The 72,089-nt window shown below is 44.9% G+C and overlaps 1 protein-coding gene across 1 annotated transcript; it reads right to left on the reverse strand.

The window, feature by feature from the left end:
* Nucleotides 1–38,366: 38,366 nt before the first annotated feature.
* UACA (uveal autoantigen with coiled-coil domains and ankyrin repeats) lies at nucleotides 38,367–60,608 on the reverse strand. Its single transcript, XM_059823700.1, has 20 exons — nucleotides 60,570–60,608; nucleotides 56,316–56,449; nucleotides 55,724–55,812; nucleotides 54,487–54,551; nucleotides 53,476–53,533; nucleotides 52,891–52,961; nucleotides 52,704–52,810; nucleotides 51,558–51,739; nucleotides 51,045–51,103; nucleotides 50,566–50,607; nucleotides 49,290–49,397; nucleotides 48,201–48,233; nucleotides 47,607–47,705; nucleotides 47,373–47,403; nucleotides 46,800–46,852; nucleotides 45,485–45,487; nucleotides 42,656–45,370; nucleotides 41,878–42,030; nucleotides 40,840–40,905; nucleotides 38,367–40,112 (listed from the first exon to the last, which is right to left on the reverse strand). The coding sequence occupies exons 1-20, from the start codon at nucleotides 60,606–60,608 to the stop codon at nucleotides 40,041–40,043; spliced, it is 4,179 nt and encodes a 1,392-aa protein (XP_059679683.1). The 3' UTR covers nucleotides 38,367–40,040.
* Nucleotides 60,609–72,089: the final 11,481 nt, after the last annotated feature.

Below are 72,089 nucleotides of genomic sequence, written 5' to 3' on the forward strand. Positions count from 1 at the left end.
AAAGACGCTACAGGCCCAAGGTGGCTGTGTTTTGCAGGTGACGGCTCCCTGGAGGACGACGGAGCGTGGCAGCCCGGATGAGAGGTACGCCTCAGCTGCAGGAGCCGGCCTGGCAGCCTAAGAAACCCCACTTTTCCACCACTGCAAAGTGGGACAAAACAAGTGGGCCAGCACCAAACAACCCTACTGCAAGCAGCAGCAGGTCTTTGCCCTCCTCCGGGCTGGCAGAGCCTCCAATGGCACGACCCACCCCAACTCCCATACACAGGGTGGCGGGGCAGGGCCGACACGATCCGGGTGCCCCTGTGAACATGGGGATGTGGCACGTAGGTCCCGGGGATGCACAGAAACACCTTTGCACCAGACCCACCGCCCTGAGCAGAGCGCAGCAGTGAGCAGGCGTGGGCTGGAGCATCCCACGGGACACACGTAGGAGACACAGCCCCTGGAGCCCTCACGAAGGGCTTCACTTGGGTCCTTCCTGCAGGGAAGGCATGTGCACAGGTCAGCACAGTTTCTTTTGTTTCAGCATTCACATAAAGCAAATTCAAAAGGGAGGACAAAAGGCAGAGGGGATCTGGGGCTACGAGGAGCTCACCCAAGGAGCTGAGGAAACGGAGCTGGTGCTTTGAACATCAGTATCACCCACACAGCTAACCTAGTGCACGTCTGAACTGGCGGCTCAAAGGTACAAGGGGTGCAGCACGCGAGCGTGCCAGGAGGCTCGTTAGCCCCTGCCTCCGCTTGCCAGCCCCCTCCGGCTGCGTGAACCCGGAGAGAGGCTTCCCACAGGCATCCAGCCGCTGACCCAAACCCTGCAGGAAATGGAGCACATCGGGCTGAGATAAAGCCCAAACAATCAAACGGGTTGCTTATTTGCGGCGCTCGCTTCTATCTGATGGAAACCCAGATTTGGGAGCAACTTTCTCTCCTTGCTACATGCCCAAGCAATACAAGAGTATTACACTTCCCTCGAGGAGCCTTGTGGTAAGGACGGAGGAGGAGCTTGACTCCCTGAGTGCTCCTCCTGGCATCCCATCTCCCGCTCCTCTGCAGCCCTCTGCTTTCCACTTGCTTTGCTCTCTTCCTCCCTCCCACGCAGCCTGGGCACCCGGGAGCACAGCGGGTCGATGCTAACCAGGCTCGCCGCTGCAGCAGGGGAAGCCCAGCGCAGCCCACCCGCCTTGCACTGGGGCACACGCAGTCACCGAGAGCAGCGAACAGGCACGTCCCGGCTGCGAGGGGACCAAGTCCAGCGGGACAGAGAGCCCAGCTCCCCCCTCCCCACCGAGCCTGAGCCTAGAGCTCACACCGGCTCGGAGCCCGGCGCCCACCTCGCTGCACCGTCCGTGCCAACGAGCATGTCAGTGGTGCTGTTGTGTGCGTTTTATTTTGCTTTTTAAACGTGTCAAAGCAGACTGTTTCCCTCCCATTGCTCTCAGATGTGGTTGAATTGTTTTTGCCAAAACTTCCCAAATACAAAGTTTCAACCTAAAGCAGACACTGCCCACAGAAAGTTTTCCCCCCAAGCTAACTGCAAAGTTACAAGCAAATAAAACTGGATTTAATAATGGGAAATATTCATCATCCTTGTGCGTACGCCTCTGAAGTAAAACCACCCTCGTAGAAGGCATCCTTCTCCAGCAAAGCAGAGTTTGTGCTGGATGCTCACTGCTCTTTGGACCAAAGCACATGGAGGACCGGGTTTACTTTCCCTTCATGTGGGCACAATCTCATGGAAGTGGTCAAATCTCCATTCTTTACAGCCTTAAAAATGACCGAGGAGCAGCTTTGTTGCAGCCTTTTTCCAACAGGTCCCCAAGCCAGCCTCGCCCAAAAGCTTCCCAGCACAGCGAGGTCCAACGCTTTCAACCAGCGTTGAAAATCCCACCCGTGGGTTCACAGGCACAGAACGATCCTGTTCGTTTTTCAATGAAGACCACTAATGAGATGTACAAGGGTGCCTCAAAGCAGCTCCGGGCTGTAGAGCTGCAGGAGGGCGGAGGGAAAGCAGCGCTCCGGGGCAGCCCGGCCGCTCACCATCGCGCACGCGCGAGGGGCAGTTTTGGAGCCTGCGAACACACGTTGCCTCTACGCAGCAGCATCCTCTGCCTGCCCTCATCACCCTTCCACGAGATGGGATGGTAGTGTGGAAGTATCAAAGGCGGTGCAGGCGGAGAGCATCGCTGGTATATCCAGTTTGCCATCTCTCCATCACCGCTTCCACAGCGAGCAAGGTTTTAATTTGATGTGTTCCTCAACACCTCAGAGCTTTTTGTTCTTCAAATCTAGAAACTAATTAAACCTGACCGAGGAAAGTTTTTGGATTCTGTGTCTCTTTCTTTTCCAACTGGAAATCATGAGAGAAATACCATTGAGTATAAAAATACAATATAGTCTCAACAACAATGTAAACACTGCAAGGAAAGCTTCTCACGACATGGCGTCGTCAGACCTCTACTTAATGCTCCTAATAAAATTGCTTTGAATTACACGGCCTCCTTAATGCAAAGCTCCCACGAGAGCAGGGCACAGCGCCGGAGCCCCGGCAGGCAGGATCAGGCAGCAACATGTGTTTGGAGCAGGAGACTCCCGGGTTGGGGTTTTTGGATCTGCAGTAATTTGTTACGGGACGTTGCGCAAGCTACATCGGGCGTGGGGTTTTTTTTTCCAGAGGGGACATAAAGCAGCCCCCGTTGCCAGCGCTCTGGGAAGGGCAGGCCGAGGTGCGTACAGCCCCGCAGAGCGGGCTGGGCTCAGCGAGGCGGAGATGCTTTCCAGGCTGCACCGACACCCACCCAGCCCCGTGCCCCTCCATGCCACCCAGGCACAGAGGCTGGGCTCTATTTGGGGTTTCAGGGGTGAAGGTTTTCACCAGTGCGTGAGGCTTACCGAGGGGTTTGGAAACAGGAAAAATAAGCAGGAAGATATAAGTCCACTTGAATCAAGCGCGATGTACAGACAGATCTCTCCCAGGATTTAAGACGGGAGGAAAATCAACAACACTCTAGGTTATTTCTCTCTCCCAGGCATCTGGAGCAAGAGAGAGGACCACAGCAAGCCAAAACAGCATTTGCACACACCAGTTTCATTCCAAATTCGGGACTGAAAAGGCGCTTTGCCTCATCCACATACAACCTCCGCCTCTTCACCCTGCACCCCTGGGCCACGGAGCCATGAGAGTGAGGCGAGCGACTGCCTGATCTGCTGAAGGTGACACTGGGTGCAGGCCCTCGCCCCACATGCAGAGCCGGCTGGGGAGGGGACATCGCAAGGTGGAAGGTTCAGCCGTGACAGCACGTCCCCGCTGACTGTCCCAAATAGCCGGCACGTGCCAGGAGCCCTTTGAAGACACCCAGGTAAGTAACATTCCCCGGGCTCCTTTCAGCCCAAAAACAACGCAAGAGGTGAGAAGACCTCAGCCTGACATGGGGACGATCTCATACTGTTTCATCCGAGAGGCCACGCGTGCCTGGGAGAGCATGCACACGCGTGCCCAGGAGGGCACGCACCCCAGCTATGGCGAGGAGGAGGAGGAGGTCTCTGGCTGAGGAAGGACAGAAAACACTGGGAGTTCTGGCTCTCAGACACAGTTTGTCCCACTCTTTCACAATCGCATCCGCCACGCGCTCGTGCTCTGCCGTTTCAGGGACAGGGGCCTGGGGGAAGGTCATGCTCTGTAACCTGACATCAAGGTGCCTCCCAAGCCAGGGACTTTAGTGTTCTCACTGATAAGCTATGATCCCTTAAAGACACTTCCCTATATCTTTCCATCTTACACAGCTCTTCTCTGCCAGCCTGGGAGGTGCTTTTAGATGCTGTCTCTAGTATAAATGGAGGATCACACAGAGCGGGTGAAAACGCAGCTATTTGGAAGTGACAAATCTCCCGTTTCCCCAGGAGCATCTGCAAAGCACGAGCCTTCAAGCAAAGCTCCCCTTCCCAGAAAAGGAAGAGAAGGAAAAGAGCAATGCTTCAAAAATCAGAGCTTCCTTCACAGGGATTAAAAAGGAAAAAGATGCAAAACATCCCATAAATTCCCATCTCTCCAAGGCAGAGCCGCGGAGGCGAGAGCATGCAGTCGTCTGACAAGGGCAGCATGGTATGGCACAGTCCTCCACGACCGTAACGCCTTCTCCCCAGAGATTTGAGGTCAATTCATTTCCATACTGGAGACAGAGATCATTTGCCAGCTTTAAAAGGGACAATGTCGTCCCCCCACTGCCAAGCCACGGCAAAGGCAGACAGCTTCATTTGAAAAGCAAGCGGCGCTTCGGGTTTGCTGAAAGCACTCGCCATGTCCTCATGCTCCGACCTGCCGGCGGGCAGGGATGGAGGTGTCGAGCCCCACTGGCAGCTTCCCCCAGTGTGCTGCAAGGAAGGGCTGGGAGGCTGAAGGCGGATAAAAGGGCTGAGGGAGGGGGACAAACCAGGGGGTGGGCTTGGAGCAGAATCACAGGATCACTACGGTTGGAAAAGACCTGTAAGACCATCACGTCCAACCATCACCCCAACCCCCCCATGCCCACTAAACCATGTCCCGCAGTGCCACGGCCACACGGTCCTTGAACATCTCCAGTGATGGTGACTCCACCACCTCCCTGGGCAGCCTCTGCCAGTGCTCCACTGCTCTCTCAGGAAAGACATTTTTCCTAATATCCAGCCTGAACCTCCCCTGGTGCAACTTGAGGCCATTCCCTCTTGTCCTGTCACTCGTCACTTGGGCGAAGAGACCAACACCCCCCTCACCACAACCCCCTTTCAGGCAGTTGCAGAGAGCGATGAGGTCTCCCCTCAGCCTCCTCTTCTCCAGACTGAACACCCCCAGCTCCCTCAGCCGCTCCTCATCAGACTTGTGCTCCAGACCCCTCACCAGCTCCGTCGCCCTTCTCTGGACACACTCCAGCACCTCAACGTCCTTCTTGGAGTGAGGGGCCCAAAACTGAACACAGGATTCGAGGTGCGGCCTCACCAGCGCCGAGTACAGGGGCACGATCCCCTCCCTACTCCCGCTGGCCACACCATTTCTGATACAGGCCAGGATGCCGTTGGCCTTCTTGGCCACCTGGGCACACTGCCGGCTCATATCCAGCCGCTGTCGATCAACACCCCCAGGTCCTTTTCCACCAACAGCTTTCCAGCCACTCATCCCCAAGCCTGTAGCATTCCATGGGGTTGCTGTGACCCAAGTGCAGGACCCGGCACTTCGCCTTGTTGAACCTCACACAATTGGCCTCGGCCCATCGATCCAGCATCCAGCTGAGCACCGGGTTACACCACTCCTACGTCAGCCCGTGGTTGTACATAAGGGATAACACACGTGACACCAAGGTCCTGTGGGTGCTGGGGCCTCTGGTCCCTCCTTATGTCAAGGGCGATTGCAGGGATGGGTGACGCAGAGACAAGTAATGCATCTGGCACTGCCCGAAACGATTGCCATGTTTCCGATACTCGGGCTGGGGGAGGTGGGAGGGAGGATCGCAGACTCCTCTCTGCTCCTTACTCCTTTTGCATGCTAAGCAACCCACGGCAAAACAAGACCCAAGCCACGTAACCCCGCAGCCCATGGTAACGGGCTTCCCCACATCAAAGTTATTCATCTGAAGGACTGGGCAAATGCACGCAAAGAAAGAAAGTATTTGTAGAAATCAAGAAATCAAGCCTGTGGATAATGTATCAATCAACAATCTCTTCTTTTGGACTCAACAAGTACTATTCAAAGCGCTCAGAAAAAAGTGATTCATCTTTGATGTTATTGTTAAAATCCACACCAATTTGTTTTTAACAGATATCAAGTGCTCTGATGACGAGCACTGGGAATAAAGTCTTTAAAAAACTATTATTTCTTTCTAAAGAGTAAGCTGATTTATTATACTTTAATCCTGAAAAAAATTTTAAAAAAACCAGAAAGCTTTCTGCGTCTCTGCCAAAGCAGCTCCTGGGCAGCGGTGGCTCGGAGCAGGGCTCCCCCGCCCCGGGACGCCGGGCTCCACTGGCAGCACGTCTGCTGCCAACGAGAGAGCTCTATGGGGATGGAGTCAGCCGCAGGGCCCTGGGGACTAAGAGGGTATCTGTAGGGTGAAAGCACAGCAGAGGCAGTAGGCATGGAGAACTCAATTAACGGTCCATATGTACCCTGAGCGCCCATGGCTGGTGTTTAATTTAATTGCAGAGAGAGCAATAAACCTTCCTGGCCTCATAATGCATGCATTCGGTTCTCATTATAGTCAGCCTCACCCGCCTGACCGCTGCCCATGTGAAAAACAAGAAGGAAAACCAGCAAAAACTAGAGATGAGTATCAGGAATGCCGCTCGTTGGGAGACGCCTCTACGGAGCTTGCACATGACTCCCCGGCAGCTACCACCGTGCCCTCCCAGCCCCGGGCGGCCTCCGGGTCTGAGCCTGTGGCTTGCATTAGCTCCCCATTTCTGGGTACTCGTCAGCGTAAGGAGGGAGAAAGATGCCAGTTTCTGGTGGCCACGAGCCCTCAGTGACCCTCACCGGCTTTGCCAACTGCCAAGGTCTCTGCTGCACGCCGCAGAGAGCTGCTTTGCACAGCTCACACCACCCGCCCTCAGCAGAAAGGGGCTCGCGGGCATCGAGATACACGAAATGCTACGCATCAGCAAAGGAGTGGGAAATTACCACATCGTTATCCGGGCGGTCCAGCTTGAAGACTGCCCATCAACATCAGAGAGAATTTGTAATTAAAAGGTCAAATGATTTGGGAAGAACTGAGGTTAAGGTGATGCTAAGGCAACTTGCAGAAAGGATACCGATGCCTCTATTAAAGGTCTAGAACGCACCTAGAACGAACACATCCATCCCTGAAGAACGGGGCGGGATGCAGCGACACTCAGCACCGGGAACAGTTTGCAACAAACAGGATCCTCCACCGTCCAGAGCCCAGGAGCAGAAATGCACTGCGACTGAATCCCCAGGCATCAGGGGAACAGCAATGAAAGGTCCCTGAGTGCGACAACAGAAGTTGCTACCACTTGTTCCCCAACACCACGTGCAGGGCTAAAAGACAAGTTGAGATATTGCTCACCCATGGGCAAGGCTGAGACGGCTGAAGTGCTTCCCCGGTCCTACTCCACCACATTGCCTAGAAAAAGAAGGCAGGGGACAAGCCAGCACCCTTTGCCACACTGTTAATCTCAGGCCACTAAATGGTAAACACAAAAATGCCCACACCTGATGAACGTGCTCCAGCACTTGCCCCTCTTTGTGCAGCCCCGCCAGGTCCTCCGCGGCACAGCCTGCAGCTCCACAATGGGCAGATGGGGCCGGGCTGTGCTGCTGACACCGGTTCCGCCACCCAAACCTCCACCAGCCCCAGCCAGTGGAGAGAGCAGCGAGGAGGGGGCTGGCAGAGGGGAAGAGCACTGTGTCACCCGCTCTGCTCCCCTGCAAAAACCCCCGCGAGGCTTAACCAAGCATCTCCCCGCGGTGTCTGCGGGGCAGGCGGTGATAAATGGCTTTGTGCCGGGGCCCGGGAGACCTTGCCTGGCCCAGCTCAGATCTGGGGGCTGCCAAGCAGCGAGAGGGCTTCTGCAAGCTCTGCAGGCTGCTCGCGAGCTGCGGCCCGGCTGATGGGGAGGCAGCGGGGGATCGCTCCCGCAAGCGTGCCTCGTGGAAGCATGCTGCTCGGTGCTGAGCACCGGCACAGCTCGGCACAGCTTGGCATGGCACGGCACGGCATGAGCAAGAACGCCCTGATGCCCTTGAGCAGGCGGCATTGCAGAAAGACCTTTATTAACCTTGTCTGTGATCCTCAAGGCATCTGACAGCAAAGCAGCTCCCCTGCGCGTGTGCCCAAGGAGGGGACGGCAGGGCAGCGGCTGCGTTTTGGGGTGGCCATCTCCAGGGCTGCGCTCTTCCCTCCCCGCTGGCTCCCCCTCCCCGCACGGGCAGCACCAAATGCTAATGCAGATGCCAAAACCGTGTAAAATGCAGGCTGAATTCTGGGGAATTAGGAAATTTCCATTTCAATTCAAATACAAATTAAACTCAAAGTTGTCATCAAAGAAAAGAAGAAGATGAGGATCAAAGTGATGCAACACTCTGGGAAAGGAGAAGATTAAAGAAAGTAAATTGAACAAGATTTTAAAGAGATATTAAAAGGTGTTAATGCAAGCTAATGCAGCTAATGAAGAGAAAGGGAGGCTATTCAATTAACATTTGCAGCAAGGAGAGGAGAGCTTTCTACACCTCCGCTATAACATCAAAGGGTGGAAGCTACCTCTTATTAAAAGGGAACACAGAATATTTAAAAGGCAGAATAGATTAAAATAGATTTCAGATAATTATGTCTACCTCCATAATGGCAACAGTTTATCATTATATTCCAAAAACAAATCTAATAATATGTGCCACATACTGCGGTTAGAAACACTCTTTGAAGTGTTTCAGAAAAGCAGCAATTAAACTAAAGTACAGACGGGTCTGTGGTTTCTCTGGGTAATGGGAAGCTTGAAATGTCCAGCTGAAGCTGGGAACTTCGCCCTGCACCCAAGCTCGCCCTCCTGGCCTCCCCCAGCCAAGACGCCGGGCTGCGGCCAGCGAAGGGGAGGATGCTCCACACGGGAGGCGCGAGCTGCGATATTCCCCGCAGAGAGGAGACTCAGCAAGCCCCGCTGCGTTATTAATACGAGATGACGGTCGCATGCTGGCAGCCAGAGCGAGCGCGTGCTCGCAGGGACCTTCAAGTGAAATTAAGAGACGTGTGCTATAGCCAAAAGGACCAACTGCTCAGCTTCAACCTTTGATCAGCACACCCTGCCATCCTCCCAGGGCCGAGCGCTCGCCCTGGCACTGTCGCAGCAACGCCGCCTCCTTCCTCCAAGCTTCACCGAAAGGAGACAGAGAAGGGGGGGAGAAAACCCCGACGAATGCAAGCAGACAGTCGAAGCAGCCTGACAACCCACAAGAGCAAAATGACAAGCCAAAAGCCTCCTCCTAATCGCCCCTCCAGGGTTTCGGTCCCGCTGGCAGCGAGGATGCACCGCACGTCGGCACACCGCAGCGCCTGCCAGCCGGCTCTGCTGCGGAGCCCAGCACTTTAACACGGTGGGGTTCTGTGTGCACGGGAGATGTTGTTTGGTTGGTTTTGAGCAATAATTAAAGATAATTTTAGTATTTGCAAACACCTCAAAACTAAACAATGAAGAGCAAGTACAATACTATCTCTTTGGATCGCGGTGGATGCTATGCGGATTGATGTGTTTTTACCAGCAGGGATTGCTTGCAGAGCTCTGCGCTGCCGCAGGGATTTTATTGTCACAAAACAAAAACAGGAAAAGAAGTGGAAAACCTGTGTCTTGGGCAGAGCAGAGGGCTGCGATGCTCCCACCGCGCCGGGAAGCAACAAAGCGCCTGGGCCCAGCACGAGTGCAGCCAGGGCAAGGCTGGAAAGCACATGTGGGAAATGGTGGTTTTCTGCGCTGGCAGCATTTGTTAGCTCCAAACTGGAATCTCGTTTAGAGGCTACAAGCGTGTTTCTGTGCAGAAGATGGGTCCTGAACGGCCTCAAGTGATGCCCAAGCCAAAGTCACTTGTCCCCATGCTGTTTCTCAGTGTCTCTACATGCACAGTGCGCTCCCCGTACCCTCCGGCGCCAGGCTGCGGCCAGAGGGAGGGAGGCTGATCTCTGCCTGTTTCGAGCCGGTGGGAGCATCCCCAGGGCCAGATCCTCTCCAGCTTTTAAAACAGTCCTGCAACAGCAGCCCCTTGCTGACACAGACCAGCCCATCCCTCCAGCACGCTCCCACGGCAGAGACACTGCCAAGGCAGAAGCAAACACCAAAGATTTTTGAAAGTTACTTTCTCTGTGGTTAAGGGGGAAAAAAACAGACACTGCATTAACCCCCGGGCAAGATGTCTGGGAATAAGAATCGATGTATTTTTAATTTCCTCCTGAGAGGCTCAGCACCGTCCCTGGCTCCTGGGAGCCGGCGGGCTGCCTGCTCACATACCTCTGCGTGCGGAGAAGCCAAAACCACCTGAGCCAGCCAGGACTCGGGTGTTTCGGGAGACTCGGGCCAATCTGTCAACTGCTTCTGTGGCTGCTGGAGCCATTGCTCAGTGTCTTCAGAGACTCACAGCATTTTCTCAAATTTGGCCAGAAAGAAAAGCAGGCAGCAGGGAAGGGTCCTCTTTTGTTCTGTTTTGCGGTTGGGTTTTTTTTTTTTGTTTCATTTGATACCGATAACAGAACAGCAGCATGTATCAAAATGAAGATATCGTGGGCAAACACCACCCAGAGCTGGTGGTTTAAAGATGCTCTGGCCTGCTCGAATCTTGCTCTCACGCCAGGTCCCTGGTAGCACTGGGCAGCACTTTGTCTGCTCGCGCTGGGGGAGCAGCCCCCCCGGCAGCACTACAGCTGCAGGGGCACATCACCCGCACGAAGGCATTAAACATAAGGGAGTGAGATCTGGCACTGCAGCGATGAACCAGCTTGTGCTGGTGGACGTTAGCACAGCTCGCATCTCGTCCTTCCCTGCTCCGAGCCGTACCCAGAGCAGCCCAGCCCTGAGCCTGCCAGAGGCATGTGCAGCTCTCAGTCCCACAAGGAACCCCCTTCCCCAAGAGCATTTCTTTCCTTTCCCATCCTTGAACATTTCCAGTTCATTGATCTTGCCACTGAGATGATCTGCTTTGCCAAAATCTCTTTTAGCCTTTTTGGGGAACGTTCCTGCCCTGCAATTTCTGTCTGACTTTGAGCTGTTTCCTTGGAGGAAGAAGAGGTGGAGTTGTGGTCCAGACTCAGTGGGAGTTGAAGACCTGCTCCTCACAGCAGGGACACCGTGGACTACAGGCGGACAGCCACGCTCCTCCCGTGCCGGATCAGGCAGCTTCTGCATCCTCCCTCCTCCTCTCCCTCTCCCACGAGGGGCAGCCCAGGGAGGTGGCCGAAGGGAGGGACCTTCCCCAGCCCTCCCAGCCCTGCCCATCCTCACGGCATTGCTCAGACCCCAAGCAGTAAGGAATTGCTCCCGTCCTGCGATGGGCTCCGGCAGGCGTGCCAGCGCTGCTCTGCTCGCGGGAGGTGTCACTCCCCATCTCATCCCGCTCCCTCGCCCTTCCCAGGGCAGCCCAGGACCTGCTCCTGCACGTCACAGCCGCTTAGCCGTGGACATGTCCCCAGAGCAAGAGCAAATTGTGCCCTTGTGCCACAGGGGTGCGATGGGATTACGAAACCTCACCGCTAGCACAGGTCGGGTGATGCAGGTGAGAAATCCTCTTCAATGCATTTGACTTTCTGTTCCTTTCTCCCTGGAAATCTCCACAAAGTCCGGCTGAAGCCCGGCAGGAGGGGCGTCTTGCCGCTGCACGAGTGGGTACCTTCTGCAGATGGGGCTCTCCAGCAAAGCAAACCTTTACTTTGCAGTAATTGAGCGTTTCCTCAAAATGGAATTAGTGAAACCCACAGGTTTCGGGATGGACTGCTCGGCCTGATGAGCGGAGGAAAGGCAGGATCTCTCCATCTAAGCAAGGGCGTATAAAACACACTGAATTAGCAGAGCTCATTATTTCAAGTGCCAGAGGATTTCGCTCAGATGCAGCAGCTTAATAGCACGGCATTAGCCTGGTGACCCGCTCACCTCCGTTGAAGGAGCCTTCAATCCACTCCTTCTCTGCTATTAGGAGCAGCTGGAGTGGGTCTGGTTAATGACACACCTGAGGACGCCCCTGCCCACCCCTCGCTAACCCGCAGATCATCTGCAGAGCCTGTTCAAACACCCAGGGTGGAAAACCTTCTCACCCCTGTTTGGAGAAAACCGTGTTTTTTGGGATTCTTTCACAGTCAAATGTCAGCTCTGATGAAACATTTAAATTTTCCCATGGGAGATGTCTAAACAAAACATTAACATTTTGACTTAAAATGTCATTTCACTCTGGTTCTTCAATTAAAAACAAAATGACATTTCAAGTCAAAACGTCGATTGAAAACCAATTTTTTTTTGTTTTACTTTAGAAACCAGAATTATATTTCAAGTAAGAGAGACAGGAGAAAGGCTTGTTCAGGAGCGCTGCTTTCTCTGAGGCTAGCTGAGCAAACTCCCCAGGAAACCCAAAATCTGTGAACAACCGCTTTTAAGAAAGATTTTGTCATTCAAAAATTTTCTGCCAGGGAGATGCTGGTTCCCAAGCTAATTCCCATCATCCCGTGAAGACGCAGGAAAGCCATCCGAGGGGGCCAGGACTGTCCCCACGTGCGTCAGGCTAAGCTCTCCATCCCACTGGATGCACGGGCTGTACCGCAGGGAGCGAAGCGTCGCGTGCCCAGAGGATGCTTCACCCCGCAGCCCCCCGCGCTGCCCGCCCGGCGAGAGCCCCACCTGCAGCAGCACCCGGCTCTGCCGATTTTCACCCTTGAGCCGCTGGAGACCGCAGGCAGCCTTGGCTCTTGGTCGAGGCGTTTGCTTGGCACTTAACACCGTGATCACGGTCAGATTTTTCCTCCAGTAGAAATGGAGTCAAACAAAAATTCCCTGAGCAATTTACTGGAGGAATTTAACATCCTTTCCTTGCCTGTTTCGTTCTATATATATAAAATATTATTTTATGCACTACAAAAATACTTTGAAACCAATTTATCCTTAAGCGTTACAAGGCCTTTTTCTTCCAGCTGCAAAAACATCTCAGAGCAGGTTGAACTTTTCCCCCAGAGAGCCGTGGCATTGCTGCGCGGTACCTCGTGGCAAATATATAAAGCAAGAGGAAGATTGCAGACTGCATTACAGCGTCAGAGGGAGTATCCTTTGCTGTAATTTAAATACCGAATAAGCAGTTACCAGAACAAGTAAGTATATGTTAGAACCTGGTGAAATGTTCACAATAAACTTAAAACCGTACAAAATTCTCTTGGTTTTGGCCCTCGGTCCAGACTCCAGTCTCAGGTTATATCCGTCACAGGGTGCGCAGGGGCCGGTTTGTGAGCGAACTCAGCCTGCTGGTTTTATTGTCGGGTGGAGATGGTGAGAAATTTCACTTTGCAGTGTTTTCACGTGAAATTCAGTCACTAGCAACCAAGTTGGCTCGGGGCTTTGGGCTTGCCAGGAAATAGCAGACCCACAGCTGCGATCCCGCTCCCAGGCAGCAGCGTGGCCGCCTCACCGGCCGGGCTTCCCTCTGCTCAGCGGGAACTGGCACCGACGCACAGCTCGGGACGACTCTAGGAGACGAGAGGGATGGAAGGATGGACTTTGGGAGCACCTCTGGCTCTTGCTGGGCCACAATTTTGGCTTATCTAGAGCTTTCAGATGAAAGAACGCATCGGTGCAGAAAGACACGAGGTCGTACCACACGACCTGAAAATCCTCAGTGCCTCCAGAGAGGAGACCGCACACCCTGGAGTCACGGGAACGAGCCTGCCGGGCAGGGAGGATGCACGGGTACCGAACGGGCTGCTCTCATTATTCCCATTGCAACGTGCACGGGGCAGGGCAAGCTGAGGCATCGCACCTCCTTCTCCTGCAGCTCGTGGGGCTCCCGCTGCAGCCCTCCTGCACGCACTAAACTGACGGCGAAGGCGGGGCCAGGCAGGAGCCGCAGAGATGCTCTGTAGGCAACGCCGAGGAGAAGAACACACACAAAATTTGCTGCTTTGAGCACAAAATTTGCTGCAAGCACAGGCAGCCCTGCGCAGAGGGTCTCAGCCAGGCTACACACGCGTTGGGGTGCAGGGTGGAGCCAGGGGCTCCCCACTGACCCCCGCACAGCTGAGACGCGGTCAGTCTCTCTGGGCTTGACCACAGATAATTATTTCATGCAAAGCGTGACCTTTTCAAGCAGGAGACTGAAGGCATCTCAGGCTGGTATGTCCAGCCGCTGCCTGCCCCGGGTGCGTGTTGCAACCTGCAGTTGGTAAGAAGGTACCTACCACCTTCTGCTCTCCCAGAAGCTGACCCAGGCGGCTGCACTGGCCCTCTTAGATCTTACTGAACCAAGGTCCCTGGATATGATGACCGAGGAACACCTAATCTGTGCATCCCGAGATGGAGGCACACACAAGCTATTCAACACACGGAGGACTCAGACGTGCTGGGAATAACAGGTAATGGGCATCTTGGTGCCTAGAGACCCTGCTGGCAGCAACACAGGTGCCAACCAGCCTTTATGGTCGTTTAGCGTTAGATAACATGAATAAGAACTTGAATTTCAGATCTGGATGCTAACAGAAATAGTAAGGCAGTATTTAGATGCCCCAGTAATTTTGAGATGGAGCGTACGTGGCTCCAGACAAGATCAGAGCTCTACTGTGGATACACACAACGTTTCTGCTCCAAGGAGATTACTTATAAGGCAAGGCTGGCAAAAGAGTAGAAAAAGTGGCCTAGAGTTGTGGAGAAATTTGCTCGAGGCCACACCAAACCAGTGCCAGGGCAAAGAACAGCATCCAGGTCTCCAGCTCCCACCCCAGGCCCTCGACAACCGAACCACATCCAAGGGTTTCCTGAAGACGCAGCCAAACCAAACCACAGACTCAGGCAGCGCTCGCGTCTCGGTTTGTCTGAAGCAAACAAAAAGACGGTGAAAGTAAAATCCATCCTTTCCCTTCGGTCCTTCCCAAACCTTTCTGCCAAGGAGACACACCAGCAAAGCCAAGCCCAGAGGAAGGGAGCATGGGCTCAAGCTAGCAGCACTCTACCGTGCTCCACTTGCTGTCTCCAACGACACCTTTGGAGGCTGATGGCACCCGATGTCCCACTTCCCCACTGAGACCTTCTGCACTGACCCAACACAGCTAAAGCCCACGTTCCCCCATCCCCAGCAACTGGCAGGGCAGACTGCCTGCCCGCAATGGCAGCTCTTGGAGCCTGGAGATTGTGTCCCTCCAGACAAGGCTGACGAGGCAGCCAAAGGACGGCACGGGCTGATGGCTTCACCCAGCATCTCCTCCACCACTTATCTCCACCACCACGGGCGCTGGCAGTGAGGAGCATTGCAGATTTCCTGCCATTACATGGTGTTCCTTGCCCATGCAGCGAAGGAACTGTCACTTTGCTCTAATTAGCCAATTAGGTCCCTAATTAGCTGATGTAATTACTCCGAGGAAGTGATTTCATTTAAGAAAAACCTTACTCCCGAAAGCAGACAGAGTCAGCCCGTCATCAGCAGGAACGGCCGGTGGCTGCTGACACCGCACGGGGACGGTGCCCAAGCTGCCGGGGCCGGCGGAAGCGGCTCAGTGCGTGGGGAACAAACAAAGCGTCATCCCCGCAGCCAGAGCAGAGTCAGCGCCGGGCGCACTTCGAACCCACAAAGATAGCTTCCCATCAACAATTTGTTCTTTAGAAAGAGATCAGATAATCTAATCAGCACGGCTCCATCTGTCGAAAGGACGAGAGGGGAAAAAAAAAAAATACTGCTTATTTACATTTTTCCCCTTTCTTGATGTAACTTCTAGATCTAATCAGCAGCAAGCTATGTTTTAATTGGAAATATATAGCAGACCTGCATTTCCCTACAGCTCATTTGTTTCTTCAGCACAAAAAATCGTCAGTCAAGTGGACAAGGTGGCACTCAGCATCCTCCTACCTGGCCGGGGACAGGTCCTCCCGCTCCCGACGGGAGCTGGGGCCACCCCAGGGACAGCTGAGTCCCCACATGGCTCCTTCCTGCACCTCTCAGGAGCCAGAAGATGGAGGTGAGATGCTGGAAGGGACTGGGTCAGTTGAATAACTACCGGGCTTGCACTGTGCTGTTCAGCGGGAGCTCTGGAGGAGATCGCATTGCTGTGACTGAAGCCTCAGATGAGCCCCGCGTTTTGACTTGGCGTCTGTGTACCCCATGGCGGGCGAAGGAGCCCGAGAGCGAAGCATCCTCCCCAGAACAAGAAAAGCTATTTCTGTGCGACGACGGGAATAGCTGCTCTCTGCCGAATGTGACTCGACAAGCACAATATCTTCCCCAGCCCTCCGGCAGCTTTAGCTGTAAAAGTCTATGCAGATATTGTGACCTTTTAAGAAGGCACAGATCTGTGAGGTTTAAATAGCACGCCACAAAGACTCCCAGGCAGAGCCTCCGCCAGACAACTCATATACAAAGCACTCGTAGAAACAATTTCCAGGTCAGCAGAGATGAAGGAAGAAGAGTGACCCTCCAACTGAGATGCACAGGGAGCGCGGAGGAGCCAAGAGCCCCGCAACCTCGGGCAGATGGTACTGGAGGTGTTACCGCCTGGAAGCAGCGTGTGGAATAGCGTGAATCCAGGTTGTCAGTGTCACACAAATGGGCACAATCTAATTTGCTACCGACAGTTTTGAGCTGCAAATTAGCAGCCAAAAGCTGTTAAGTACTTGAATTCATCCACAGTAATCAGAAAGGGATTGGGAACGGGGAGGAGACACCCAGTCTGCTCCCCAAAGCTTCACATGAAGGCAGACGGTAATGCATGTATGCAAGTCAGGTCATTAGAGGACACAGATGTTTGCACTCCTGCTTTCCCACAGCCCTGCTGGTGGCTAAGCTTGAAAAATCCCCAAGATGGGCACATGCTAACACACTAAACTGTGGTTTATGTCACCTAGAGCATTTTGCAAAGTCTCAGTGATCTGCAAATAATTAAAAGAGAAAGCAATCAATCTTGTTGTTCAAAACAGCGATTAGCCTGGGAGAACCCAGCATTGTAATTCTGTAGGCACCCAGGGGGAAGATGCTGCATGCATAATGATAGCTGCTAGTCCTCACAAGTTCAAGGACCACAGGGTGTTCTCAGTTGTGATGGGAATTTCCTACCCGTCTCTGAGGCTGTGTCATCCTGTCTTTCACAAGCACTTTGCCAAAGGAACAGAGAAACAGCTTTGCTGCTTGTTAGGCACAGCCTGGCCCCAGCTGCCATGAGCACAAGTGCACTTGTACGCGGCTTTTTCCAAGGGGGTGACCCAGCTGTGATGCAGAGGCTGAGATGCAGGAGGTGCGATAGCCAGAGCATCACCAGGCCTCCAGACAGGCAACTGCCAAAAGCTGTCCACGTGTGTAGTGAGAGAGCTGGGGAGAGGCCTGGAAAAGGCTTCACCTGGACAGGCGTGACTGGCAATGGAAGTCCTGCCCCATTTCTGAGGAGCGTGCAGAGATGGAGTGCCTTGTTCACACAGGGGCTGAGATAAGCACCCGTCCCATGGCTCCCACCTGCCAGACTGCCCTCCCTCAGGGCTCGCAGGATATTCGGGGACTGCGGCAAGGGCTTGCAGGATATTCAGGGCCTGTGGCAATTAAAGCTGCATCCTGCCTTTGCCCCCAACGCATGACCGAAGTGAAGCCTGCGGAGCAGCACAAGCACAGTCGAGGGCAGAGACCAACCGCCAGCACTCACTCCATCTCTTCGAGGGCCTGGTTAGCCAACCCTCCTCCAGCCTCACCCATCGTTCAGCGTTTCACCCCATGGCCAAAAGCCCAGCAGATCCATGCACAAATACAACTCTACTTCTCCCTGATTACTCTGGGCGAAGAAGAGAAAGAAAAACCCCTCCGCAACCAGGAGAGACCAGCATACACACATATGTAGGTCTGTGTAGCACTTCCTACCCACCTTCTGTTGTGCGTTCGGATGTCAGACTTTGCATCTGTGGCTAAAGCAACCCACAGTGATTTAGAAGTGATTGCACAGCATTTTGTACGGGGTTAGGTGGAGATTTCTGTTTTGTGTATCATTACAGCAAGCAACAGCGGTTTCTCAGGCTCGGATCTAGCCTTACCACAAGGCGAAAAGGAAATTGCAATTATTTGTTGATGGTTTTTCAAAGCCCTCATCCAAGGGCAACGCACACGCAGCTCCCCATAACCCATCACCAGGCAGCCTATAGACTTTCCAAAAGCTGCCAACAGGAGCTTGTTGTCTCTGCTCCACCGCTACTCACTTCACCAGGTACCTGCTTCTCTCCAGTACAGGGAAACACCCCTGCCAGGCCAATTCCCAGGGCAGCTGTGGGAAGACTTGGCTTGGAAAAAAATAATATTTCAAAACCAAACATAAAACCAAAAAAAAAGGGAAAAAGGCAGAAAACTTTTCCCTCAGCACCCCCCTCCACAGCCCAGAGGCACTGTGACAGTCAGGAGGCACCAGCCTGGAGAAAGGAGGACTTCCCAGAGGAGAGGAAGTTTTCTGTGCCCAGAACCAAACTCCACGGAAGTCATAAGGAATTTCCACTAGCTCTTCTAGGGCAGAGACTAGGTTTTTCATCCGTCCCCAGCACACCAATGTGCTGTCCCAGGAACATGGCACTAGATGCTACAGGAATACATGGATAATCGCATTGAACTTGGAACCAGGTCTCATGCTGTCATGTCCCTGTGGGGACTTTCCTCACATACCGCAGCATTTGCTGCTGCCAGAGTGTCCCTGGTAGGGCAGGAAATACGGACAAAGCAGGCAGCACAGCGCAGCACAGGCAGGGCTAACTTGGGCATGACAGAAAGGGTGTCCCTGTGACAGGCTCCTTCCTTCTGCTCCACAAGGGGACAATAAGCCAAAAGAGATCTTCACCCAGAAGAAATTTTACTGCCTGCATGTCAAGGCACCAGACCTGGATCACGTAAGGGTTTTGGCGTGCTGACGGTCGACACAGCCCACCTGGCCTCTAGAAGGACCTGCCAGTTGCTTCCAGCCAGCCCTGAAGGTAACACAAACAGACGACTGACAAAGCTGACCATTTAACACAGGCAAACCAAGAACACCCGAGTTTTCACCGGAGCACAGTGAAACTGAAACGGCTGAAACCCAGCAGCCCACCACGTGCACGGGGCTGTTAACACAGACTCATGCAGCGTCAGGCCCAGCAAGCGACTCAGAAACAGCTCTAAGGAGGCAGAGCTCCCCGTTAGCGGGGACTATGAGTCAGCTCAAGCTCCACCACAAAGCTGTGGCCCAACCTCAGAGCTACTCAGCACTCTTCGCCCTGACAGTCCCTGGATCCGTCCAAAAGTGCGGCTGCAGAGGTAGGGTGCAGGCACTGCTCATCACACAGCTGCCTTCAGGGAGCATCGCTAACCTCGCACCAAAGCCAGGCCCTGCTGCACAGGCACTTTGCAAACGCTCCCAGCCAGGGCGGGCACCCGCTGCCTTGCATGAAATGCAAGGAGGGATTTGCATATGTGGCCGAAACTTGTGGGAGCGGTGCTGGTATTTCGCACGAGGCGATGAGAGCAGCCGTCCAAGCAAGAAGGGCTCAGTTGCAATTAGGAAGACAATTTTCTGTAATGTTTTTATTGGGAGGGTTTCACATGCCGATGGTCTCCAGAGGCAGAATTCATGCCTGTGAGGTTTTGCTTCTCAGCCCATCCCTTTGTGTGATACTTAGCTTAAGCTGTATCTGAAAGAATCAGTCTCTCTTATTATCAAAGCCACAAGCCATCTGGTTCCACTTTCCTGGGGAAAGGGAATGAGTGGAAATCTGGTTTCACTTGGGTTTTCCTTCCCTGGGTTATGGTTTGCCCTGTGTTTAATGTTGTTACTGCAATATGATATTTGGGCAGTGGGTGGCCTGTTTCCCCCATTTGAAACTAATTTACAGCTTTGTCTGGCAAAATTGTTGCTTCCAATCAATTAGCACTGACTTAGAAATTAAACCATCCTGGGGTCTCGACACGTAAGGAAGCAGGTCCTCATTTGTTGGAAGAAACTCTCTATTCAGTGGGGAATTCTCTATTCAGTGGCTCACCCTTCCTCTGTGCCAGGCCGGATTTTTATTTTTAAAGATCCAGACTGTATTTTTAAAAGAGATTTAATAGGCAAGATTGAGATCCATCATGGATGCTATTTTCATTTTACAGCCATGACCTTGTTAAGGAGACGGGCAAACAAGCCAAAAACGGAACATTAATAAATAAAGCCTGAATCTATCAAAACATCCACCACCGCCTCAATCATTTCTTCTCCAAAAACACACTGGAGAATTCCCCAGCACCTCTCCCTCCACCATTTCCCAACAGCCTGCTCAAAGGACCAGCTCCCTTCCCCTCAGACACCACACATTTCAGTTTCGTTCTAATGGCTTCAGCTTGGTGTGACCTGCGGATGGTACGATGGGATTCACCATCCAGAACTCCCCTGGGACTGCTATCTTCCTCCCCTTCTTCAACCACAGTTTAGAAACAAATCCCCAGAAACACAGGTGATAGGAGGGGTGGAGAACGCTTCATGTCAGAAGTGCTGAGCCAGAGCCCAAGCTTGTCCAAAGACCGCTCGTAGAAGGCTTAGCTTGCTTCAAAGGCAGCAGTTGCAGCCACGGAGAGGTTTGGCTCCAGAAACTGAGACTGTAGAGCCCCTGGAGAAGAAACACTGCCCTGAGACAGAGGCAAGGCTCCACGGCATGCCTGGCAGCGATGGGATTTGGGCTCAGAGTTGGGAAGCAACACAACTCACTTAGTGCAGCGATGCTACCCTTGAGCCCTCCAACTAACAGCATCTGCTCTAACCCGCAGTCAGAAATCCAGTGTTCACTCCTGATGTAGCCCTACGGGGTGCACCAGCACTGGTTATCAACAACGAGCTTCAATCCAAAGCAGGACTCCAGACCTCCATGCCGGGTTTCAGGCTCTAGACCCAGGAGCCAAGCATGAAGACTGAGCACCCTAGCCAGTGCTGAGCACCGGCAAGCCTGGGAAATTCATTGGTTTGCTCTTCACTCCCTGGGCAGGGGGTACAGTCCAAGGTCCTGGGTTACACACGTTACAGGACAAGGCTGAGATCTGCCTTGGCAGGGGACGGGTGACCCTGGGCAGGCTCGCTTTCTCACATCACTTCTACAAGTACTATGACCCTCTCCGCTTTGCCTCCCCTCCTGCAGGTGGTCAGATGGCTCCTTGAACAATCCCATCCCAATTCAAGGCAGACTATTCACCTCATAATTACAAAAAGCTGATATTTAAAGCCAGGGCAGGAGCTCACGTCCTGGTCAGGCACATCTCTGGTCAAAGCTGAAGCCACCCAAGCAAAGGAGAGCCACCCAGGTCTGCTGCAGAGCCACGCTCAGCCCAGCCTCTGCTGCTGGGACAAGGACAGCATGCCAGCAGCCTCCGTGCAGAGGAGCGGCACAATGTGCAGGAGCGCAGGGAGCTCTGGGAAGCCAGCATCACCCTGCCTTCACCGTGGAACGGGCAGGACCTGCTACAGACCATGTGGCCAGGGTGCCTTTCTGCTGCAGCTGGGAAAGGGCACCAACCACCATTTGCTGCAGCCCTTTCCAGTGGCAATATGCACTGTCGGGGCATTGGGTGGAGGAAAACTTGGCCCCAAGTGCTTTGCTGAACACCGGCCTCGACTTGAGCCCTTTGCTCTTCCGAACCCTCAGCCTTCCCTGCATGCAGGCTGGCACATGAGCCCGTGCACTGCTGCTTTGAGATGTTGCCATATGGCACTAGCGCTGTACAGACAACTCCTGTAAGAGCTCAGCAGCTCATCTCTTTCCCCAGAGCCAGCAGCTGCTACGAACTGGAGTTCCTAAACCTTCCTTGAGCATTTGGACCCTCAGCAGTGCTGCAGGGGCATGGATTGCTTAGAACAAGCAAACAAAACAAAAAAATCTAACCTCTCTCCCAACAGGAAGAAAAATATTTTTTAAAGTATTGAAGTTTTTACAGCTGGTGAGAGACAGCAATGGGGAAGGCTGGAGGGCAGTCCTGGCCAGCAAATTCTAGGCAAAGTAAGAGCATGGGAGAATACTGAACCAGATAGGAAGAAAGGAGATGAAGAAGCTGAGAAAAAAACAATATAGCTAACAGTCTGGTGCCTATGGAGAAGGGCACCAGAGCCTCGTAGCTGAAGATGCACCAGCTATAGCTGGGAAAATTCCCTGGCTTTGAAGACCAGGTCTTCCTGGAGACAAACAGCTCTAATCCACACTCCTGAGTAATTCTCTCTTTGGCAACACATCATACCAGCATTGATTCAAACCTCAGGGCAGCTGTACTGGCTTTAATCTAGGTTTTATTTTTGTAAACTACAGTCTCAAGGAGAATGCTCGCAAGTGGATCTGGGGATGGGTGGCAGGGAGCAGAGCCAGAATCACTAATGTCTGCACTGGAAACACTTGAGCTTCTTCAAGTACAGGGACCAAATGTGAAAAGCTTTGATCCTAAAAAGCTAACAGCCCTGTCAGAGAGAAAAGGGGTCAACCTCTTCCACTTCTGCTAGGGCAGCTCCCTCTGCTGTCTTTGCTCACCAGCTGTTACCCAAAGACGCAGGTCAGTTCCAGATGGGCTCACAGCAGTATTTCATCAACATGTGGTCATTAGTCTCCTCTGTAAAGTTATCACCTATGAAGCAACTAGTCTCCACAGAAACCAAACTTGAAAAGGAAAATGCCATCCATGCTACCCCATTCGGCAACCAGCTGGATTGTCCACATAGAATAAATTATGTCCACAAGCTATTGCAAAGCCAGATAAGAGTCAGTCCCTGTCTCTAACTAACATCCCTTTCACACGTGGCCTGCTCGGTGAGGATTGAGCAGAGGAATCGGCATGGTGGACACATGGGGCATGGCAGGAGCACTGCCAACAAGCATGTTTTGACTAAGAAAGCCAAATCCGCAGAGGCTAGTTGGGCACTACCCAGGACCAGTTCACCCAGTGCCACGTGCAGTGGCCATTTCCCAGCTTCCTCCAAGGATGCTGCTCCTGGACATCAGTAGGAAGAGGTCCTGGTCTCGGGGGACACAGCAAGACACTTCACTTCTTTCAGAACTCTGTACAACCAATGCTTCCCTGAGAGATTGTGCTTGGCTGAGCAGGTCCAGCTGGTTCCAGTGTGAACAGTGCTCTTATACCAGGCTTGTGCTGGAAGCAGACATCCCCTGAAGCAGGAGGGACCAGGGATTTCTTTTATTAGAACCTGTAGTTGACCCCCAATTCTTACCAACTACAGTTGCTTTTAACAGGGAAACAAACAGTCAATCTGACATCTTTGGAAATTAAGAGATCAAGTATTTCAGCCTTGTGATAGCTATGAACCATGGCAGATATACTGCTGCTCTCCAGACATCCTTGTTTTCTCAATGAAAGAATAATTCAATAGCCTGCCTGACTATCCTTAGGTTTTTTTTAAACTGCGTTAAACGCTCTCAGATTGAGAGATTAATGAAAACATCTTCAAGGCTGTTCAGAGCCAGGGGAGATGCTCATGGAACAGCCGAAACACCAGACAGGATGGATAAGCGAGCTGGCATGCAACCTCTGGCACATGAGGCTGATAGTGGATGTGCACCTCCTTTAGATATTCTTTGTCACAGGGCACTTAAAGAGCAAACCTTGCTGCTTTCTTTGCACCCGTCATCTTTCACTGCAGAAACAGGGTCCAGGACCACACCTAACTGGTGCTGGAGCAGATACAATGCAGAAGAAGGATGAAGATATAAAGAATTTTTTATAAAAAAAAAGTGGGCGACCTTTTCCACATCTTAGTCTTGTTTTCAACGCTTCTCCTGCTTCAAGGTAATATTCTCAGTCACCTAAAGCAGTAGGTTTTGGAACAGCTTTCTTTCAACTTCAGATCACTCTTGGTACAGATTTCCTCTCCGTTTCTACTTACTCCCCAGTATTACCTTCGTATTACCTGCGTGCCGCTGAGCACAGCGTTCCCCCAAAAACAGCATTTGGGCAAAGAGCAATGCAGCAGCAACCAGCTCGCTCTTGTCCACGTCGCTGGCACCATCTGCAGGCTGCAGTGCCGCAGCAGCGCAGGGCTCCCGCACCGCACCTCCCGGAAGGGACACGCAGAGCCTGCATGGCAAGCAGAAGGATCTTCAAATTCGTGTGTTGAACCACAGCAGAAGAGCACATGGCTGATAACTCAAAGGCCAGCCAGCGCAGAAGAATGCTGCAATATGCCATGTAATAGCCTCTCCTATTAACACGAGAATCGCTCCATGGTGCCCGTTCAGGGAAGCAAAAGAAAACTAGTAAGAGTATATATGAAAAGGGCAGTGTGGTGCTTCGAGATGTCAGCAGAGAGCTCTTTCCACATTAGCCAGTCCCAATTTCTATTGCATTCCATGTTTCACAAATCTCAGTGTTTGTCCTCCCAAGCCCCTGGAGAGACACAGCAGTGCTTTTATCAGCACACAGACAGAAAGCTGAAGCAAAGAGACATTTGGGGACCAAACCAAAACCTGCCTGCAGTGAGTCCAAAAAGCCAAGCATCTCTCCCAGCTTCTCAGCTTACCACGGAGAGGTGCTTTGTGATAGGAGAACCAGGACTGCCCATGCAGATCTTTCAGCGCGGGCATAAATAAACATTTTCAAAGCTTGTGACCTTAAGATGACTTCTAGGAGCCTTTCAGGACTGTAGCGCTGATCCCACATACTCTTGGGCACATGCCCAGCTCTCACTAGGGTTCACTGGAAGTGCTCGCAGACCAAAGCAAGCCCATAACAGCATTTATGAGTCAGGGCTGAAAGATGCCCCAATGAGGTTCAACCAGTACCGGGAGAAAAAAAAAAAATGTACCGACTTATAAAGCCTGAATTCCCCAAATTGAGCCCAGGATGCTTTTTATTTTTCTCCCCTCCCAATACCAGTCTCTATTCTCACGTCCAAACTGCAAGCGAACTGGCCAAGTATTCATACACGGCAGGAAGAAAACGTTTTGGGGAGCACATACCCACTATAACCCTCCCTTTGATCTGTCCACCAGCTGCGCACCCCACGGCCGAGCCTCCGGGCAACAGCTGGACCTGGAGCATGTCACCGCAGTCCAGGGGCCCGGGGCCCACTCCATGCTCCCCTTGCCCTGACAGCTTTACCTGCTCCATGGCAGATGCAGGGTTCAGCCTCTTAAATGAAGAGAGAATGCGCTTTCCAACACTGGCTAGAAGCACGTGTCCCTCCCTCCAAGAGCTGCTGTTTCACTTGCACCATCGCCTGTCGTAGTCCCTGCTGACAAGCCACTTACAGCAGTTATCAGGTTTTGGCTGGAACTAGGGGAGTTTATTTCTCATTCTTTGGAGAAGGAAACAGCTGTGATAGTTATAGGGAAGGAATTGCGGTGAAAATCAACCACTGGCACGGGGATGAAGAATTCAGGAGGTCGGAAGTGCTAGAAACCCTGGTTTGCTCAGGAGATCGGTGCAGCAAGGCTGGTCTGATCCAGGGCACCTGGCTCCTTGCCCACCTTGCACAAGCAGTGAAACAGCCTAAGGATTTCCACCTCCGATGGGAAGCCCAGCTCCCCAGGCGCTGAGCCAAACCCACTATGGAAGGCGGATTTTCCACAGCGACTTGAGCAGGCGTCAGTTCAAGCTCCCATACCACGCGCTTGGGTGGGAGCGGACGAGGGGAATTCTTCACCTCGCTCTTTGGCACGGCGGAGGCTGGCTTATCTATCAGCTCAATGTCAGTTAAACAGCACCTCCCATAAGGCAAAAACAAATAAGCAGACATGCTTCTGAAGAGCTTTGGCTCCGATTTTATCGTGGAATGTGCTGAAGATTTAACATTTCTAGCTCTGCTTTTCTGAACACCTGTAAGTGTTTCCTCAAGTATCTACTCAGCATAGCTTAGTACTGAGGAAATTCCATATCCGAGACCTGCACCAAGCCATCCTGCTCAGCCATCCCGAGTCTCCATCACACGTATTAGCTTTAGCAGCATTTAAGTTATTATTCTGATGATGGATACCAGCCTTAGAAGAGGCAGAGCCCAAGCATGCAAATGGAAAAAGCCTTCATTCTACAGACTTTATCAGCTAAGAGATTTCAAACATAACATTTCCAGCACAATGAGAAATGCCGCAGGATTGGCATGTTTCCTTCCCGAAGATTTTGCAAAATACACTTTTTTTCCCGCAGCAAAATCGAAGCCAGACTCAGCATCAAATGATTAAAGGTTAACTAAGACTTCAAACAAGTATCATATGATGGGTCATTCTCCTAAGAATTATGGAACGTAAACTAGGCTTTAGTTTTAATATCTGCATTTCATTATGGCCATGTCTGAAGGTGATGAGCAAAAAAAATACAAACTTTGCTACAGATGTGCAATTTGCTCTGGAAATTCTTCAGATAGAAAAATATCGCTGCACCTGTTAGGTGCAAAATGCTAATGATTTCTCAGCACTACGGGGAAAGTGTTCCGAGTTTAGGGTGAAATGAAATTGGAATTATTTTAAAATAAGATTCCACTAAAATACAATGCCTTTTTATGCTATGGGAAACAAGGTCCACTGGCTTAGGATGTGAGAATGCAAACACAAAACAGACTAGAAGGAAACTTCGCAAAGCGTGTGTTTCTCCTCAAGAAACTTGGCCTCTAGAAAACACGAGCAACTAACACAGCAAAGAGGAAAGCGACACACCCCACGCTGGAAACCAGCATCTGCTTCCAGGCACATCCTTTTCACACTTCTCTCCATCCCTCACCGAAGCCTAATCACAGCAGCCTTTTAATTAAACGAGGTGGCTCAATGCACCTTTTTCCTATTGATCTGGAGTCAACATGAAACCATAAACCAAGAAATTAAAATAATAATTTATAGCCTTTGGCCTGGCTGCCTGCTAGCTCTGTTTGCCATATTGTACACAATGGTTTCCTGCCTCTGCCAGTATATAAACTTGATACAAGAGCTCCAAGAAGAAAAAAAAAAGCCAAACCCCCCACGCACAACCCTAGAAGGCTTCCTCTAGAAGCCAGCTCTAAGGATGGTTTTCAGCTCACCCTTTGTCTGATCTGGGGCCAATCCTTGGTTCCAATCATAACAGAAAACAGAAAAGATGAAAGGCCAAACTCTGCTTCTTTCCAGCTTGAGCCAGGTGTACAGCTGGCACCAGCAGCCTCCGATGGTAACATGTTCCAGTGAAGACATGTTAAAGCAATAAAAAGAAAATGAGTAACATGTGGCTAAAAACGTCTATTCATTTCACTTATTTTCTATAAATGAATTTTCCCAGGGCAGTGTTTTGGGGTTTCTTTTTAACAGCGTTCAGTTCCACAGGCATTACAGGGTTTCCAAGACAGTGTGATCCCTCTGAGAGGTTTGAAATGCCAGCAAGCATGTCTCTTATAAACTAATAGCCTATTATTTACAATTTTGAGTGGCTCAAATAGCTGATTTAAAACCTTCAAATGACAAAAATTCCTCTGAGGCAAGATGCCAAAGTTGAGCAAACAATTTGTACGGTATGTTAAGTGTAGGGGGAAGCCATAGAGCTTGTAATGAAGCCATGTCTTGTGTTTCCAATCAGAGGCAGGCAGGACTAAATGCGTTATGGCAAGCTACTGAGTGAAACAACAAACCACAGCGGGGGTGGGCGGGTGGGAGGAAGAAGGGGGAAGCAAGGTTGGATTAAAATATTATTTTCTGTGGCTTGTTGAACAACATGACGTAGTTATTCCTTGGTATGGAAAGGATGGGTGCTTGCAAAGAGCATGGAGCCATCTGCTGCTCGTCAGATTCCAAAGCAGATGACAGAATCCGGGTGTTTCGATTGTTTAAAAAAAAATAAATAACCCCACACACACACTTTTATTTCTGTTGCCCAGCCTATACAGCAAAACCCACAAGTGACAGCATGAGAAAGAGTACCGAGGTCAGGGCAGCTCCCATGTGACACTTCAGAGCAAGTTTCAAAGAACAGTTGATGTGATGGAGATAAATGGGAAAGCGGAGTAGAAGCGCGCAGAGAGCTTCCCCCAGCACACTGCGCGAGCCTGCCCCAGGAGGGCTGGTTTAGGCGCGCTGATCCTCCAGACAAAGGACAGTGGTGAGTCTCAGCTGTACTTCCAGAAGGCACCTGATGCCATACCCCATGGAACTACCCACCTTTGGTGGAAAAGGCAGCATAGAGAACCCGTAAAAGAGGGGAGAGGAGGAAACAGGCATTAAAGTGGCTGTGTCAGAGTGCTCCTAGCACACACTGGAGTCCTTCACAGATCAGTCTGAGGATCAGCAGGAGTTAACAGAGAGCAGGTTGTTTGCTGCACGCTCAGGGCACTAAGGAGATGATGTTGAGTCGCTGCCAGTGCCCAGGGAGAACAAAGTTTGACAAGTCTGGAAGAGCCTCACCACCCAAAGAGCATCGGACCGCTATTCAGCAGCACAGAGACATAGAGGCAGTAAGCACTGAGAATGCAGAACAGCGTCTATGCTGAAGGACAACGTCGGTGCAAGACCAAAACAGGTACAAAGCCAGCCATGAACCAGTTCAGGCCACAAGCCACAAGCACCAGAAGCAGCAAGGTTTCGTGGAACAAGCTCTTCCTGAGAGCAGCTGACAAAGGCATCCGACTTGCTCCTGCTGCAAGGGAGATCATCACATTGCCAGGCACGCCAAAATCCAAACCCCAGCAGGAGCCTGCACAAGCTACTTGCAGTGGCAAAGGTGCTAGGAACAGCTCTCGCAAAGTGCCTCTCTCATAAGCTCTCCCCGTGCAAGCAGAGTTACCCATGTGAAACGTTGAAATGAAAACTGGACATGGAACAGGGTCAGGGAGGCTTAATCAGAACTTTAAGGAGTTTACTGAACAGAATTGGAGCCTCCAGCCTCAAGATCCTCCCAGCAGTACTTCCAGGGCTTGTGGGAGTCCAAACCCCGGCCTCGGGGAACGTGTCAGAGCATGCACAATTCAGCTGTTAAGTATGTCTAAATGTTCAAAACTATGAGTAATCCCAAAGCACAAGGTTTCTCATAGGCCTGAGCAGCTCTGCTTCTGCCAAGTCAGTGCACCACTACCTCTTCTTTTTCAATGAAATTCAATCATACCAGGATAGGGCAAACTACCTTTAAATTAGAATTAATTGCAATGTCTTCCCCTAAGCATAAGCGTTCAGAAGTCCTTCTTTCCCTAAATTGCTTATAGTCATTCTCATTTTAAGATTAAGTTTTCGAATTGCATTGTTTTAAAAAAATAAGTATCTCCCACTTACTCTCCACCTCTTTCTCTTCGTGCCACACAACACTTTCATAGCAAACACGGGAAGCTTTGAAGTGCCCACACAAATGCTCAGAGAAGAAATGTCTCTTCACAATACCTTCTGACCAGCTGTAGAGAATATGCCATATAGTAGGCATTCTGCTTCCTACATAAATGCTCCTGCCTAACAGCATTCATTTCCTATTCATGCATCCCGTATGCTGGTACAAGTCAGGACACCTGCCACCGTGTTGTTTGTCTGATACTCACATTAGGCAATGCTTATAGCACTTCAAACCACCCGGCTCTTTTCAGAAGCTTATAAGCTAGGAAACCACCCGCACAGCCAGGCCTTCGCTAGTCTGAGCTTCCCAGGACCCGCAATTAACAAACAAAAACTTTTTTCCTTTCCACTTCCATAAACAGTATTAACATACAATTTTCGGGTTTGTTTTGATGGCCCTATAGTTTGGAGTATCATACTAGATTACAGGCTCAGTGGCAGCAAGGGTTGCAGCCCAGGCTGCAGAAATCTGACAGTTCAAGCATTAACCTGTTCCGGAGAAGCGCGGATGAGTCGCAGTCCTGCAGACAAGCTGCAGCTGGCCCAGCTGCAGGCTCGCACAGGGAGCAACACAGGGCAGGGTGCTGTGCGGTTCAATACCCATCGGTTCCCTGGTATGGAGCCTCAGGGGGTTCCACATTCGGCCACAAGACTACACATCAAAGATTGGCCCATCTAAGAATTTAAAGCTCTCTGTTTTACTGTCCAGCCCCGGACTATTTGTGGTGTTCATTTCTTCTCCTCCTCCTATCCCCCTAGAGCATGTTCACAGGATTTCAGGACAATTAAGACATTTTGTCTTACATATTTTTTATATTTTTATATATATATTTTGTCCTGATGAGGCAAGCCAGCTGGCATAGGTGACGCTGTATCTTCTTGTAACCTAAGGAAAGTCCATCTGCAGCATTTTTAACCCCCCCAGGCATCTCTAGTTCAACAGAAATACAGGAGCATCTCATGCTTGAGATGGAAATACAACAGATAAGCACATTCCTGGGTAAGTGTTTAGTATCAAGGTAGAGCCAGAATCCTCTCACCACTTTTCCCTCCCCCGTAACACTTGTTACACAGTTTATGACTTGCCATATCAGTGCAGAGTGAACACTGTCAATTAGGAAAGTCAGCTGGCACAAAAAACCTCAGAGCCACAGGGCAGAACACCATCTCTGCCACAGCCTACAGGCAGAAGCTCTGTAAGTACACCGCAATTAAACACATTTGAAACAAGTAGGGGAATGTATGCATCTTTTGGAGACAAATCTGATAGGAACCTTGACGTGACAAGCAAGAAGCTTTCTCTCTCCCAACAGTCCAGCAGTCACTTGCTGAAATAGCAGTTTTGCTAGTCAGGGTCTACAGCCCCTTCTGGTTCCTTATCTTGCCTAGAAAACTGTACAGCCTTCCCCCTATTTCTCCCCAACCTCCTCCTGGTCCCAGAAAGGATGCGGAGAATTAGCATAAGCTGCCATTAGCATAAGAAAGTCTCACCTGAATAACCGTGTGGCCAAACCCTGACCTGCATAGGAGAAAAGGTCGTCTCCAAATCTCACCCAGCTTCAAGAAGAGAATAGCAATAAAACCAGCTTGCAACACAACAGCCAGAGATGGACTACACTGGAGACCCTCTTTTAAGTGTTTTAATCACTTTTCAGCTCTGAGGTGTCTGATACAGGATGAAAACATGCTGTAAGCAGGTAGCCCAGAAGTGCTGATCCAGTATAAACTCCCTGAGCCAGTTCAAACACATTCCAGAAGTGTTGGCACATCAACTTTGTCCTGGCAGGCTCTGTGCCAGATCAGGTAACCTCTGTCCTCAGCCTAGCTTTATCTGATTGCAGATAAGAGGTTATGCCAGAGCAGGTACCATCTGTTATCCCACAGCTGGCACAAAAACCACAAAGCCAGCATGAGCTCAGGACTGCCTGTTCTAGCTAGTCTGACAAATACGATGACAGGATCATGCTTGAGGTAGACAAATTTGTACTTCCAGGTGATCTGATGGCACACAGGCACATTGTTAATGATCACTAACCCACAGTCGGAAACAGCTGGAACACAGCCCACAGTGCAAAGCTATTGCTCTGAATTCTGCCCAATCTCAAGAGGCATCACTAACAAGCACGTACATCACTGAATGGCAGACCTCTCTGCTATGGAGCAAGGAGGCTAAGAGCGAGGGTAGATGTAAAAGGTAGGAAGACAAAGAAGAGCAGGTCAGGTTGCCCTGACCAGAATGATGCTCCTCCCATGGGCTTCCTTTTCTTCCAGGCTAGCAAAGGGACAACTGTCAAAAGCAGCTCTGAAGAGACTTTTCCTTGCTTGCTCTTGGCCAAGCGCATGACCACCGCAGCCCGCACCCCACAGCAGCCGGTGCTAGCTGCCACCAGAACTCAGGTTCTGCGGTACAGCAAAGCCTTTTGCGAGGGAGTAATTGCAATGTCCTTACCATTGCAGCTGTCTGAGCAGGCTGCAATAGATTGAAAACAAACATCTCCTAAGCAGACACCCACATCACTGGGGTGGGTTGTTTTTGTTCAGTAGTTGCCTTTTTTTTTTTTAAGGTCAATTCAATTAGAATGACTAAAAATGCCCTTAAAAACTGAGCAGGTAATCAGTGTCAGTGTTTTCAAAGGCGCAAGAGCACTTTAGAAGCAGATTGGTTTATTTGTTCCATGTAATTTACTTTAAAATGTGTCCCTGGATTCCCCATCAATTGCATTTGAGATACTGCAAAGGTGACCTAGGAAGTTTTTAAATCACGTGCTCTCCCAGATGCCACAAGCAAGCCATCAGCCAGCCAAAGTTTGGTGTGTGGATTAGAGGCGTGGGGGCTGTGCTGGTGCGTGGGGTGGGGGTGTTTAAATAATCTCACTTTGGCTTTCCAAGGTCACATTTCGGGCAGGAACAACAGTGAATGCCTGCAGACAGCCTTGATTGTTTGAGATTCAGAGGAAGCATCTATGAAGTGGAACAAGACAGGCATGTGCAGTCTGAAGCTGGTGATCTGTTGAAGCACCGATAATTTTAAACCTCTGCATCACCCTTCCTTTATCCCCAAAGTTCTTAGCTCTAAGACAGCTCAAGAGAATAAGCAGATTAAATACACTAACATTGGCAGAGAAATTAATACTCAGCTGAAGTTCTCCCATGCAATGTCACATCTCTGTCCTCTTCCTTACCCTTCCAGCCTGATGATGCACTGTAACATGCCTATGGGGGCTTGTGAGCAACACACAGCACTCATGGAGCCATGGCATGGAGCACCTCCTCTGTCACACAGAGGAGAAGCTGTCACCAATGTCCCAATGCTGCCTTTTCTTAGGATGGCAAGCTTTGGTCAGCCACAGCTGAAGAAGTCTTTTCCCAACAGCACCTCCCATGGCGCAATTAAAACCTCAGATGCTAAGGAATAAGAAGGTGAAAGCTCTTTTGTTCTGCTGTGGATAGAAAGCTCTCTCAACCATTGAGGCCCTTCTGAAGTTTCAGCTTTCCTGAGAAGGGCCAGCAGGCAATCTGCTCCTGCTCCCGCGAACTGGGAGTGGTGCAGGGAAATGCAGTAGGTCTGAGTAAGTCTTCATCCTTTCAGTTGGGGCAAATCTTTAAACAACAGTGCAGCAAAGTATTCATCCTTTCTTAAGGACCCTCGTGGAGGGGTGAACAAGTGCCTGTCCTTCTTCCCCTCAGCAGCCCTCTCCCTGTGGGTACACAGGGGAAAGACCAGGGAATCTCAAGAGCCCCACCTGTGCACTGGGGAATTGTGCCATCCTCCCTCAGCTCTTCTTATACCCTCATTCAGAAGAGAGAAAAAAACAGAAGACGACTGCCAGGATTCTTCAAAGCTGCCCAAATTAATGTATTTTTGTACTTCCCTCACTCTCCCGACATAAATCTGAAACCCCAGGAGAATCCTATTTTCAAACCCTTTTTTCAGACCCTGCTCTCCCTCCACCCTAACCTCCTGCAAGTTTTTGCTTTTTACCAAAGAACTCCCTCTTATCACAGTGTGTCACTACTTAAATGCCCACTGATTTTCGTTACCCTCTAACAACAGTAGGATGTGAGAGACTCAACTGCCCGAGGCTGGGAGGAGACTGCTGCGATAGGGTTACCCTATTTCTGCCTCAGATTTCTCATACAAAAATATGCACAAACACCAGAGGCCCCATGTTTTCTGAGTGCATCACACCCACTCCTTGTATGTGTGGAAGGTATCAACACAGCACCTCCAGAAAAACCTCCAACAGCTTGAGTGTCAGACTTAAGAGCCGAGATGTGTACAAACTGTTGTCTTTTATTTGGATTTATAGGAATTTGACAACTCTGTTGAGCTTCAGACCAGAGCAAGCTGCCAACAGTCCAAGATTCCTAAAAGAAGACATGGTCATTCCCTCCTAGGCAGAAGACAACAAACATGACTATCACTATTTGAAAATCCAGGCCCTCGTGCAGTCAGTGCTGGAACTCCTAGCTCCTGCAAGATCAGCATTTAAAGGTCTTGCACCTACCACCTACACTTTACATTTGCACTTCTACAGCCCAACACTTCCCCTTGCAATCCACTGCAAAAGCTTTAAGTCTCCTGTCCATCCAGCAGCAAGTAATTGTTGTTCTAGATAATCTGGTTTCTGTAGGGGCATACAAGATCAGAAAGCGGCTCCCTCTTTATCTGTATGCTTCCTCCCTGCTCTAGTTCAAACTATAATCTGCTCTTAAATTTCTCACCCGTTCGAAGGCATGATAAATGCACACCCTGCTGCAAGAAGCGTTGCAGGCGTGGGGCAATTTGCACTGCAGAACTAATGCTGTCGGAGAGGGGAGCTCTGTGCCTCATCAGGCAGCATAGCCAGTCACGAACACATCCTCAAGTAATTAAGCTCGCCAGTTTTGTGCCTCAACCAAGCACACAGCATGACACAGACTGATTTGTTTTGTAGCTGTTTTCAACACATGTCATACTAGCATTAGAAAGCATTCATGCGTATATCATTTCAGCATCCTCTGAGCAGAAGCAGATATTGTGGAGTAATTTTCACTTTAGATTTGAAATATAAAAGGCAAAAGTGAACGTACTTCCCTGTCTTAAAGAAATCGAAGACTTCTTCATGTGTTACCGGGTAAAACTCAGGTGAGATTTTCCATGGTTTTCCAGCTTTAGCACACTAGTAGCAAAGTTGCATTTTCCCACTAGACAAGCCAACACTGTGTCCTGCTCCAAGAGATGTAGGGTGCCAACTTCTTAAATACAACTTGACAGGTCTCTTGATATCTCCCAACCCAACCACTACCAACAGAAATCAGCATCTTCGCAGGTTCATCTCAGAGCTGTGATTGCACGGAAGCAGTCAGAGCAGGAAAGGCCTGCTGCCTTTTAATTAATTCTTGAGCTAAAATTAAATCTTTGCAAAATGTGGTGTAACTTTCAAGAGTCCACCCACAGACAACTGTCTCCTTGCTGTAGCTTTCAAGCCTAGAGGACAATGATTTAAGGCCATGCACTGGTAGCTTTAATATCATACATCACCACCCATCCTGCCATTTCCAGTATATTCCTGTTACAGCTCACCAGCTGGAACATATTCCAGTTTCATAATTTCAAGTCAGGCCCATAAATACTTAATGGATATTTCTCAACCCATTTCTTTTAAAAACCCGTTGATTATTCTTGCTTGCAGCAAGTACTCCTTATAAGTCCTTGACCTCCTATACACATACACAAAAAAGCTTTGGCTGTTTCCCTAAAGCTTGAGCCATTTTCATATTCTGGGAGGGTTTTTATATTCTGGTATCCCAGAACTGGCACTTGTCCTCCGCCCCCCCCCCCCCCCCCAAGTTTCTCTTCCTACTCTTTCCTAGCGAATTCCTTATTGACAAAAAGATCATCTACTTTACCTCTCCCATCCTTGCTTCCCTCAAAAAATCCTTCACGACTTATTTCAGAGGAATTTGCAAGTTGGAATACATCTGCATGGTCAGATCACCCTTCTTCATAACCGTGATGTTTATAGACAACTTTTTTTAAATCAAAGGCACAAGTATTCCTACCCATCAAGCCCCTTTGCGCTTGAAGGCAGGGAGTCACTTGTCCAAGTCTGTCGTGACCAGATCACACTACAATTTTACTTGAGCTATACTCATCATTTGTAAGTTTGTCACTATTTTACAAGACCTAAACTCCAGCAAGTAGTATGGCAAGACAAGATGCCAACTAGTGTCTTTGCACCCAAAATAATTCTTATACTACACCTGACCCTCAAGATATGAGGAACCTTTAAAAAGATCCCGTCTTACTTTGAAATAGCCCTATTAGATTATAAAACTCCAAATTGATGCCCTGCTGAGAATTTTTAAAGTCTTCTCCACTGTGTTCTAAGACCATATAAGCAAAACCCCAACATTTAATGAAGTGTAAAACTAATTATTATGAAATAAAACTAGCTGTTCACAAAGTGGAAAAACATCACATTTTCATGTCCTATTTTCCTTTAAAATGTATTCTCTTCCCATCATCTAGAATACTTTGCAAATGTAAAAATAAATATTCTTCTTCACAGCAGAGAGCTGGCTTGAAGGCTACAAGTGCAACAATAAAAAGCTTCACAATTTAATGGCCCTTAAATGCTCAACATCTTTTTCACTTAATGTAAAATCCATCTGATCTAATAGCTGTGACTGAATTACATGTATGTTTTTTCTATTAAAAGTTAATTTTCTGAGTTGGCAGAGCAATACAAGCATTAGATTAAAAAAGCAGTAATCTCTACAAACTTTCCAAGATTCAGAGATATTTCCAAGTCAGCTACTCAAAACAAAAAAAATAAGTCACATATTCACTTTAAAAAGTGCTATTACATAACAGAAACACTGTGCCAACAATCAATTATAAGCTGCATTACCTTGGTAATGTTGCTTTACTATTTCATGGAACAGGTCACAAAATACCTCGTGTGAAGCACCCCTCAAACCTCTTAGATGCATTCATTTACATTTGACATTTTTGTGACCTCCCATTTCTTCCTTTCATTTATCAGTCATGTTTGTCCATGAATGCATAAATATTGAAAGCTTCCTTCACTAGGCAGGTGATACCTCACGGTTGATTTTACCAAACACATGGATTATCACTGCCATGGGAACTTCACTGATACACAGACACAGCCCAGATTTTACCTTCACCTTCATGAGTCAATTGAGCCAAAAAACCCCCAAACCTACATATCGCATTGCCAAGGGACTTACTCATTCAGTTTGAGCCTGGAGACATCCCCATTTGTACAGTATTTAAACAATCCACACCTATTAAAACTCAAGACGTTAAGCTTACTTTCCTGCATGCTATGATTTTATAGTATCACCAATACCAAGGTAACAAAAGACTCTGTGCTACTGTGTGTTACATGAAATATTGAATTACAGCGTTCCCAAAGAAACTCAGATTTACGTTCTCATTTCTATGGCATATCTTTATCTTGCATTTATTTCTAAAGTAGGACTTTCTTTCCAGGTAAGTACTTGAAAGTCCAGGCAGGCCTTTCTTCCCAAGTACAACCCTGTTGTTAAGAACAGTGTTATGCAAAAGGCAAAGTAACTGCAATTAAAACTCCACAACCACCTACTGCCACCAAGCTGGCAAAAGCTCTGTGGCACCGCTCCTCCAAAAGGAAGCCGTTTTCTGATCTGCAACTGAAACGTTACTACAGAAGATGCACAGCTGAGCTTGGTGGGTTTCCCTCCACACCTCCCCAACAAGTAGCAACATCTCAACTTAGTTATCTCCTTTTTAGGATCATATTGACAGGAAATACAGAGGAGTTATTAACAAAACATTTTTAAAAAGCAAAAAAACCCAAACCCACAACATCCACACAACTTCCCCACCCCAGCTACCAATTCACATTTCATAGAAAAATGGTATTTTTATTTATTCCTTTTAAAAATATACGTACTGCAACGGATGAAGCCAGCAATCGTATTCGTGCTTCAAGTAACTTGACATTGGGTTGAAGCTGCAAAAGTGATCTTGAAGTCATTTAACACAACGAAAAACCTCAGATCTATGCCACTTTAATCCAGCTGCTGGAACAGCAGTTACAACAATTAAGTTTCTTACTGCATTGAGACTTCAGTGTACAAACGCAGTGTTTCCAGGTAGCTGTTGTGGTATGGGTCAAGGATTAGAGTAACAGCGAATATTTTCAACTAGCAGCTTGCCTTTAAAGATGTTTCAAGCTAGTGTTTAAGTGGCGTGTTAATCTTCCCTCCCCCCCTACCCTTAAAACAAAAATGGCAAAAGTAACTAGCAGAAAGACATTACTTTATCTACTAAAAAATAAAAGAGACTGTAAATATAATTGAAAAAGCTTTTAAATAGTTAGCCTCACTCTGCAGAAAACCTATGTTTGGAGATCAAAATACCCACATAGTACACCTGAGAATATATAAAGCTATCAGAAAATTATCAGTGAAAAGCACTTCACAATACCCTGTAGATTAGCTGACTCAGTAAACTTGAGAGAACATATTTACTGGCAAAGGGAAGGTTTAGACAGATCAGATCTTGAAACAGTTCTACCTACATGCAAGTTCCTCTTCAGAAAACACTCAAATGCATATATACTCATGTACTTTTTTTTCCAAGGTCACATTAGAGATTTACAAGAACCCTAAAGAGGGCTTCTGCTTATTAACTCAGAATGCAAGCAACTCCTTCAAAGATCCAAGGAAGAAAGCATTGTTCCAGTCATTGTTTAAATACAGTAAAGTTTCACTTACACTTTTCATGCCCTAACAACTTAACAACTGTACTCATTTTCACGTCCCACTGGCTGGATGAGATAATCTAAACCACCAAAATTTACATTAAGCTAATGGTGAAATTAGACCCCTTCATTTTCAAGTTACACCAAATGAATGGATTTTGGGAGTGCCAAGAAATTATTCTGCAAAGATGGCTCAGCATGAAATCAGGTAGCAGTGTAAGCTATTAAGTGAATACGCTTTCATCAAAAGTAGGAGTAAAACTTCACCGGCTCACCCCCAAACCTCATGACTGATAACAGACAGCTTGTCCTGTTTGGTGTAGGGGTGGCCAGAGTCAATTTACTCTGAAGAACTGACAGAAGCTTTGAGCCTCCATCAATGTCACCAAAATTTTACCAACCACAAACTCTGGAAATAATAGAAAAACCCAATAATCCCAGCAGACGTCTGAAAAACAAGTGTGTTACCTGGTATTCGAGAGCATTCAAGTGAGTTCGATATCCTTCACTACCATGAATATTTTGCCAAACTGTTTACATTTCTTTACCTTTTACAGAATTGACCACTACAATAACAAAAGAAGAAAACATTTTATTGATAATGTAGTATGGGAGAAATTTAGAAAAACATACATAGAACTCCCTCAATAAGGAAACATACAATATCAAAATATGCTGAGTTAGTATATCAAAACAAATTCTCTCTAATAAGAGTTTCAAGTAATGCAATCATAAAAGAATTTGGCTAAAAAGTAACGTATATATACTGAGATGTTTTCTGTAATAGTCCTCTAAGAAATTAAAGGAAAGCAGCAGTAGATCTGTTTAACTACAGACACATATTTAGTAAATATATTATGTGTATTTATATAATAAAAACTGCCCTGCACATTCATCACTATGTCTGTATCCTCCTCTGTGTGGCAGTTGTCTCTTCAATTCTACAAGACTGCCCAAAAAGGGACAAAAAAGGAAACAAACATACTACTACTAAAAAATGAGACCCAAGTCTGTGAGGTACAGCTTGTTGGGAAGCCCTGTTAACAGGAAGCAGAGAAGTCAGCACTCTGACTTAGGTCTTATTTTTCAGGAACATGGAAGAAGTTTGTCTTTTCTGCATCAGGATGCCAGATCCCTGCTTGCTAGTTATAAGCAAATGCTTTCGACCAAGTAGACTGAAGTTAACATGGCTACTGATAGCACTTACACTGTTTGCTCTATTACAACAGCCACATACGTTATCAGGCTCATTTTTCAATTACTTCCTTTGAATAGTCCCAAATTTCATGTCTTCTTTCATAAAACTTACTTATGGGAACACCATCCTTCAGTTAAAAATGAAGCCCTGTCTTGTTTAATAGGTAGATTCCAAGCAAATAAAAATTCTCATTTTATTAATCCTTACTATTTGCATCTTTCCCCATAAATAAGATTATAGTACATAATTTACAGTTAAAGAGGAAAATACCTTAAACTTCCATGAGATAGTGTTTGAAAATCCAATACCTGAATTATCTAGTGTACAGCTTAATGAGGTGCTCAGTCTACACCCATATTAGGCTTAATGAAGAATGAAATTATACAGGACTATTGCGTTTAGATCAAAGTGCTGCTCTACAAACCATGACACTGCAGCCCTACTATTTTAGCCTACAGTAATCGATATTACAATGCATTCATAGAAAATCTTGGGGGAGGCAAACATAAAAGTTAGTATTTTGATGGGAAACCTGATTTAAGTCTTGCAAAAAGCAAAGGCACTATACCTTAAGCATACATTTAAATAAAGTCTGTAACTTGGCCAGCCAAGTTACATCATATACCTAAATACCTTTCATCTACCTTTGCAGCTGATTTACTAAGCATGTTGTAATATGTCTTGATCAGCTTACATGACAAAATAGCCACTTTCTCTTAATCGTTAAAGGAGATATACAGCTACAATACTTAGCCAAGCTCATTTAAACATAGTTTATTTTTAACCATACCATGAGAGTTCAAGTTATAGGATAAATTGGAGTTTCTGGGTATAGGCCTTGTTTTAAGTGGTCAATCAGACATTAAAATAATTTAACTACTATGTCATCATTTTGACTGTCAACTTGTATACCAATTTTAAAGGATGCTCTACATCTTTTATTAATCTAATGAAAGAATTGACAGATCTGAAACTTAATAGCCCTACTTTACTGTGTTACAAGAATAAACTATTTCAGCTTTGTAAGTTGTTTCATATTTGGAGATTCTAATTGCAGCTATATTATCATAATTATATAAATCTCATGAAGGTTATCACTACCGTAATTACAGCACTCCTACAAGATGCAGCAGCCTTCAAGAGCAATGGCACTAAGCATGTCAGCAAACAAGTCCCTGTCTCATTCGAATGATCTGTAGTAAAGCAGCTTGGACATCTTCATCCATGTGACCCTAGAGCAAGCAAACAGTTAAAAGAAAAATTAAAAATCCCATGAAGTATCAACCGTCCACTGCTAATGTTAGAAGATTCTTCAAAATTACCCAGAAGTCTTAACTCATTGCTGTATTTTCACCACTCTCTGGGAAAATACTTTAGGAATCCTGTTGTTTTTTGCTCATGAGAGAAGGAAGGGTCTGCCTCTGACACAGCAGTTTCCTTTAGGAAAATACAATGTGGGAAAAAATTACTGTTCCTATCCTCTGGACTCCACAGCCTAGCGCTGTAGTAATGGTCCCTCTTTTGCATGCTTAAGTATCTGAAGTCCTAAGACTTGAATTAGTTGATCAGCTCTTTGTTCAGTGAGAGCCACTGGATAAGTCTGCATTACGTTTCCAACTTCTACTTGACCTCTCTCCAGCATTACATGGGATGATGCAGAATTAACAACATGCTCACATCACCAGACACCATCACCCTTCAAAGCAGGTTACTGTTATATGTAGTTACATGTAGACAAATGGCAATAAGAAGATGGCACAATAAGACTACAGCTGTGGTATGTGTTTGCTTTTTTGTTGCATCAGCCCATTCTAAATTAAAACTCTCAACGGGAGAACAGGTACTTGATGCTAGTTTCAAGTTTATTTGAGGTCTTTCAGTATGGCAGTTAGAAACGTGTCTCATGAATCTCTACGTTGAGATGACAGACTAAACAATCTGAACTTGGGACTATCATACCTGTACAGCACTAAGAAGATGTGTCCGATAAACTGAAACTACCTCTTGATGCTGCCTTTTAGCATCCTATAAAAAGAAGATAGGAAGAGGAGGTGAAGTCATCAAATTTTTAACATCACATCTGCTCTTGTCTATTTCCAATTTTGTGGGCTTGGTTTTGTGCACTAATAGACTAGCCAAAGCAGAATTTCAAGGTTAAAGTTAGCTATATCCCCTCCATTAATCAAGAAAAAAAACACTGCTTCACTTTTTTTATTGCTTACTTGTAGCAAAGCAATTTTGCTGAAAGGCCATCAGAGACAGGCTGATCTAGTGTGTCAGCCCGGGTGCTAAGATTAAAAACTTGTTTCATCAACAGCATTAGCTATTTGTTTAAAACCACCCAATTTAAGAACGCTTTGCCTTATAAGGGTCAACCTTGCAAATACTATTAAAGATGTATCCTACTTCTGTACAGGTTTACAAATAACTAACTTTGCTCACATACATAGCTTTAATTATGAGCTTTATCGAAGTCACAGGGGCCACAAACGTGTTTGTGCACAAAAATCACAACACTTACCATAAAGTGTTCCCCTTTACTGTTAGTACTTAATGATAAGCAATACAGTTCAGTGTTTTCAGACAAGGGAACACAAAGTCAAATCCATTAAGAAAGGATGACCTTACTTCCTTTCAAAGTGAGAAAACGGCTGGTGGTTTTTTTGCAAGAAAATATTAATGTGGAGCTTGCATACAGAAATGGTCTTGGCATGAACTATAGCAGCGTATCTCGTAAGCACAAATTCTCTCTCAATTGTTTGTGTCCTTTTTACTTGGACGAGTTCCCAAATGTTGCAACCCATGTGCAGAAGGAAGCAGACAAATTTACAGAGAAGCAAGCAGTCAGGGGAAAAAAAAAATTAATACTCTACTTTTGAAGTCTAAACCTACAGTCAACCCCAGCACTCCAGTGACCACATACATATTTCCTTGTTTATACAAGAAACTGTAAGCAGTGTTACTGCATTTCAGACAACACCTTGCATGATTACTCACAGCTAGCTGCTGTTGCAGTGTTTTCACTTGGTTCTGGAGCATTTCAACCTGCTGGTTCTGCCTCTTTGAGGGAATCCCAGTGGTGTACGTAAGCTGAGACAAGCCATTAAGAGCTTGTTTTAGCCGCTCGACATCATTAAGCAGCTCTGTTATCTTTAAAAAAAGCACAGGAAAACCTCATTTAAGGATTTCTCAATTACCGAAAACTAATATCCTTTAACATTTTTTAAAGTCTGATGAAGATGAGCAAGCATAGAAGGGTCTTTGTCCTAGCTTGCCATCACACTGGCTAAGACTTCGCAAAGAGGACTTCATTTTCATGACATGTTACCACTCATTCACATTCTGCTTCCTAACACTGAAATCTGTAAGGTATGGAGGTATGGACCCTGGAGGTCAGTCAGTGACATAAATGACTTACGCTCTAAAGATATTCTAGGTCTAATTTCTAAAAAAGACAGCAAACAGTCAGCAGACAAGTCAGAGATGCTGAACAAGTACAGCTCCAATGGAAGAATACCCCAAAAGTCTGAAACTCAGCTTGGAAGTTTTAATAGAGTTTAAACACTACATATGATGCCTGAAATGTACGAGGAATTCGGAAAACTTAGTATACTGCTACCAAAACCAGGACTTTGTCTTAGCAGATCTGGGCCAGTCCTGGGTACCTAACGCTCAGTGCACAAAGTCGTGCTTGCGTACCTAAGCAGCTATATTTGAAGTCTAGTTCCTTACCGCTAAACTGTAAGTGTCTAGAGCATTAACTGACACATCCTACCTTGTTATCCTTGGCTTCCACCTGCTTTGCAGATTCCTGTATTCTCTTCTGCAAATCCATAATTGTTGTCAATGATTTATCACACCTTTCTTTCTGGTCTTTAATTTCTTGCTCAATACTGCAACTCCGTAACTGAAGCAACTCCTTTTCATCCTTTAAAGAAAGCTCACTCTTTTTAGCTTGCAGAGCCTCCTCGCATGCTTCCTCATACTTTTTATTCATATTGGATAAATTTTCAGCTATGCTATTAATTTGGGCCTCCAGAGTACTTTTCATGGATTTGTATTCCGATATGTCAATCACTTCTTTGCTCTCCAGGTCCATTAAAGCTTGTTGAGTAAGCTGAATCTCAGACTGCAACTTCAAGATTTCCTCATTTTTAACTTGGTTTTCTTCTTCCTTTTCTTTCAAGCTGTTTTTCGTTGCTACAATTTCTTGTTCTAGCATCTCCTTCATTTGTGTATATTCTACTATAGGTATTGAACATTTTTTTAGATCTGACAATTCCTGCTGTAGTTCTCCTACTTTTAGTGTTTCTTTGTCATAACACTCCTTCTTACTCCTGAGGGCTTCCTTTAGATCCTCTATAGTATGGCCAAGAGCCTTCTTCAAGGCTTCAATTTGCTCTGCTGAAAGGTGCTGAGCCTGCGTAGTTGTGGGCTGCTCATCTTGCAGCTCATCTTTCTCTTCTTTTTCACCTGTGTATTTCTGCAGCAATTCTCTCAATTGCTTATTCAACTCCTCCATTTTGCTTGTGAACATTTTTTCCATTTCATGGGATTTCTCAGCAAGGATATAGTTCTGCTGCAAGTCATTTTGGATGGACAAAACGCCATTTCTGAGCTTTTCATTCTCCTGTTTGCACTTCTTGTTTTCCTCCTCGCTTTCTCTGCACTTCTGCATCTGTTCCTGCAACTGTGCTTTTAATTCTTTCATCGTGGCTTCAAAGCTTTGTTCTCTGTCTTCAAAGGAGGCAACCGGTGCATATTTTGACTTAATGCAGTCTTGAATTGTGTCAAGTTCCTTCTTTTGGGCTTCAATTTCTGCATGCAACTGCAAAATTTCTTCTTGACCCCTCCTATATTCAGCCATAATCGCAACATTGTTCTCCTGAAGTTCTTGCATGCTTTTATTTAAAGTAGTCACTGTAGTTTCGTGATCTTTTAATTTTATATACTCAGTTTGTAATTGATTCTGTAAGAGTTTCACCTTATTTTTCAAAGTTCCATTTTCTTCATTTACCCTCATGAATTCTTGCTTTATCTCTTCAGTTTTTTCCTTCAGGTCTGACAGCTCCCTATTAGTCTCTTCTAGTGTGTTATTCAAGACTGTTTTAACCTCTTCATGTGTCGTAACCAACACATACTGATCCCTGAGAGTCTCTCTTATGACTGTGTTTTCAGAGACTAGTTTGCACACTTTTGCTTGTTCCTCATCATATTTTTTCCGAAGCTCAGCAAGCTGCTTTTCAAGTTCAATGCCATTAGATTGTAAAGCTTCCACTTCTTTTTTGTGCTGCTCTGGAGACAGGTACACAGCTTCGAAGTGGCTGATATTCTCAGTTAAATTGTTCTTCTCTGCCAGCAACTTTTCAGCTTCTGCTTTGCTTTCATTGTACTTCTTTGTTATTTCAAAAAGCTTTTTGGTCAGGTCACCAACAGTCAGATCATTTGTTTTCTTCAGTTCTTCGTGAATTTTTAAAGGCACGTTCTGGCTTTTAATTTCAGTTTTTAGTATCTGGATTTGCTGCTTAAGCATCTTGTTATCAGTCTGCAATCTTTCAAGTTCCTTCTGCAGAGTCTGGTTCTTCTGTGATAATTCAGAAATTGTCTTCCCCAGTTCCTCATTTTTTTGCTCAAACCCACTCCTCATTTGTTCATGGTCTTCTGGCTTTACATGCTGAGCAAGTTTAGCTTTCTGACTCTCAGATTCCCTCTTTAAAAGCCGAATCTCTGCCTGAAGTTTTTCATGCTCTCCTTCCATCTCGGCTAACTTCCTTGCTTTCTCATTCACTTCATTTGATAACACACTCTTCATATTTTCAAATTTCTCTGAAGTTACAGAGCGGGCTAACTTCACTGCTGTTTCTTTGAGCTGCCCTTCTAACTCCATGACACTTCTTCCCCTTTTATCTCGCTCCATCTCCAACTTAACAAGTTCCTTCTGCAACCTTTTATTTTCCTCCACTAGCCTTCCTTCATCTCTCTTAAATTCTGCCACCAGCAATTCATTCTGCTTAATCTGGTTCCTTAGTTTTCCCACTTCAGCAGAGGCTCCTTCATACTTCGTTTTCATTTCTTTCAACTGATCCTTCAGCTCCTCTGTCAGCTTACTGTTTCCCGAAGCAGCTTCATTAGTCAGGTGATCTTTCAGAGCAAGAAAGTGGGTCTGCATTTGCTTAACTTTGCCTTCAGAGTCAAACATTCTTTTCTGTACATCTTTTAAAGCATCTTCCAGTTGTTTTATCTGTCCATCAGATTCCGCCTTGGTTCTTTCACACTCCGATGCCAAAGCTTTGCATTCAGATACCTTGTGAGACAGTTCTCTCTGCAATTTGCTAATTTCTTCTTTTGCTGCACCATAGCAGGTCCTCACGTTGTCAAGTTCTTTCTTTAAAGCTTCCTTCTCTGAACTGGATGATTGGTTAGGCAGGGAGAGCTCCAGGGGTCTCAGCATAGACCTAGACTGAAGATAAATGGACACGAAAATGGATACCTGTTTACAGGTTTGACAAGTCATGTACATATGAAGTGTCATATACATAACTGTCTTAAACCTATGTTGATATGAGCATAAAATTTGCCTGACATTTCTTTTTTTGTTAGAAACACACTAATCTATTCTTGCCTATATTACAGAAAACGTGTATTTCAGCTTTTAAACAGTAAAAATCTTGACTATAGCTCTACATTACTGTCTCTCATCATCAGACCCTATTGACATTAAAGTGCAGGTACAGTATACTCATTTCATTTCCCTTGTTATAGCATTTATAGTTAATCACTCATCTGCCAGAAGAAATTTAATTTATTAAGATATCTCCCCCATCCCTCAAGCATGTGAAAATAATTTTAAAAGGAATCAGAACAGAGTATGTTATGGTTAACAGAACCTTCTCTCTGAGAAGTCATTTAATTTACTGTCCAGGAAAGGATATCTCAAAGAATCAGTTTTGCCCTCCTGCCATGTGGTCTTCACCGCCAACCTTCGCTTCACTACCAGCCGTGATGGCTATTACACAGCACAGGCTTGCTCCAATGGTCTCATTCGTGTCCCAAGGACCAGAAAGCAGTATGTAGCTTCCAGACACAACTAGCTTAAAGCCACTTAATTCCTGCCTGGGACACGGTTTGGGTTTTTCTTGGTTGGTTGGCTTTTTGTGACCCCACACACCCACCTTTTTTTTTTTTCTTTTTAAAGAATTGCACATCAACTAATTTTAAACTTCAACTAAGAATAAAAAAAGTCCTGAGACCATTGGGATAAGATTATGTAAAACATGGCAGAAGAGACTGGATTTTTCTGTGGTACCAGCAGGACAGACAAAATACATGTGAAAACTGGCAAGAAAGCATAGGATGTACAGATTTATTTCTAGCCATCACTCGCTTCTGGAAGCATTACAGTTGAAATACTCAAGTGTAAGAACAGCTTGTCAGTTAGGACCAATCTTTATCATACAGGGCACACTGTAAGGGTCTGATGGACCTTGTTTATGACTGAATTGTTGCTTTAATAGGTAGCTAGCTAACAGCAAACAAAACTATCAGGAAATTATTGTAGAGCTGGCAGGAAAACAAAGTCTTCTAAACTTTAGCTGAATTTAAAGTAGAAAAAATTATGGACATGAAAAAGCAATTGCACTTTACACTGTGACTGCTGATCCAGTAGTCTGTTGATTCAGTTTTAAGAATGCTCATTACAGACCAGACCGTTCAGCACCAACAATTTCACAGCATTTAAAGCTATGTCACATACGTAACTCTAGAGGGCACCAGCAGGTAAAAATAAACATAGCAAAGCAAGTATTATTGAAAAAGTAGCATTCAGAAGCAGTGTTTAATATATGTACATTTATAAGGATGTTTAGCTTTCCCAAGCATAACTATATTATAATTCTCTCAAGTGGTAAAATATTTATTACCTGTGATTCCACAGCAAACACTTGGCCTTGTTTAAGTAATACATCTTCTTTTCCTAGATTTGCAAAGCAAACGGCGTTTAGTCTCTGTTTAAAAACAGTAACACATAATCACAAGAACTATGATTTTCCTTCCTAATTTTATTTTGTTCAATGGGACTGCACTAGGCTGCAGGTTGGCGTTTAAGCACTTGGTATTAAAATAACTCCACCTTAATGAAGTCACATCGGAAGTCTGGACAAACGCCTCCTAAGTAAAGAACAGCCCTACTATGCCACGCTAGATAAATTGTTTTGCAAAACAGTCATGAAAGCCACCTTGAGCTAGCTGCACGTCTGCACATGACCACACCAGGGAAAAGCATCCCCTTGCACGCCAAATAATGATCCTTCCTGACAGGCGGCCAAACAGCTCTCAGACTGTATTCTGAGGTTTAAAGTATGGACACACACATTACACTTGGCTACAGTTATGACCAACAAAAGGAAGAGATGACAGAAAAACCCCACCCTCTATGTATTCTAACACTACATCACTCATGGCAAGTTTTAAGAATGAAATATACTTACTATTACCAAAGTTACTTCCGGATCCCACAAAGTCAACCTAAAAGCAAACAGCAAGAAACACAAAAATAAAGCTGAAAATTAATTTCAAATTTTTACTATATGCTAAGCTAGGGATTAAAGGGCAGGGAAAAGCTTTTACAATGAGATAGCCATTTAAGACTTGCAACAATTTAAATTTACTTAAGTATTTACTACTGTAAATATCAATTGCTATAGTACATTTCAAATCAATTAACGTACTTCATAGTATTTGAGTTTAGCTTTGAGAGCTTCAATAGTTCTTAAGCTTTCTTCCTGCTGTTTTTCCTTGGTAGTTAGGATTTTCTTCAACTCATCTTTCTGAAAGAGAAAGAGTGCCAAATAGCCAAAGCCACAAGAATGGCCAGATTCATAAGATCTCAAGCAACTTTTAAAAAAGTTTGGGGAGAACTTCAACCAAGGTCAGCACTGAAAGAATCCCTAAATTTTTGATTCTTAAGTTCCACAACACTGCCCCTCTACAAAAGGAGTCTTGAAGAATGAGTCAAGGGAATATGCACCAACATCATTTGCTATTGTTTAATTTATTCACATTTACTAGTCTTGCATTACTGAAAGTCACTAAAGAGATACTTAAAATATTAAGTCTGCTTTAAAGGTGCCATAGGGATTACATTTATTATTTGTAGTAATAGAAATGCTGCGCAGCTGTATAAATGGAGTGTATATCAGTAGATATTTCATTTAGCATTTATAGATAGCTTTTCTCTTCAGCTTTAAATACCATTACTTAAATGCGATAGTCGCTTTCCCTATTTCATAGTTCTATTACACTTTAAAGGTGATGTATCGTACCTCATTTTCAAGATCATCTGCAAACATTTGCTCCTGCAAAAATAACAAAAAATTCCCCCACAAATCATTTTTTCAATAATGTTTAAGGGGCTTATACACAGTTCATTAGTTGACAAGTCTACCCCAGTTTCTAATGCCACATGCTTTGACTGTTCCCCTTTCATTTACCATCTAACCTCCGGTAAGAAAAATAAAGAGAAACAGAAGTTAAGGATGTTTGACAGAGCCATGTCTCTTGACATGCATCCTCAGAAACTGGAATATCTTTTCCATTATCTAGATCATATTCTACTGAGGCAGAAGAATATAGTTTTTCACTAGAAGTTTGCTGATTTTGGAAAACGAGTATTAAGGAGTTAAGTTTGTTTTGTAAAGGCAATGCTTAAAAGAGAAGTTCAGACAAACCAATGATTCCAAGGAGAAATATTGTTTCTATCCATGTACTCCGTTTAGGGGAAGCTGCATACACTGTTTAAACGTACTTCTGTGAAAATACAGTGAAGGAACAAATGCGACCCTCCACAAGGCAAAAACAAAAACAAATCTGTTTTTATTTTCTTCCTCAATTGTACTGGTCATGTTTAGACCTCCAAGAAGGAGGTTTTTTTAAAAACAGGATTTCAAATTTGGGTGAGATATTCCCTATTGAAAACCCTGTTCCTATTTTTGCCCGTTGAAGATTTTTCTCTGTGTTTCCACTTACAGTAACAGCTGGAAAAGAAGCAGCGGCTATGATGAAGTACTGACACACAACACCTACATTTATTGTGCAGATGAAGTTTTCTCTCCAAATTACAACATACCAGAACACCTCATGGTTTATATGACATTGTGAAGTATAGCCATAAGTGTTATTGCTCAAATTTATGAGTATCAGTGAATGACGTTGTAACATGTCTCCTCACATTTTGAGTATTATTACAAGCTTTTGCAGCAGAAGAAAATGGCAGTGACACACATAGAAATAATTCACAGGAAAGCAATGAAGACCGCATCCTAATTACAGGTTTCTACTTCTACCAGCCTTCACTGTCAGCATCAGGTGGTTATTACAACTTTCACATCAGGTTATTCTAATACTAGGTTTACCTCATTCAATTGCAGCTGTAGCCCACTGATTCTATCCAGCAGCATCCTTTGCTCCTCTTGCACTTCTCTCATTCGATCTTTCAAATCTTGATTTTCTAACTCCAGCTCCTTAAAAAGTAAAAAAAGAAAATTAAAAAACAAAAAAACACCACACTACACAGAGATTGGGAAAACTAAAGAATCTGAACCAACAGTTTTAACAGTCATTAAAGACACCAAGCCTTGCCAAACAACTCTCCTAATGATTTTGTGGCCTTACTCCAGGTCTGTTCCATTCTCAAGGTTTACCTAAGTGCAAGCTCCCAAGTCTTCAAGCTTTTTGGCTTAGATAGCTCATTCTCATATAAGTGTACATACAGGCTTTGAAAGTACGAGCAGAGTAAAATTATATTCAATGCTGGCAGCACCCAAGAGGCTGCTCATCTGCTGTCTGTTAACAAGTAAAAATAACTAATGTTAAAACAGTTCCTGAAACCCAACCGCTGCAGCCAAAGGTGTAATGAAAAAGCCTCACCAGCATGAAGCACAGCAAGCTTTAAATGTGCTAACTGTTCCAGCAGCCACACAAATCACCCTAGTAACGTATAATAAATACTACACATGAAAACGATAGGTCTTTGCGCCGTCAATCAGTCCAGTGTTCACATGCAAACAATAAAGCATGTTTAACTCTTGCCTGATAATCGCCTTCTTAACTGTGGTAACTACTTTAGCTCAAACCAGAGAAGTTGCATTTAGAGATCTTTATCCTTTTATTACAAAGCATTTCAGAACGAAGGCCTCAATTTTTCAGTGGTTTGTTCCCCATAGCTTAAAACGTTGTTTACCTTTTTGAAAACTGTAATGACATAGTAATGAGATAAGAAAATTAATACTGGTTAATAGAACAATTATGACACAGGTTATTTTTAGTAAGGCACTTAAACACACATCTCTTGAGAATGTTAAAAAATAAATCTTCCTGGTTTGTGACCCTATGATTTTACTGCAGGCAAAAGTAATAGACAGAAGGTTAAGAGACAGAAAAAGTTAAGACATGAAGCGACTTGCAAGTATTTATTACACAAACAAGTATTTTTTTCACTGAAAAACTTTACAGCTTATCTGTGTAATTGCCACATTACACAGTCATGCAATTAAGTTTTAAGTAAACAGTAATATATGACCTTTCTTAACAGAGTCACTAATGCTTACTTACAAGCACATCTTGTCTTTAGTATGCCTGGTTCATTAGGCATATGGGAATACACAAGTCATAGAAATCCTTCTCTCTTACCTGAGCATTATGTTCCTTCTGATACAGCATGACATTCACCTCCTCCTGCGCATGCAGCCGATTCCACTTCTGTAACATATTAGTAATCTGTTATTCCAACAGTAAACTATTAATTTATATTCCTGTTGTGTTCTGCAGACATCCATTTCAGGGGACAGTGGGCTACTCTCAGCCTCCGTTTCAGCTTCCACTGGGGGGCAATACTACCAACATTCACATTTTGACAGATTGTTTCTCAGTAAGAGGTCACTCATGATCTCATCCAGACAGTAAATGGGATGCTTGTCAAAACTCTAATCCTGAATATGCACATCATCGAATATTTTTCAAACAGAAATTGACACACCATCTGATTACAGAGGGAAACTTCTCAGCTACACATGAAGTTAAGAACTCAAAAAATGCTGAACTAGTTTTGCATCATAGCACAATCTTAATCACCCTCTCAACAATACCAGCACTATACTGCCTTAGGAGACATTTAGTATAAGCAGCCTTACCTTTTGTTCAAGCTGCCCTTTCTTCATGGTATCTCTTGCTAAAAAAAGCACCACAAAAATAGGAAGTTAAAAAATGCATTTCATTCAGACTCATGCAAGATATTCAGCTAATTCTATCAAGTTTCACTCTTGAGAGGACATTCAGAAATAGATTCACCACCGCCCTCCAGTTAATCAGGTAAGGAAACATTCACAAGTACAAAGTTTTTCTATAAATAATGCTAAATAACTCCTATGATCAATGCTGCAATGCCAGGTTCAGCAATGTTAATACCTTGAGGCATCAGAGCCTGCATTAACCTTAAAAGCTGTACTAAAAACAAGCAAAAACCAAAAGCCTTCTTTCCCCTCCCAAACAGACAGTTTATCACCTTTTTGTTCACAGGACTACAGCTGCCCTCCAAAAAACAGTTCCTGAAGACATAGCAGTGGGAAGATACACAATTCCAATGAAAGAGTAACAGCAAACTGTTATAGCCATATTCTTCATACCTTTGCTGGAATCCTCACAGGCAGCTTTTATTAAAGCCAAAATGTCAATATTGTCACCAATTCTGGCATAGTAAGCACAGTCATGACCAAGGCCATCAGTCAAACTAACATCCGCACCATTTCTGAGCAAAACTTCTACTGCATCCTTGCAGCCGTATTCACAGCCTAACATTAAGGCAGTCCTGAGGATGGGGAGAAAGATTGCGTTCAGAGACTCAGGGATCTCACGCTTTAATGGAGCAATCACTTACAGAAATAATCCTTCATACACTTATGTCTAATCACGGAAACTTGAGTCAAGGAATCCTTCCTCTATCAAGAGGGGAAACTAAGCTTTAAAAAGTCATTTAGTCAATGTTTAAATATTTGTTTAAAAGGAAACAAAAACACTGTAATAGCAGTATTTTCATGAAACCCAGCATAAACCCAATGCCTTTGAGAGAGCCAGCCAGTATTTTGAAAACTGATGTGACTTTTGGCTTCCTCTCTATTTAGATAGAAATCTCAGCAGACACAACAAACACCAGACAAGAAGTTTAGACAAAGTTCGGGGTGGGGGGGAGGCAAGTGCTTGGGAGCCCTGGCAATCCCTTCCAAACACTTGCCAGCTTCAGAACATGCAATGCAAGTACCATGCTTTGTCCTACAGCAGCCTCATGCCCACTGGCCACCAGGCAGTCATCCTCCAAGAAATAACTGGCAGAAGTGGCAGCTACAAATAGAAAACCCCTCCCCTGGCCCCCTTCCACGAATAGAGAAACAAACATTTCAAGGCCTTTAGGTCCTTTTGGAGCTGCAATGGGACTCAAGTACTTCTTGACAGAGTACCACTTTTGTCATGATCCATTTTGCATATTGATCCCAAAGGGTGCAAGATGCAGCTCTGGACAGACAAACCCTTAAAGCAACCAACTGCAGTTTCTCTGCTGGCAGTAACAAGCCTGTATGTGTTTTAGATGCAAGAACAAGCAATAAAAAAAGGCCACGCTTATTTGCATTATTGAATTGGCACATCTACTTCTGAACTAAATCCCAGGTTCTTTTCCACTGAATTTAGCATATTTATTCTGTAGCCTGAAAGCCAAGAGACAGCTTTCTACCCTTTAAATGTCAGCAGGCATTCTGACAACCTTCTGCATGCGTTACCTGTTTTGTTTGTCCCTGGCATTAACATCTGCTCCTCTGTCTATCAGAAGCTGACAAACCGTGGGACGACACATCTGAGTGGCCAACACTAGTGGTGTCCTCCCGTCCTGAAAAGAGGAAGGGGGAAAGAAATAAGGAAAGGGAGAGAAAGCACAAGAACTCCAATAGGGTTTGTACAGCAACTTACTCCATCTTTTGAATTCACTGAGGCCCCATGATCACACAGTAGTTGTATGCTAGAGGAACAGTCTGACATAGCTTTCAAGAGAAAAAGAAAGAGCAAGTTATACTGCTGAAAACAGCCTTTGTGAAACCCTCCAACACCTCCTTGGGTGTATTAGTTTCACAAAAATCCATGCAACTAAGTAAAGCATGACAAGGCTTTATGACTTAGTTCTCACGCAACCATCTCAAAAGCACGTGAAACAAATCAAATACTACTGCTGAAGACACAGCATACCATGATGAGGATTCAGAAAAAGTAAAGGTATCTTAACCTACTAACATCGTTGCTCTAAAACACTGCTCATGATACTTGCTTAAGAATTTACTATTCAATTTACAAGCATCAGAAGAGACTTTCATACCTACAACCTCTGTTAAGTCTGTTAACAACATTCATTGAGGACAAAATGTCATGACAACATAAAACACTTTCTCCTACTATACAGTCACCAAAATAAAAAGAGAAAAAATTGGCCCATCTGAAAATTAATCCATTAATTAACTCTAGATTTCATACTACAGTTACCAGAAAAGCAAAACCTTTTACCTGCGTCATGAAGAGCAGTTCTTCCTTGAAGATCCACATTCTCCGTTGGACAATTGTACTGTTAAAATAAGTAACCCCGGTTATCAGTTAAGATTCAGATTGCGTTTACAAAACATGAAGTGTTTTGAGGTTTGAATTAAAGCAATAAAAAGTGATTTAAGAAAAAAAAAGTCTGTAGTTTACAAATATACTGACATACATGAAGAAAAGCTACAGGTACATGCATTTTAGTGTTCTAAACACATCGATCAAAATTTGTAGAAGTAAATTAAGACTGTGCAAAGAAAATGCACAATTCATGACAGACTTTTCACAAACACTTTCAAATGTTCGTTCACTATGGCTAAGATCCTCCGCTACTTGTCATTACTCCTTTGCTACCAGTATCACTACTAGTTCTGGCACTCCACAGAAAAAGTATCATTTATATCTGCATGCAGACATGCATCAAATAAACAGAAGATGAAAAGAACCCATTAAAAGTTCAAAAAGAAATTCAAGTGAGCATAACCTGACCCCAGAAATAAATGAAGAAAAAAATATCACACCAACTTAAGACAACCACCCGATATTGTTTCATTAATGAAAGATTACTGGCTATAAATGCCCATCTTTTGAAGAAAACACTACTCTTGAGCAGACCTTTCAGTGTTACTGTTCCTAAATGCAAACGTATTCAGAGAAGGAGCACTAGTCTTTTAAAAGACACTCAACTCTATTTTCTTTAAGAGGTAGAAACTACAACTTGATTTGATTGTCTATATGAAGAGAGGAAAAGATGTTTACTTTCTTTATTTTAGCACTCTTTCAGCCACAACCTGTTATTTAATATGAACAGGTCTTTTCCCTATGACCATCTTATTTCTAAGAATGAATGTAATTTTTTAAAAAAAAAACCAAAAACAGAGACATGAGTGGCATATCCCGATTTCAAATCAGTATATTTAAGAGCACTTTTTTTCTTCTCAAGAATAAAAACCGTAACAACAGACAAGTTGTATTTTTCAGTACCTGCAACAGCTTCTGCAAACATAAAGCATGTCCGTATTTTGCAGCTAGGTGCAATGCGTTTCTACCTAATAGGAGAGATCAACATCAATTCAGGATCTATTTTGAACATGCATTAGAAATACCACACTAACTCAACACGCCTATGCTGTTTCTCAAAGTCTATTACTAATTACATAATGCTAATCCATAAGAAATTAATTTGTACTTCACTAAAGCATTAGCACAGTTTATTTCATCTCAATAAAAAACTGTTTTCTGCCACCTCCATAATTCCATATGCTTCATTACTGCTCATGTGTTAGGTATATGAAACAAGATACGTATGTGTCATTAGACTGTTAGATTGATTTCACAACAAGAGATAGTTTAGATCAACATCCACATGACTTTAGATACAATGGTCACTTTTCCCCCCTTAATTCTGCTAGTACTGTAATTAAGTCATCTATCTCATATATACTTCACTATTTGCTAAACAGTCTTTGCTTATTTTAGACAAACTTCAATCAAGGATTCAAGTTCATGAATAGTGAAATTAGTCTCAAAATACTGCAAATGGCTCCACATAAGCATTTTAAAAAAAAAACCTGTCACATGAAAGAAGGCTAGATTATTTCTGTAATAAAGTTGAAAACAAGGCAATATTTGTTAAGCATGTTAAATTATGAGGTAAACAATCTGAGGCAAAATTAGCACCCATTTTTAATTACCTCTTTCATAACACTTTCACATAAACTCTGATCTCACACCTGCAAACCAAGAGGGTAGCACAGAGGTACTCTGAAGTTTTGAGGGCTCAGTATGGATGCACGAACACCTACCTTGTCATTTAATTCTAATCCTCATTGCATACAGTACTTTACAAGTCTCAGTGAAATACGCTTAGTATTTAAATGAACATAAATTCATTTAAAATAGTTCTTATACTGCTATTCTCAACCAGAAATACCAATCTCACCAGTGAGACTGAAGCAGCCTGTATATACAGTTATAGCAGCACAAAGGCAAAGTTCACAAGTTCTGCTGCATGTCAGGGGCATTCATGAACTTGTATTACTGGCCATGACCAGTTTCCTCTAAGTTCAGCAACAAGTTAAACAGATAATTTTTTTGCCAACCACAGGGAAGTCCATGGAAAGGAAGAACATCTATCCTATAGTTTAGCTTAATCCCACTCAAAATAAAAACAAAGCTGAGAACTTTTGCAAGTTGCACTTCAACATTTGAGGAAGCCTACCTGCAGCATCAGTGGCTGTGATATCAACTCCGTGAATAAGGATGGTGTTCAAGCAGTCCAGGTTTCCCTTTGACGCTACAACATGGAATCTAAAAGCAGAAGATACCTTGCTTAAGCACAACTTTTATAAATAAAAATGGTGTTATTAACCAGGAAAGTCAAAGCGAACAGCTGCACACTGCAAGCATTACACAAGACAAATCCAGCTTTGGACAGCATCCAAATCCAGTTAAGAGTTTAACAGGTTTTACTTTAAGGAACAAGATAACTTTCTGGAGAAGTAGTCATTATTTACCTTGAATCAGTGCACCAGGTGAAAAACCAATATGCTTTCCATTTCTCTTTAACATTCAAATCTGGCAGGAGCAAGCTTTTAAACACTGATCTTCACTTCAAAGTGAAGATTGTTTATGAGAATTTGACATTCTAGCTCTCTGGCATTCCAGTTTAGATGAGGCTAGAATTTACCATGGTGTATTACATAGATTTATATATTAAAAAAAAGAGTTTTCAGAGCAGCAGGGAGATTTAGGAATTGTATACATTTCCGTCGCTTCCCAACACCGTTATTGGAGTACTGGAAGTTACTTACGCAGCTCTCCCTTCCACATCCAGTTTAGTAGGACTGACTCCTTTTTTGGCAAGGATTGAGGAAACCTTCTCTACATCGCCCCTTTCAGCTGCTTTCATTAACCTGTCATCATATTTGTTCCAGTCTGTGTTCAGCTGTGTAAGAGGGAATTAGAAAAGCTAGTGAGCTTATGGTACACTATTGATCTACTAAAGAAACTTCAATAAAAGGCTGAATCATATGCAATTGGGGAGATACAACAAAAAATACCTTGTTTGAAAACAGAGTTGTACCTGTTAAGATGTTTAGAGTTATTTATGTGTAACATCACTGCAGCATTTCAATCAGGCTGTTAGCATTGAATGGACAGTGCTCCGAGACAGCCTGGTTAAGTCACTTTAGTCCTAAAGGAGACCTTTAGGGTCAAACCTCTTTGGTTTTCCTCATTCTGCTTCGGTCTGTCTAATAGGACTAAACTAAAGCCACACACAGTAGTTCCCTATCCTCATTTTCAAATAAATTTTTCAGACATATTTCATATTAGGTTGTCTTTAGACATCTCTTTCTGGCCCCTCTATCTGCAATGTGAGGCTGCCAGGACAGCTATCTTTTCATTGCATCTTTATTTTCTCTTCTCCCATCATGGATACTTCAATCCTGACCAAAAAAAAAGTCTCTCCCCCCACAGTGGTTAATTAACAAACCAAAAAAATTCTGCATAGGACTGTGATGAGCTAAGGACTTCACACAACAAAGGAAGGGCTATCATGTACTTGTACACGTACACACTTTATAGGAGAGCAACTTGTAATACCTCAAAAACATCGCAGTGTTTCTAAAAGGGAATTCAGAAGTCATGCGGACAGGGAACCCCACACAAGACCAGCTATAGCTCTGCGTTGTTGTCCTGGTACTTGTCTAACTCAAAAGCCCCACTGAAGGAAAGGGTAGATTGCCAAGGAGACCCGAGTTCAGTCCTTCATTAATCGTATCAGAGAACATTTCCCTAATGCCTAGTTATGACATTTTAATCTCTCCACTATGCACATTAAGAACTGCCCCCCCCCTTTTCTCTGCAGCACCTATAGATCTGAAAAGCTGTCTCTTCTTAGTCTCATGCCCTCTAGGGAAGGCACATCAACTGTCCTCTCCCATCAAAAAGGCAATTAATTAACTACATGAAAACTGGAGGGTTTCTTGTTCACCTTTATCGTCAATCATTTGAATTGTAACAGTCTCAATAAAGCAATCAAGTATTTCATTTCTGTATATTAAATATCTGTCCATGCCTCAAAAATCACAAGTTAATAAGCAAGATGCAACACAAAGGAACAGACAAGTGAGGAACTGCAAGTAACAGAGCTCAAAATACTACTGCTAACAACTTCCAATCTAAGTAATCATCTCCAGGATAAGCTTTCTGGTATTCATAAAAAAAATTATCTCATAAGGAAGTGGGCAGATAAAACACAGCTGCTACAATTTTCCCCTCTATCAACCCTTATATAGTAAAGGTACCATACAGAACTCAACAGGTGAGCTTTGTGAGATACTTAAACAGGACAGTCATGAAATATGTGGTCAACGGCAGACCTCAGTTTTCATGAATTCAGCAACACATGAAATATGTATTAAATTTAGCCCTCTCTAAACCAAGTTCACATTTACCAAGAACAGCTGAGCTTCCCAGTTTTACTGAAAGTTACACTGTTTTTCCTATCTAATGCACAACTAAAACTGATGAAAGAATATCAGAAAAGCAAAAAGCAGAGTCCCTATTTTCACCTTACCAACTCATACAAGTTGCTTTTCCTCCAAACGTTCTTTCATCCACTCGCAGGGGTGCTGAGTTTGACGGTGCCTCCCAGCCCACATCACCGCAGGCTGCTGCAGAGAAAAGCACTCCTCTCCTCCCCAGCCACTCTCCCTCCGCTTCATGTGCCTCGGGCCAGGGGAGCACGCTCACCCCACAGCTGCCCAACAAGCTGATCCATAAGAAAATGTCCAGAGAGAGAACTGCCATCGAACCAGCTGACCTGATCCGTCTGCAGCCACATACCAAGGAATGGCTCAAGCACAGAACAGGGGACAGCAGTGGATCCCATACCAAACCGTACCCAAACCCTGCACGGTACAAAACCAAATGTTGAAATGCTGCAAGTCAACATAAGTACATGCACGACATCAGTACAGAAACATACTCACTAATTCAACTCATTCAATTTGGCCATTCTTAAAAACAGATCTGAACAAGCTCCCATAGGTCCTAAGCAGTTTTCAGATTTTAACATCAAATGGATGCGCTAAAAATATGCAAGAGGATGTGTCAGACTGTTCAAAGGGTCAAAATTTAGCTGTGTGATATTCAAGAGATTAACATCTACTGAGCAGTAGAAGAAAGAAATTCAAAGTTTATAGCTTTAATTGCCTGCAATTACCAAAGCAATGTAGAGTGCAAAGAAAGTACAAGTCAGTTATAAATAGACCACCACGCATTCAGTCTCAGACATTCGTCACCCTCCACGTTTTCCTTGTTTACTTTAAATTTAGAATTTCAGGCCAAAGGCCAAGCATCCCACCCCAAAACACAGAGCTTGTTCTCTTTACACTTTTCAGAAATTCTGTTCTGTGACAGAAACCTCACGGCCAAGCTGGACACTGATGACTTGATATTCAAGCAGCTTTTAAGAGACAAAAAAGGCTTATAAAGGTGTATTATATTCAAATCTAAGTCTACACAGCAAAAGAATTTACTGATAACAGTGAGACATAAGCAGCCTGTAGGTGCATGAAGTTACTTATCACTGTGGATCAGAAGTTCCACGCCTCACTGAATGAAGAGCATTAAAACTGGTAAACCTAGTAATTTCCAAAATAGACCAGCCAAAGAGAGGCTGAAAACATTTTTGTTTCTCGAAGCGAGAAAGCAGCCTATCAGTCCCATATCCTTCATGTTGGGTTCATCACAACACACTCCTCCGCCTCCTTAACGCGCCAAACCCACAACGCAGAAGTCTTAGTCTTCATGTGAAAGCAAGAAGAGCAGTAATAGATAAAACCAAAAGCTACGTACAATCTTTACACTAAAAAATATACAGTTACATTCTATCAAGACAGGACTACCTTCTCCTTAAAACTGTCTTACCAGCAAAGACCGAAATTTTTCAAGATTTAATGTAATGACATCTGGCAGATCCACAATGGGGAGAGCCAATGCCAATTAGCCAGTTCTCAAAGTGCTCAGAGCCCAGAGCTGCAGGAAACAAGGTCTCGCCTTGCGCCAGAGCCAGGGTTTGCTAGGTAAAAGAGGAGATACAAAAAACCCAGAACAAAACCAAAAGAGCCACTGCCACCACCCTGCGCCTGTGAAGTGATTTGTATAGATAATCATGATTAGCTTTATTCCCCATCCTCATGATATGAACAAGATTACAGTAATCAAAAAGTCTTAGCAATAGCTTATTCAGTACAATCCTTGCTAAAAGTGACATGAAGTAATAGACAACTAATGAAATTACACTCACTAGTGTTGCCCTGCCAAAGTGCAATACCAACTGTCAATGGATGAAAACATCCGTTACCCTAAAAGCCAAGCCAGCCTGGCTGGCGTAACGAAGGCTTCACACTGGCGACATTACTGCTCACAGCAAAAGCTGCATGCCTTGCCAGCGGGACAGACAATATTTCTCCGCAGCTTGGCAAAGCTTCCTCAGCTATAAGCTGCTTTATTATGCAAGTTTTATGTTTCATTTTTAAATACCTTAGATACTATACATAGATAGCATCAAGCTCTGTTCCCTCCGAATTCTTTTGCGCGTGACACATTTCACATCCTTAGAGGAAAGCGATCACATCTTGCATGTTTGCAACTGGGTATAGATTGCTGAGTTTCATACTTGCAGCTTACACTCGCTAGCACAAACTCACTCGATAAATCTATAGAAAACCCTTCACCAGCCATTCTTTCCTCCTATTTTGTAAATCTTCTGATTAACAAGAGCATTTTTTTTAATCACTATCATCTTAATATAAATACTTTTTCCTTTGCTTATAACACTTAGGAAGCGGATACGATTTACTCACAATGTACTAAATCAAATATTATCACCCAAGCATTTAACATTTACAGAAAATTCCTCACAGAAAGAGTTGTTAAAGGCAGATATAACTCACATTCATTAAAAAGGAACAGTTACAAAACATTTACAAAATTCAATCTTTCACATTTTTGCAGTTGCAAACTATGGACATTAATATGAAATCTAAGATACCTACTGTATCTTTAGCTGCACAAGAAAACCAACAAGTCATCATAGAACTCGCAGCTTCTTGTTGCCAGAAGCAATCAGTTTATCTCGCATCAAGTGACAAACCGCTGCAGCTCACAGAGCACCAAGCCAGAGTTCAAACCGGCTGCTTCGAGAAATGTATTCTCTCCACCGCCCTGAATTCATTGTGTTCCATCCTTCACTTAGCTTGGACCCCCAAGTATGTGTTCCCCATCTTCAGGATCATCTTCAGACTTCATAACTCTAAAGAAAAGATACGGGCTACCCCCGGCCAGAGGCTGCCCGCGGGTGAAGCCCTTCGAGGGTCCAGCCGCCGGCTCAGCCTGTGCCTCCCCAGCAATCCCCCAGAAAAACCTCCCAGAGCTTTTGTTTCTGCGTTGCGACAGACTGCCAGAGTGACTCAGACTCACAAGTAAATATTGCCCAGATCTAAAATATCTTGTAAACAATACGTAGACAGTCTCATCAGCCCAGATCTATTTTCTGATAATCCAGTACTTGATAGCCAAGCAATAGAAAGCAATAGCTATTAATACATTCTCCGCGTGCTCATGCCCTGAGTAACGCATTTTAGATTTAGTGTTAACTAACGAGACAAGCATGCATGAAACTTTACTACAGTGTTGTTATGTTCTGCAGACATGAAAACACTCACTTTAACAAACACGTTAGTCAAATTAACTGCCCACTGACATTAATGAAGGTCATACTTATTACCACTAATAACAGAGAAGGACTGAAATACTCGCAGGAGTAATTTTTTCCTATTCCACCACACCACAAAGCCGAAACCAGACTCACGACCAGACTTCAGACAGTTGCAACTGCAGAGCAGATGGAATGCATGATCCTATTTTGACAGAAATGTAACCGATTTTAAATTAGAAAACACACATGCCTTGGCTTTAAAAAAAAAAATCTCCTTTTACAGTGATGAAACCCATTCTGAAAAGAACCTGGTTTCAGCTTACTGCTGCTGCCAGTCTGTCTCCCAACATGTTAAATGAGAAGAGTCACAGAGGCTGTCAAAACATTAAATAGACAGCATAATGATTAACAGCAGGGAAGATGTAGACTCTCACAAGTTTTAGATTTAAATGGAGATCTCCCGAGTGCCATGTTTAGAGGACTAGGTCAACATGACAAGCAATGCACTGTTTTGTCTGCAGAAGAGAAACATGGTGCGTAGCCAGAAAAACCACATACACGCATACCCTGGAGGACACACACGAGAGACTGCAAATAACCTAATAAATGGGTCTTCTCAGGAAAGAGACTTTAAAAATCACTCATATTTGCACAAATTCTCTCTTTCCCAGTAACTTCTAAACTATTCCACATCACTGGCTGTGAGCACCAGCCCTTTGCCTCGCAGCACTAACGTGTTTCTCAGAAGAACCTTCCAAGACTTCTCTGCAATTAGTGTTCACATGACAAAGCCACTCCAAAGAAGTGCAATGACTGTCATCTCAAGTTATCTTCTGTCCAGAACCAAGTCTGCCTCCTCAAGCTAAAAATGACATTTTGGAAAAAAAAAATACACTTCATAAGTGACAGCAACAGCAAAAAACCCCACTTAACTGAAATCAGTTTGGTGAGAAACCATGTAGGTAAAACTATGCCTTCCAGGTGAACAGTCTTTGATTTATTTACCCCAAAGGTTTCACTTGTCTCCATTTTTATCTGCCTGCAGACATTCCCCATGATTGGTGAGCTGCACTCATCCTGCAGACCCTTTATGCTGAAGATCCACCCAAGACAGTCTTGGCCACAAGATTTAGGATTGCTAAACCACATTCCCCACTCCTGCCCAGCTCAGACTAAGCACGGACAACGGTTCTCAGGAAACACAGCTTTCGTGGCTCCATCAGCACTGAGCAACTTTGGCAAACACAGCCCAGCTACAAACTCAGACCGATTAAATTGTTCTCCAAGGCAGCTGAATCTCAGAGAGCTCGAAGGGCAGAAACCAATGAAGTGTGCTTGTATTGCATTCCTTCAGCGTAACCAAAGTTTGGAACCTAATTCAGACTTGGTTTTCAGAACAAAGACCATCATCAGACACACCAGCAGTGCAGATCTCTGGAGGTGCTAAATTGCCAAGCATACCACAGATGCCTAACTAAGGCCTACATTGCCCATTTTCTGTTAACACAGAGCACCTGCTTTTCCCTAAGCTCAGCCTGCCAGGAATTCTTCCCAACTCCAGGTCTCCAAAGATAAGAGAGTATCCCATCTCCACCATCTGGCTAGGATCAAATGCAGTACTTGTTCCTATCAGCTTGTATCTGGTGTGCTCTCAGTTTAAAGGCTTTATATTCAGCAGATAGGTTAGGCATCTGCATGCACTCAGTACGTCCACCTGGTATTGTAACGCCTTCGGGAGTGGTGCAGAGATAGATGTACATACCAGCACACTCAGGAAAAGAACATGAACTGAACCAGCACAGAATGCTTTTCCAAAAGCTGTCCTAGCTTTCAGTCAATGATTTAAACTTCCCGGGATAGAGGGATTCTACCTCCATGCTTAATAATTCTGAATGAATTGCTCTATTCACTTACCCAGTTTTTCCTCAAGTCCGGGTAAGCTTTTAGCATCCTCAACACCCTTTGGTAAGGGACTGTACAACTTAACTACATGCTGCATGAACAGTTATCTAATTCTATTCTCTCTGAATCCGAAACCCCTTACCTTACCAGATATTTAACAGATCAGAAGTCAAGCTACTTTACCTATCTGCAGTTCTCATCTTGTAGGTATTCTTTGGACCATCACATAACATTACTACACCCTTCTGTGCTGTATGCTGCAATACTCTCAACCAGCACCAATTCAGGCAGCTGGTAAAAGAGTATCACCACTCTTGGTTGTTTACTGAGAAGAGTATACAGCACAGTTCAGAGCCAAAGTTTACAGGAGACTCTTTAAAACTACAGCCTTCAAAAACAAGCCTGTTCCTCATCCACTATTACAGTTAAGTATTTAAAGATGAGAGCAGAGAGAGCATTCATGATGGCCACTAGAGGTATTTACACTCAGGGTATATTTGGTACCCAGACCAATTACTGTCACTTTTCTGAGCAAAGCAAGACAAGGTGTTCTAGTTACTGAAGGCAGTGGAAAGGGCACACCGTTGCTGGCAATGAAAGCCGTGAGGTGCTGTCAGCAAGGGTAGTTCTGATAGTGTACAAATATATATATATTTAATTTTTGTAGCCTGCTGACAACCTGAGAAGCAACTAGCAAAGTTATGTTTAAAGTTTATTATTGTTATAGGATATAAATTTACCAATAAATAAACATAGCACCATACTTAGGGAAGATGAGCTTGAAGCCACCGGGCATCCTCTCCCTCTCAACGGAAAAAAGAGAAGCAGTTAAGAGTCCCTGAAGCCATGCACAGTATTACTGTACACCCCAGCACCCACCCAAGTGTCCCCACTGGGGGACTCTGAGCAAGGAAACGGCTTTATTAGTGATCCCGACACACAAGAGGAGAGGATAATACTGGGGTTATGGGGATGCAAACAGGATAGACAAATGAAGATCCCAACCCTGAAAGCCTTTGGAAAGCAATCCATAACCCTTTAATCCCAGCACCTCTTCTGCTGAGATTTTTCTCAACCCAAATATTCTCTAGAGTGAAATTCTAGCAGCCAGAAGGGAACTTCCAAGACTATTCATGCCAGCAAAAAGCCCACAAGAAGAGATTTCTGGTCACCGGTCTGAGCACGGTCCATGAGGTACGACTCCCATTTGAGAATGCGCTGACCTTTTCAAAAGGACAATACAGGGCCGGGGCACAAGAAATACTGGTCTTAATATTGCAGTGAAACTAATTGTGACAAGTTAACTTGTTGTAGAAATATAAGTATTGCTCAGGAAACTTCCACCTGAACTGGGAGCTGCTCACCCAGAGCCTCTAAATACTTTCGCCTACACAGCTGCAGAACACAGACTACATAGATAAACAGCATATTTAAATAAAACATGGACAATCTTTAGCAGTCATCTAACTCACGTCAGAAAGACCAGCTGTAATTCAAAGCAGTTCTTAAACCTTTCAGCCTGAAAGCTGCCATGAACCCATGAAAGTGAACACAGCTCCTCATCACTGCTGGGCTAGGCAGATAATCCTATTAATGGAAAAAAACCCAAACGGGACACAGCCTCCTCTAATGCCATTAGCGGGTGACATAAGCACATAAAACACACTGGGAGCAAAGAGCTCTGGTAAAACACTGCTATCACACCACTTACTGCAAGTGCTTACAAATACATGAATGGTCCTAAAAATTATCTAGACAAAAACACTAACATTGTACTTTTATGGAAATAGTTATAAAACTAACACTGCAGTTTCTGAAGTCTGTGAGGGCCATTAGCTAGAACAAATCTTGTCAAAGAAGAGACTGAGAATTATTAATTTTAGGCCCATCTTTTTCACAAGATACCCATTTTTCCAGTTTAGGTCTCATGCAGCTTTCCTGCAGAAAGACAGACACTCGCTGACAAGGGAGAGTTACTTGAAAAATGTACATGTGTCACGTAAGCCGAGCACAGATGAGCAGGGCAGGCTCGGCACATCTACTACCCCGCGCGTTTAATTTTCCTGCTTGTTCTACAGAGGTCAGAGTACATCTGTGATCAAAACTAACATCTGAACAGACACACCCTGCAATTTTATATGGCACAAAACGGCAATTGCTTTTGAAGTAGTTTGATTTATTTAAAGACTTCATAGACTGACAGAATGAAAGGATAGGTTAGACCATTGAAACCATTTTTTAAAGGTATGCACCAGGTGTAGCTTCCCCCTATAGTACAGGTGCACATCAGCTACTACCCATCTGTCTTGCAGACTTGGGCTTATCTGCAGCTGCCTAGAAAATACTGCAGATACCAGGTTTGGGAAAGCGTTAGCTCAAATGGGGTGGGTAAATAGCATTTTATATTTTATAAGCATATCTTGCTTATCAGGTGTGCTGGTTTTGGCTGAGATAGAGTTAACTTTCTTCATAGCAGCTAGTATGGGGCTGTGTTCTGGATTTGTGCTGAAAACAGTGTTGATAATACAGAGATGTTTTCGTTACTGCTGAGCAGTGCTTACACAGAGCCAAGGCCTTTTCTGATCCTCACCCCATCAGCGAGCAGGCTGGGGATGCACAAGAAGTTGGGAGGGGACGCAGCTAGGACAGCTGACCCCAACTGACCAAAGGGATATTCCATACCATATGATGTCATGCTCCGTATATAAACAAGGGGGAAAGCTGGCTAGGGGACCTCTGCTTGGGAACATGCAGGGCATCAGTCAGAGGGTGGTAAGTAATTGTTTTCATTTGCATCACTTGCCTTGCTTGGGTTTTATTTGTTGTTATTTTCCTTTTCATTACAATTTTTATTATTATTTCATTTCATTTATTAATCCATTCTTATCCCGACCCACAAGCTTTCTCACTTTTACTTTTCTGATTATCTCCCCCATCCTGCTGGGGGAGAGCTGTGTGGTACTTAGTTGCCAGCTGAGGTTAAACCACGACATCAGGGTGTATCTGTATTCACATACAAGTGTTCTGGAGTTTAAAACTGCAGGAGTAAGATGTATTGTTTAGCCTACATAAGGGAAAAAAACAGACACAGCTTGAACACAGGGTTCTTGTTTCACCCAGCAGGTTCCCACATGCAGCAGGTTATATTATCACCTCATTTACTGCAATTTCTCCATCCACAGAAAAGTCATTGAATGCTACAGAGCAGGCGAGGCTTAGTCTAAATGGTGATCAAAAATAACAGCCTTCCTAGGACCGCTCTGGTTTTGCGCTGCTCTCAAAATGCTTGTGTCAAGAATTCATATCAACAGTTGTGTGTTGCATGGCTTGTTTAATTACAGGATGCAGTTGTGTATAATATAGGTAACAGTCTCCTAACAAACAGGTTAAAGCAAAACAAACAGTAACCATCTAAAACCTCACCATAAACATTCCTGATTTTACCCTATTCTTAAGGCATTTTCCCTCCTACTACAAGTTGGGATATCCCATCAAGATCAAATTATTAAGTATCAAGAAAGTATTCAAATCTACTTCTAGCTATTTATGTGGCATGTCAAATAGTCCTCTCAAAACCATCATAAGGGCTCTAATCTGTGTCAAATAGTACATTTCCCTCTGCAAGGAGTGACATGTACCTAACAGCATAGCCAGTTTCTCTTTTCCACATGGCTGGGGCAGGGGGAAAAAACCCACCAGCGTCAACTACAACAGCACACAAGATACAGTGGAAGTGTCAAAGAACTCTGCACACAGCTCCTGAAGGATGCAAAGCCTGCTAAAGTAAAAAAAAAAAATCAATTTTGGTTTTAAACACAACTTCCTCATGTCTCATTGCCAACATACAACTCAAGTGCACTTTATTGATAAAACATCCTCAAATTTTCAGCCCTGAGATACGGATCAACGTGGACACTAATAAAAGTGATCAGAACTACTTATGCACTCTGGAAACAAAGCAGTAGTTTTGCAGCTGCATTTTAAAACAGTCTGTTAAGTACATTTTATGGTAATTGAGGCCAGACTTGCACACATCAAAGAATATTACACCCTTTTACAGCAATGAGAGCATCACAGCTTTCACCACAAAAATAATGGGGAGCCCTGGAAGCCTAGGTCCTGCTGCAGCCCCGCTTTGCCCCCACAAGTGCCCAGCAATTAGAGTGCGCCCAGGAAGAAGTATTTCCCCTTTAAATGGGGAGAAAGCAGCAGCAAGGTCAGAGTCCAGCTGCCTTTGTCTGCCATTAAAAGCAGCATATCAATACCACACTGCCTTCCTCAGGACTCAGGCAAACCATTAGTTTGAAATTACAAGCTCTCAGGCAAGGACCGATTGATTTGCGTACTTCCATTTATTAATAACGAAGCATCAGAAAATATTAGGGGGTGATGAAACACAACATGACTCTTACATTCATCATGCAGGGAAGCAGCCTCAAGCACGTATGCATGGAAAAGGGAATACCACGTTACAGTCTGACTTGATCCTGTTCGGTCACCATTGGTAATAACAATATGGAGACGATATCAGTCTCTCAGATGTTATAAGCATTTGCTTGCTAATAAATATTAATATTTAAATACTGACAAAGTACTACATAAGCTGTATCTGAGCAAAAGGTCAGATGAACTTAAAACAGATAACCAAACAGCCTTATCTGCATAATTATGTCTGCAAATCAGCTAAGGATATTTAACTTGCACACAGGCATCCACTGTACCTCTAGTTTTTAAAATATTTTTTAATTGCTACATTCCAAAATGATAAAGCATTGATAAATACTCCTTTTTAAGGAGCCTGAAAATTACAATGCACCTGTAAACAGGCTGCACCACAAAGCCTTTGATGAACCACAAATTGCCCGTCTTGACTACCCTCCTGTTTCTTCAACATCAACCACAAACATCACACAAACAAGCACCTAATTCTATTTAACTAAATGCAAATGAATCAAAGGGGTTTTGGTTTTTTTTCCCCAAGGAACATACACATTAGCACAAGCCTTAATAAAGTTTCCCGGAACCCAAACATACTCTAAAGAATAACCACAGTCAGTCTAGGACTTAACATTTGAATATTACAGCATTGCTGATTCTTGGCTGCATTGCCTGAAGATGGCATTGTAAAGTCACCTTAGGTTGCCCACAACAGACCAGAGGGAGGTAGGGGAGAGGGAAGAGTAACTTCACTCCCGTCAACGGCAGCAATGCTGGAAAAAATTCTGCTGATAGGCCATAGCATTGTGATCAGCGTGCCTGACAAAAACTGTTTTGTCTTTGCACAGAGCACAGTCCTGACAAAATGCCATGAAAATCTTGTTCGTTTACAAACTGATGCATGCCACCAGCAGCACAAGTTTCTTTTGTTTAAGAAGTTCAACACAGAAGTGATCTTGAATCTTCAGTTAAAATCAGGTTACCAAACATCTATTTTTTTTTACTTCATTCCTTCAGTTATTGATGTGCATTCTACAGCACACTGGTGCTACAAATCAGTTTTAACAAAGTTATTCTGCTGTACATACAAAGATATAGTGCTGATTAATTAGCAGATTCAGACAAACAGTATTCTTCCACTCCATTAATAAAAGCTGTCAGATCAGAACAAGAGGTGGTACCTCCCCGCTCTGCTCCTGACAGGGCAGTAGTAGCTGTTTAATCATGTATTGGGTCAACCCACAAAGTTCCACTCCTTACACAGAGGAAAAGTCATCCATTTAACAGAACTGGGCAGTCACCACAGGAAAAAGAAGTGTTAACACAACCTTAAATAAGTTCAGCTGTCACTGACTACAGAGCTTGTTCTGTATTATTAATTTAATAATCACAGATCATCATACCAGGCCAAGCGCTCAGATGTCTACCTCTGTTTCTTGCACGATGGTTTCCACTAATTATATATGATGTTCAGTTTCTCTCAATTGAAAAAAATCCAACACCACTTTTCCCAGAGGAGAAAGGATTGATAGAGGTTTTCACATGGTTTTACATCTGCTCATTCTCATTACTTGCAGGTGCTCCAAGCAGCACTGCCGATTTCTGAAGGGCATGCGTATCTCACACCAGCTCTGTCTTTGATGTCGTATCTTAGGATGCAAAGAACTCCAAAGAGATGCAGACCTGCCACCGCTCAGCAATACAGCTTCGGTGTGCTCAAAGCGCTACCAGCAACCCCGCATTTCACAGTAAGTAGCCATCCTCTGCAAGCAGCCCAGAAGCCCCCTTCCCTAAATTCCAGACCTCGTCCAAGGATGGAAAGGTTAAAACCCCCACATTAATAAAATAATGCACCTCAAATTTAACAGACCATCTCCACAGCTATTTCCCATGTGTTAAAGAAATAAGTAGGCAACCTTCCCCCCCGCCACACACACAGAGGCCAACAGTTAGAATCTCCAGTGAAAGTCAATTAGTAAAGGTCTGAAACAAAAATAACTTTGTAGAACAATAAACCAATCTTTCCACAACCATCCTCTCAAGAAAAAACAACCAGTGAACATTCCATATTTGCTTCTCATACAAACAGCTACACACAGAATTTCTGACTTTACTGGAAGAACGCATTTCCTAAATTAGATCACAAACATATAATATCAGCCTGTATTTTGGAAACTTAGAAATACTAGCAGTGCATACTGCTGTGGTCACCCCAACAGGATTGACTACATTAATTAAAATCTATCTTGTAAGTGTTGGTGAATGAGGCATCATCTCTGACTGAAAGCGAGGACCATGCCCTCAAGGCTTCGTGCTCCACAGAATCTGGTGCTAAAGCTTCCAGCCTACACTACTGCAGATGACAAGCATTTGTCTCACTATTCAGAGCGCTGAAGTTACGGAACAGGCTGCTCAGATTGTTTTCCAAGCACCATCAGCCAGCTGGAGTTGGCAAAACCAGATGATTCCATTTTCAGACAAAACATTCTGGATAATTGTGGAATTGGAAATAATAACTATCATTTTTACTTTCTGCTGCTTTTCATGGCTTCCCTCCGTCGCAAGACAGGTAATAAAGCCATTTCCAAGAGATCACCATCAGAAGACAGAAGGTATGTAACTATTACCTTAACCCAAAGGAAAATTTTCAGAAGCATGATGAAGGGATTAAGTTTCTCTCCACCCCCCAGGAAATAGCACTGGCTTGAGGACAGGAGAGGGATGAACTTTCTCAAACAGGCAACCCTTTTACACTCCTTTCAAGCAGGATCCATAAAGCTCACTCTGGCAGGATTCCCACCCACTTCCCTTCCTTCCCCAGCAGTTAGAAACAGAGACACAGCTTTACCCAATCATCCCCCCCTCTGGCCTCACTATTAACACCCACCCATGCCACCGATTCTTTTCCCCCCCATAGAGAAGGTTATAAGTCAGTGTTTGATAGCCAGTGGGGCATGACTGCATAACCAAGACATGTAATAGGCAGGGGAAATAAGTACATCATGGGTACAAACCCCAGTTTTTAAAGGATCTCAGTGAAAGCCATCTCCCTTCATATATTTGAGAGTAAACTTCAGCTCTTAGAAGTATTAAGACTGCTCAAACCTATTTTGAAAGGAAGGCTTGTTGAGCCTTCACCTATGGAAGTGAAAAATCTCCATGCCTATTCAAAAACAAATATGGATGCTGTGTTTGTTGAAATTTAATTATTGTAGCCTTACTTTGAAATAACAAACAGTTCTAAAGTATAGGACAACTAATGAATAACATAAACCAGTGCCAGCCTACACATTACAAATTATCATAACAGACTTCTGAATCACTCCTTTGCACAGTGAAGTGTTCAGCACAGTGATGCACTTCCACACGGAGCTGTCAATTTGTCAGATGAGTTCGGTCAGCAGTTTACTAGCCTGAATATCTACATATCTTTCAAATGAGCTATTATTTTCAAGTAATAGCTTCAGATCCAAGACAAACGTGCAGGAGTATTTCAAAGATAGCTAATATCTTAAAAGACGACTGATAAAAGTCGGTGTATCATATTAACCTGCCCTTTTCCGCTATTCCATGTAGCCAGCGGCAAGTTTAGCAAATCAGTGCAGGAAGACAGCAATAAGCTTCAGAGTGCAACTGCCACAGTAGACTCCCAGGGAAGCATTTACTGAATGTTCACAGTTAAAGATGATTTACCACACAAAGTAACTTCCAAATATAGCTTTCTTCAGTTACAAAGACCTCTCTCATCAAAAGTCATCTGCAGAGATGAATGAAGCAAAAATTAAAACCAATAAGGTCATTTAAAGCCAGTTAACAGTAGTCTAAATTTTGGAAGCCATAGAGAACAAGACACAGACAATTGCACCATCACAGGCGCACCCCATTTCCAGAAGTTGCAGCCCTCCCCAGGCCCAGTATTCCCAGCCTGAATAATCAGAAATCACAACTGCGTAAAGTCACTAGCCACTTTGAAAGCTTTTTGTCCCCTTTCTAAGTAAATCCTCCTTCTGTGCACTGCGATAAGTGCTAAGAATTACTAACATTGAACAAGCTATGACAACGCCATGCACACGTATTTCAGCAAGCCCCAGGGCAGGTTGCCAGTCAGAGAGCAGCAGCAGCTCCCAAGGCTCTTATGGGGCGGGGGGGGGAAGTGTTAATTTCTGCTGGGGCCAGAAAGCAAAACTGAAGGCAGAGGTAACATGCAGTTGCACACTTGCTTTCCGAGCTGCGGTTCATCTAGGGCAGCCCGAACAAGAGGCTGGGCGCCAGGTGTAGTGCAGATCCCCATCCCGCTTCTCCCCACGCCATCGCTCAGAGATGCTCTCTCTGCTGTGCCTCCTCCCCACGCACAGGCCAGCCCGGGGGCCCACTGCCCCGCGGGACCCCCGCTCCTCCAGCAGACCCGCACCCCACCGAAGCCCAGCGCCCCGAGGGCCAGGGTGCTGCCGCTCCACGGCTGCCCCGGAGAGCTCACCCCCCACCGACCCCAGAGGCTCTCTTCCCCCCAAGTCTCCAC

Source organism: Gavia stellata, chromosome 13 (assembly GCF_030936135.1).
Source record: "Gavia stellata isolate bGavSte3 chromosome 13, bGavSte3.hap2, whole genome shotgun sequence".
In the NCBI taxonomy this organism is placed as follows: domain Eukaryota; kingdom Metazoa; phylum Chordata; class Aves; order Gaviiformes; family Gaviidae; genus Gavia; species Gavia stellata.

Coding starts and splice junctions, on each gene's coding strand:
- UACA (XM_059823700.1), bottom strand. CDS start 60,608: ATGATGACTTGTTGGTTTTCTTGTGCAGCTAAAGATACA. Junction 48,234..49,289: donor TACAGCTGCAATTGAATGAG/GTAAACCTAGTA, acceptor TTATTTTTGCAG/GAGCAAATGTTTGCAGATGA. Junction 46,853..47,372: donor GGGATCCGGAAGTAACTTTG/GTAATAGTAAGT, acceptor TTGCAAATCTAG/GAAAAGAAGATGTATTACTT.